Below are 72,089 nucleotides of genomic sequence, written 5' to 3'. Positions count from 1 at the left end.
CAAGGATAAGCCTAATTAGGAGATGGGCCCTTCTATGCTTATGACCTCTCTAGAAACCTGCATGAAGTTGTTGCGCGATAGCAAGGCTGTGAAGGGATTATAGGAGCTTATGAATATATGTGCCAGAAACACTCCAGGTGAAACATGCGTGGTATGGAAGATTGGTAAGCATAAAGTAAGGACAGGACGAGAGATGAGAATGACCGCACATATAGGAGAATATGAAATGGATCAGGTTATTTTGGATCTGGGGTCAGACGCAAACATTCTACCAAAGAAAACTTGGGAGTGGATGAGAAGACCAGCGCTGTAGTGGTCTCCAATTTAGTTAAGGATGGAAAATCAGTAGAAGATCATCCCCATGGGGCGGCTGCAAGGAGTGACTGTAGATATTGAAGGCGCAAGCGCGTTGGCTGATTTTGAAGTAATAGAAATTGTCGATGACATCAAGCCCTACCTTGTGCTCCTTGGCATTGTTTGGGCTACTGACATGAACGGGGTAATCAACCTAAAGAAGAGAAAGATGATATTTGAGAAGAAATCGCTCCGTGTAATAGTACCCCTAGATCCTGCTGAAGGGCCGCGCTATACTCAACCAGTCCGCGATTATGAGAGCGATGACAACATGGACTATCTATATAAAATAACAGTGCAATACCAAGATTGGGTGAATCTGACAACGGATGGATGAATCACATGGGATCGCAAGAGTTCCTGCACCTCGGACTCTGATGAAGAATTAGAGCATTGGCAGAATCGATTACATGAAGTAACCACACTGAGTTGTAACATGATGACCCGGTCGCTGCGCTGTGTGTCATCAGAGGTAAGAAATCTGCCCACTTATGATGGCCTAAATGATGTATATGTATTTTTGGATGCATTTGAGAGGGAGGTATCAGAAACACGGCGCTTCCAAGCTTTGAACTAGGCCCTGCGCACTACGCCCGTAAGGTGGTGGGGTACCCACAAGGGTAGCTTTGATGATTGGTGCGAGTGTAGGAGGATGATGAGAACATGCTTTGGGAAGCCAAAGGTACGAATGACAGACAAGTATGTCGGGAAGGATGATCCGTGTGCACATTTGGCGAGATAGGTTCAGGCTTATGGAGTGAAGCCCCAACGGAATGGGTGCACTTGTTCTGTCATACTTTGAATGTCATCCCAATGAATTGGTACTTGGAAATAGAGCTCCACCATGGTACAGGTGAATGGGATATTCTTATCCAAGGATTCATAATTACATTCAGATTTGAAGACGGGTTTGACTATATTGACGAAGCGCTACAAGAAGTGAAAGCTGCAATCTTTAGGATACCGCAGGATCCTTTGGATTTGATTCAACCCGATTTGACTACTCAGCAGAGCCGCATGCTGGAATTCTATAACGTGATTGTTGAAGAAGAATATGAGGATCCGCGAAAGATTAACATCCTTGAAACAAAGGGACATCGCGAGGTTGAGGGACCGCAGTTGAGAATCTTGATATAACCGCACCACTAAAAACAAAACAAGTAAATATTGGTATGGAGGCAGAGCCAAAATTCGCGAAGATTGGAGATTACCGGGATGACGCGACGATGGATAAGGTCGCTGAATTTCTCCGCGAATACCAGGACTTGTTCCCTACCAAGTTTACGAATCTAAAAGGGATAATAGGAGGCTTGGGCATTATGAGGATCACGTTAAAGCCCAATGTGAAGCCGATTAAGCAAAGACCTTACCGTCTCAATCTAAAGTATAAAGAGAAGGTCTGCTTAGAGCTAGACAAGATGCTCGCGGCAGGAATCATTGAGCCTGTAGAAGAATCCGATTGGGTAAGCCCAATGGTGGTACAGGAAAAGAAGCAGAAGGATGAAATAAGGATATACGTAGATCTCCAGAAGTTGAATGACGCTTGCGTACATGACCCTTTCTCAACTCCATTTACTGATGAGGTATTGGATAATGTAGGTGGCTAGGAAGCGTACTCCTTCAATGATGGATTCTCTGGGTTCCATCATATCAAAATCGCACTGGAGGATAGAAGCAAGATGACCTTCGTGACTAAGTGGGGATGTTTTCAGTACACAGTAATGCCTTTCGGATTGAAGAATGCACCTACAGTTTTTTTGCACGTAGTCATTGTTGCGTTCAAGGAATTTATTCAGAAATTCCGGGAAGTGTACTTTGATGATTGGACTGTGTTTGGGTTGGTGAAACACCATGTGGCAAGTTTGCGCCTGATGCTAGATACTTGTCGAAGGTACCAAATCACGCTCAATCTAAATAAGTGCATGTTTTGTATTCCCTTTGGGACTCTGTTGGGTCATGTGGTTTGTAGATAGGGACTGATGGTAGATCCCGCGAAGATTACAGTGATACTTAACTTGGAAGTTCTGAGGAGTGTGAAACAGTTGCGCGCAACCTTAGGACATATTGGGTATTATAGGAAGTTTATCAAGGGATATGCCCAGATCACTGCGCCTATGGAGAAGTTGTTGAAAAAGGATGTCACGTTCTTTTGGAACGAGGACTGTAACAAAATCTTAGATGTATTGAAAGAAAATATGGTCACCGCGCCGATTTTATTCTTCTCGGATTGGAAGAAGGAGTTTCATGTACATGTCGACCCATCATGTATAGTGCTGGGAGAAGTACTGAAATAGGCTAGTGGAGGAGAATTGGACCATCCTATAGCGTTCGCAAGCAGAAGGTTATACAAGGCTGAGAAGAACTATTCCACCACCAAGAGCGAAGGGTTAGCCATGGTATACGCACTCCAGAAGTTTAGACACTATTTGCTGGGTGGCCATTTTAAGATGTATACGGATCATTCTATGTTGAAATACTCGGTCAATAAGCCTAATAAGCCTATGTTGGGGGGGAGAATCTGTAGGTGGTTGTTATTTTTCCAGGAATATGATTTTGAAGTTATTGTGAAGCCTGGACGACTGAACGCGGGACCAGACCATCTGTCGCGCATTGAAACAAGGGAAGAGCCTGTTGTACCTCTTAGATAGTAGTTGGTCAGGCTACCAATGCCAGAGCATCTAAAATAATTGTTTTGTGGGTTTTTGGTTTTAATTTTGGAAGACCAATGAAAGAAGGTAGATGTAGGATTGAAGTAATTAATCCTTTGGGATATATTAATTACTTCAGCAGAGGGCTGCTATAAGACTTTACACAGTGATATAGATCAAAATAGTGGTGAGTAGAAGACAACAAAAAATATGATTATCACAGTTTCCATACTCTAAAACAGAACAATCATAAGTTGGAAAAGGCAGTATACTTAAGCTTACACAAGATGCTGATGATTTATGATTAGAGGGGATTTAGAGGCATGGACAGTTGCATTAATCCATTCTATTAATAGATGAATCATTCAGGAGCTTATAGGAATCAACTTATACTTTAATTGTTCCTACCTAGATATCTCTGCAAGTCATAAGCATATGAAGAAAACACATAATGATTGAAAACTGGAAAAACTTACAGGATAACACAAAATTGTGTAAAACCAGATTCAGAATCCTCTGTTTTGTATTAAGGCCCTAGAAAGACTGAGTACAAAAAGTATCTACAAAATCTTCCTTCAAAGGTGACTTCCAAGTTCAAAGTGGAACCAACAGTCACAAATTTACAGCAATGCTATGAATCTTGAACTCCAAACATATAACATCTCAAAAAGAGAGTTATTTATACAATAATAAAACTAGAAATATCTTAAAATTAGTTAAGATTTATTCAAAGAAAGGAAAATATCTTCATGGCAAGAAGATAGGGGCAGCTATTGAACCGCTTCTTGTTGTCCCCTTTTATTCAGGCTATGTTGGCTTTTATTGTCTGATATTTTTCCCTTTTAGCTGATTTGTTGTTTGAATCCTTCACGCTGGTAGATTGCTTCATTTAATGCTTTCATCTAACTTCTTTAAACTCTGTTAATCTCTTTTGACTTGGCTGAGTGACCTCTAGATTGCACATTTTAGGTTTTTATTGTGTTCTTCATAGTAAATCTTCATATCTGGTCTTCAAACAGTCACACAGGTTTTTTGTTTTAAAAACCTAGAACATCGATCTTCTTACCTGCAAAACACAGCACTCATTAAGAAAATATGGCGACAGAGGAGGTCGCGATGGCTCTGTTGAGTTCTCAAAGGCTACTAGAGGAGTCTGAGGCATATAGGAGGAAATAATGATGGCTTAAATAGCCGCAGAGGCAAAGTGGAGGTTGCGTTGTGTAAAACAGGCAGAACAAGGCAAAAATGGCCTTTTATGCGTTTGATGGAGAAATAGTTAATTTTTTAACTATCGGGTGAAAGGAACAGAGATGGAGCGAAAGAGCAGTGGGGAGGAATTAATCATGGTTGGAATGATTTAATGGTGGTTAAAAACGTGATTAGCAGTGAAATGGAGGCTTTGGTTCATTTCCGCATTTAAATCGAAAAACGATTTAACACAGGAAACCTTCACAAAACACAATTATACGGACTTGAAATTTTAATGGAATTTGGCGGATAATGATATCAGGTCCAAGTCCATATCGACTATCGCAATCGGAGTAGGTAGGGGGTAGGCCCATTACAAAGGACCGCGATAGGGGTCGGACGCGATATAGCATTGAACTGCAATATATATTTCGTTAGGTCTGTCGCAATCGGAGATCGCAACGGCGGAGAGGAATGCTTATAACGGGACACTGCAATGGAGGTAGATGCGATGTGGGATTAGGTCAATATATTTATTGTTTTGGGTCTGGGTCCCATCGCAATCAGAGATCAAAGTCTGGGATTTCAATAGGCTGAGGGTTAAGCTTGAGTGGGGACTTGTGCTATCCGCCGATGCGATTTTTCAAATAATACATAGTTTTATTTCAAAACTAATGTATATCATGTTTTAAAGGCCCGCGGTTATATGCGATGCGATATGTTTATTACATAGTTTTATCAAATAAAACTATGTATATGCATGTTTTTAAAGGCTCACGACTTCGCTGGTTTGCGATGCGATATTTGTATATAATGCATAGTTTCTAATGAAACTAAAGGGTTTTCGGGATATTTAATGAAGGGAGTTATATATACGGGAAAAGGAAAATTATGGATTTAATACTATATGTTAATGTTAATATGAAAATATGAGCGGAAGGGAAAAATGACTAAGTATAATGTTTTAAAAGAATCGTTTTTCATATATGCATCATACTTAGGGAGAAAAATATTTTTATGGGATTTTACTTTTCCTATGTAAAAATGATTTTTACCATAGGAAAAGGGATTTTTAGTGGAAAATGGATTATTATAGATATATGAAGGGGAAATTAGTAAATATGTGAATAAATGGAGATGAATGGGAAGTTAATTAATCGATCTATAGACCTTCATTTTCCTTGTATAATTGCCTTATGAGCATAGAAACATGACTAACTACTCTATTTAATCAGAACCAAAAAGTGCTACAACATTGGCTCCATATGGGGACTGCTTTCTCCTGTAGAATGTAGAGAACTAGTAGACTAGTTGCCTTTAGTATTGGGCATGGAGTCATACCATAAAACCACCAACCACTGGTTTGTCATCTTATGTAAAAATATAACCAATCCCCATGGATCAATGCTGTCATTTCAATACTCTGCTACTACATACTGCAACCTACAACTGTAAAATGCAACCATATGCCTGCACTAATTCGGATACTCTTTCACACTGAAATCTAAAACTTGAAAACTGCTGAAGTGAAACAACTGACAATGTAAGCGGAAATAAGCACAAGAGTGCCTAATTCACGGGCCATGGAGTTAATCAGTTAATCCCTTGGAAGTCATTGCACTCAACCAAACCAAACTTGATACTGCAATCTTGAAATATAACTGAAACAAGTGTAGATCTACTGTACCCTGAAACTGAAAGTAGCTAATCACTCCCACACCTCTATGTAGCTAAACTGAAAAACTTTACATTTTTAGGTGTAATATGTTTTCCAATGTAACCAAGTGCAGAGTGGATTTATTGACAAACCAAGTTGCCAGTAGCTGAAAATCTGAATAATATATGCATTATGAACATGAAATCCCATGGAAAACCTATACTCACAAGTGTACTTTAAAATTTGCATCCTCTATAGACATTTTGGATTTCTGACCATGGCTGAGAGGAAAAGACATATACTGTTGATTTCAAGTATCAATGAACCTTGCACAACAGTAAAGACAGCTGAAATTTCAAAACAAGAGTGGGATTGGTAATCCAGTGGAATCGCCATTCGACAAAGTGGAGTCGCCGCGTGAAAGTAATGCAACCAATACAAATGCTTGTTCCTTGTTCACCAACAAGAAATAGATCTAAACTTTATCGTTCCCCAGAGAAAGATCTTTGTTACTTCGCTCCCCAGCAACGATGCCATTCTGATGTTGTACCTCTAAGATAGTAGTTGGTCAGGCTACCAATGCCAGAGCATCTAAAATAATTGTTTTGGGGGTTTTTGGTTTTAATTTTGGAAGACCAATGAAAGAAGGCAGATGTAGGATTGAAGTAATTAATCCTTTGGGATATATTAATTACTTCAGAAAAGGGCTGCTATAAGACTTTACACAGTGATATAGATCAAAATAATGGTGAGTAAAAGATAGCAAAAAATACGATTATCACAGTTTCCATACTGTAAAACAGAACAATCATAAGTTGGAAAACCTTCTGAACTACATTCAAAATATTCTAGGCAGTATACTTAAGCTTACACAAGATGTTGATGATTTATGATTAGAGGGGATTTAGAGGCACATACATTTGCATTAATCCATTCTATTAATAGATGATCAACTCAGGAGCTTATAGGAATCAGTTGATACTCTAATTTTTCCTGCGTAGATATCTCTGCAAGTCATAAGCATATGAAGAAAACACATAATGATTGAAAACTAGAAAAACTTACAGGATAACACAAAACTGTGTAAAACCAGATTCAGAATCCTTTGTTTTGTATTAAGGCCCCAGAAATACTGAGTACAACAAGTATCTACAAAAGCTTCCTTCAAAGGTGATTTCCAGGTTCAAAGTGGAACCAACAGTCACAACTTTACAACATAACATCTCAAAAAGAGAGTTATTTATACAATAATAAAACTACAAATATCTTAAAACTGTTTAAGATTTATTCAAGGAAAGGAATGATCTTCATGGCAAGAAGATAGGGACAGCTATTGAACTGCTTCTTTCTGTCCCCATTTATTCAAGCTGTGCTAGCTTTTATTGTCTGATATTTTGCCCTTTTATCGGATTTGTTGTTTGAATCCTTCACACTGGCAGATTGCTTCATTTAATTCTTTCATCTGACTTCTTTAAACTCTGTTAATCTCTTTTGACTTGGTTGGGTGACCTTTTGACTGCGCATTTCAGGTTTTTACGGTGTTTTTCACGGTAAATCTTCATATCTGGTCTTCAAACTGTCACACGGGTTTTTTGTTTTAAAAACCTGGAACAACAATCTTCTTACCTGCAAAACACAACACTCATTAAGAAAATATGGTGACAATGGAGGTCGTGATGGCTTTGCTAAGTTCTCAAAGGCTATCGGAGGAGTCTGGGGTGTATCAGAGGAAATAATGATGGCTTAAATGGCCGCAGAGGCAAAGTGAAGGTTGCGTTGTGTAAAACAGGCAGAACAAGGCAAAAATGGCCTTTTATGCATTTAATGGAGAAATAGTTAATTTTTTAACTATCGGGCGAAAGGAACAATAATGGAGCGAAAGAGCAGCGGGGAGGGATTAATCATGGTGGGAATGATTTAATGGTGGTTAAAAACATGATTAGCAGTGAAATGGAGGCTTTGGGTCATTTCTGCGTTTAAATCAAAAAACGATTTAACACAGGAAACCTTCACAAAACACAATTATATGGAATTGAAATTTTAATGGAGTTTGGCGGATAATGATATCGGGTCCGGGTCCATATCGGCTATCGCAATCAGAGTAGGCAGGGGGTAGGCCCATTACAAAGGACCGTGATAGGGGCTGGGCGCGATATAGCTTTGAACTGCAATATATATTTCATCGGGTCTGTCGCAATCGGAGATCACAACGGCGGAGAGGAATGCTTATAATGGGACATTGCGATGGAGGCAGATGCGATGTGGGATTAGGTCAATATATATTATTTCGGGTCTGGGTCCCATTGTGATCGGAGATCGGAGTCGGGGATTTCAATAAGCGGAGGGTTAAGCTTGAGCGGGGACTTGTGCTTTTCGCCGATGCGATTTTTCAAATAATACATAGTTTTATTTCAAAACTAATGTATATCATGTTTTAAAGGCCTGCAGTTATATGCAATGCGATATGTTTATTACATAGAATTATCAAATAAAACTATGTATATGCATGTTTTTAAAGGCCCATGGCTCCATCGATTTGCGATGCGATATTTGTATATAATGCATAGTTTCTAACGAAACTAAAGGGTTTTCGGGATATTTAATGAAGGGAGTTATATATACGAGAAAAGGAAAATTATGGATTTAATACTATATGTTAATGTTAATATGAAAATATGAGTGGAAGGATAAAATGACTAAGTATAATGTTTTAAATGAATCATTTGACTTTTCATATATGCATCATAGTTAGGGAAAAAAATATTTTATGGGTTTTTACTTTTCCTAGGTAAAAAGGATTTTTACCATAGGAAAAGGGATTTTTAGTGGAAAATGGATGATTATAGATATATGAAGGGGAAATTAGTAAATATATGAATAAATGGAGATGAATTTTGGAAGTTAATTATTCGATCTATAGACCTTCATTTTCCTTGTATAATTGCCTTATGAGCATAGAAACATGATTAAATATTCTATTTAATCAAAACCAAAAAATGCTACAACAGAGCCCACTAATTTGGAGGAGGAATTGCCTGACGCATAGCTATTTGTTGTGTGTGTCGCGGGCGATCATTTTGAAGATATAATACACTTCCTAACGACAGGAACTTCCCTTGAAGGTTGCACTGTCCAGTAGAAGAAGGAGTTAGTGGTGTGCGCAACAGAATTTTCTGTCATTGTTCGGCATATGTACAAAATGGGGTTTGATGAAATATTGAGACGATATGTACCAGAGTTTGAATGGAGCAGTATCCTCACGGAAACTCATGGGGGCACCATGGGAGGACATTATGTAGGAAGAGCGACCGCGCAAAAGATTCTATGCGTAGGGTTGTGGTGGCCAACCCTCCATCGGGATTCAAAAGCTTACTGCAAGGCGTGTGATGTGTCAAAGGATAAGTAGGCCATTGCAGAGGGATGAGATGCCTTTGAATCCATAGATGATGTTACAACCATTTGAGAAATGGGAGATAGATTTTGTGGGACCCATTTAGCCCCAAGGTAAGAAGACGAGAGCGTGGCACATTATCACTGCGACGGAGTATTTGACTCGATGGGTGGGGGCACGGCCTGTGAAGGATTGCATAGGTGCGACTGTTGCGAAGTTCCTCTTTGAATATGTACTAATGCGATTTGGGTGTCCAAAGATTTTGATGAGTGATCGTGGTACACAATTTTTGAATGAAACAATCAGCGCGCTGACGAAGGAATTTCAAGTATATCACCAAAAGAGCACAATGTATCACCCATAGGCTAACGGGATGGTGGAAGCATTCAATAAGGTTTTGGAACACGTTGACCAAGGTTTACAACGCTAAGCGAAGTGATTGGGACCTATGCATACCCACAGTACTATGGGCCTATTGGACGACATGCAAGAAGTTGACTGGAGAGACGCCCTTTAGGCTTGTATACGGTGTTGAAACAATAATTCCCATGGAATACATTGTGCCTAGTCTGTGCATAACAGCACTAACGGGTATGACGGATCGAGGAGCCCTGGACGAGAGGCTCGCATAACTGGCTGAGCTTGAGGAAGAGAGATTTCTAGTTGGATTTCACCAACAGGTCCAAAAGCAGCGCGAAAAAGCATGGCATGATCGACACATTAAGTTGTGTACCTTTAAGGTAAATGACCTGGTTTTTTTATATGACAGCAAGTTTGATAAATTTCCAGGGAAGTTAAAAATGCACTGGTTAGGGCCCTATGTCATCAAGGAGATTACTGACGGTGGAGCAGTTCAGTTGGTCAAATTGAATGGAGATCCCTTCCCCGTAAAGGTGAATGGCAGCCGATTGAAGCCATACATGGTGGTCTGACCATGTGACTATATGAAGGTAGCACAATCTTAGCGCTCTAGGCAGCTAAAAGGAGGCACAGGACTATAAACTACACTGCCCGGGTTGGGGAGCTGCGCGATTGGAGGATTGTGCAAAGCAAGGAAGTGTCACAGGGTTCACGACAACGCGAAGAGAACTGCACTACCCAGGGAGAAATCACGCAAGTCAGCCGAAAAGTGACCGTTAAAGTCATTGTTCATGATTTGATGGTAGAAATGCGGCCAAATGGAGCGGGCGGCCATCATTTAGGATGAAATTTAAGGGTCAGATCCTTGAAAATCTATCACCAATCTGACATTAATGAATCGAATGTGGGGAGAATGGCCGGATTTGAATTCAAAATGCCCTATAAACTACAGGTGGCTGCCCAGCGAAAAAAACTTGGCATTTTGAGAATTGAGTTGTTGAGCTCTCAGGCGCACATGAACCTCAAGAACTTCGAAGCTCTGATAGCGAGTTTAGTATTTGAGACATTGTCGAAGGCGACACAGGAGTTATTGTAGAACATCATGTCGGCACCCACAGAAGCTATGGATATCGAAGCAGTGACAGCCGAGGAGGCTGTGCCGAAAATTGTTATGGAGGTAAAGGAAGGTGCTCCAGAGGTTGCCGAAGTCTTAGCTAAAGTTCCCAACTCACCACGGACACCTAGACCGAAGTTGATCCCAACCAAGGACACCGTGAAGTATAAGAAAGGCAAGCAACCTGCAATACTAGTGCACGCATTGTTGAGAAGAAACCCACCAAAGGACAAGCCTACCGCACAGGAAAAGGGAAAAGCCATCAACCTAGAGCCGGAGGAGGAAGAAATCGAAGACATCCCGATGGATGATGAGGACGTGGGGATAGACGTGGAGGAAGTTGAAGCCCAGGGGGCTAACCCTACCACTCAGTTTCCTGAGTATGTCCCTCCACAAAAGGGCAAGACCAAGGTGCCAAAAGATATCGACGAAAGTAAGGTCCCCTTGCAAACCCCTCTACTGCTGGATGAGATTGTTTTTGAAGGACCGCGCTTGGGGCGGGTTCTTCTATTGAAACTCGAAGATTGGGACTTAGCTGACCATGAGAAGTTCCCACTCGAAGATTGGGACTTAGCTGACCATGAGAAGTTCCTGCACTTGGCAACTGAGCAGCTGATGTGCCACATTATTGACACAACCACCAGGATGACCGTATTGGAGCTGCGGAAGTGGCTCAGGGGAGTAGACAAGGCATGTCTGCTCAACCTGCTATGGGTGCCGCACTACAACCACACCCTGATTACAGTCTTGGTGATCAAGCTTCTGCTATGATTGGTGCACGATGGGTGTCTGTGGCTGTAGGAGCCAATACCCATCACTGACAGATTGATCCACAGGATCATGTGACTGCCCTGTTGGAAATAATACTGAGAGGGGGGGTGAATCAGTATTATCTAATTCTTTTAATAAATCTTCTTTATTTGTTCTTTGAATTATTTTTGCATGTCAGTACCATAAAATAATGAGCATGAACAAAAGAAAACAGATAGTCACACCAAAGAACACAAGATGTAAGGTGGAAACCTAATGTGGGTGAAAACCACCTGCTGCAATATGTCTCTATCTTCTTTCAAATTAGAAACTCCTTTTACAATGGTTTTGTACTGGTGCAGTCCTTTATCAGCACGCAGGCTGCAACCTGCAGAGAGCTACAACTCTCTCTCTCATTTTCCAGTCTCTCCTGGAAGGGAGCTACAACCCCCTACTTCTTTTCTTACAAGGACCACTTTTCATAAATTTTCAAACTGGATCCATAAGCATCAAATAATCATCAAGTATAAGAGAATCACCCAGTCAACTGTAGTAACCCGATCAACAATAATAGGACCAAACCCAGAACACAACAATGATAAACAAAGATTTTAAGAGAAGTAAGCACCCTGCTCAACTACTCGCCTGCTTACGTAAGCACCCTGCTCAACTGCTGGCCTGCTTACAGTACTCACCCTGCTCAACTGCTTGCCTGCTTACAGTACGCACCCTGCTCAACTGCTAGCCTGCTTATGTACGCACCCTGCTCAACTGCTAGCCTGCGTACCTCGCTTTGAGTCCATTGAACTGCCTGCGGACCTCCGCACCTGCAACCCTTTTGTGCCTGCGTACCTCCGCACCTGCAACCCTTCTTTTCCTGCGTACCGGCGCACCTGCAACCCTTCTGTGCCTGCGTACCGGCACACCTGAAACCCTTCTGTGCCTGCGTACCGGCGCACCTGAAACCCTTCTGTGCCTGCGTACCGACGCACCTGAAACGCTTCGTTCCTGCGTATGTACGCACTTTTCTCTCACTGTACCTGCGTACCTTCGGGCATAGATGATTTCAAGACTTCAGAAATAACCTAGACAGTCAGATCTATAGATCTGAACATGCGCCAAAGAGATCTCGTTCCATCAGTAGATTCGCCTTCTTTAGATCTAGACCAGATCTAGCTCTCATAAGATATTCAACCAAAACATGCTCAAGCCAAATGATCTCCTTTGCTTTATATAGGAAAGCTCTTCCTTAAATCACGGATCAATACCACGAGCCGACACCATAATAACACAATACCGTCGGCTAAATACCAAGAGTACAACATAAGAAAACCCCACATGTGAATTTCTTTTCCTTGAAATGTGTGCACTGGGGGTACGCACCTCCTGAACGGCTAACCTGCGGGTATGTACGCACTTTATGTAACACTGAACTGCGTGTACGCACCTTATGTAAGGTGTACCTGCGTACCCCTTATTTTCTTCAATATTTGATAGCTGATCATCAATCTCTGCTGCTGACTTGAAGTACTGTGATCTATCACCTGAATGGGTTGCCATCAAGGACAACACTTTAGCCATAATGCCAACAATCTCCCCCTTTGGACTTGATATATCATCTGCTCTAGGTTCAAGTTTGCCAAGCTGCTCATCAGTATTCTTGATATATCATTTGCTCCCAAAGATTTTGAAGTGCTTTACTGAAGGAGTCCTACCACTCCAGAGCTCATGAGGAGTTTGAGTGTTGTTCACCGGGACATTTGTTTTGTTGAGAATAACAACTGCAGCATGTGCAGCTTCACCCCAGAAAGTTGCGGGAGTTCTTGACTCATCAAGCATAGCACGAGCCATTTTTTGTACTGTTCTGTTCATTCTTTCCACAACTCCATTTTGCTGAGGAGTTCTTGCTGTAGAGAATTCTCTTCTTATCCCATGTTCTTCACAGAAATCGAAAAATTCATTTGAAGTAAATTCCCCACCTCTGTCGGATCTGAGGCACTTAATTTTGTGACCTGATTCATTTTCAACCAAGGCTTTGAAGGATTTGAATTTTTCGAATGCTTCATCTTTGTGCTTCATAAGTCCTAACCAAACAAACCTGGAGAAATCGTCAATGAATAATATCAAGTATTCTTCTCCTCGAGGTGTTCTTTTCCTGAAAGGACCGCATGTATCTGTATGAACTAGCTCAAGAGGCATGCTAGCTGATCCTTCTTTCTCTGGAAAGTTAGTTCTGGTTTGTTTTCCAAACTGGCATGATTTGCATATGGTGTTGTCAGGAATTTTGATGTCTGGAAGATCGCGAACTGCCTGATATTTGCATGCTTTCCTTATTTGTGAAAAGCTTAGATGTCCCAACCTCCGATGCCATAACCAGTGCTCATCATCCTTGCTCAGATAGCATTGTTGTTGTCCTTCTTCAAATATGTACAGATTATTTGGAGTTCTTTTTCCTTTGATCACTGTTTTACCTGTATCAAGATCACGAAAAAGACATCCATTTGATCTGAATATAACCTCGGTTCTTTGATCACACATCTGGCTGACACTTAGAAGATTATGCTTCAATCCATCAACATAGAAAACATTTCCAGCCTTGACCTTTTCTTTTAACTGAGCAATGCCTTTTCCTTTTATAGTTGCAGGAGTATCATTTCCAAAAGAGACTTTCTTTCCCTTTTCTAGGGTAGAATAAGACTCAAGTTTTTCTTTATCACCTGTCATATGCTTCGAACATCCACTGTCAATGTACCATAGATTTTCCTGTCCCTCTGCATAAAATGCTATCCCACATCTTTCTGTTTGAGGTTCCTTTATTCTCCATGTTTTGGTGCTTGAGGCTTGTTCCTTTTTCTGCTGAAACCTGCTCCTGCATTCAGAGTCTTCATGACCAAAGTTATTGCAAATAGAACATTCAACTTCATTTTCAAGAACCGAAAAGTTGTTATAGGTCCTTTTTGTAATCCCCGTCATACTTCTTTGTTTTTTAGCTTCCCTAGTCATGATCGTTTTATATGCAACACATTGAGCTTCTTTGTGACCAAAGTTATGGCAAGAAAAGCATTGTCCATTGAAGAAACTTCTGTGGTTATCGAATCTACCAGCCAATTGATTGTAATTTCTATTGTCATCTATTCTTGAACCAAATTGAGAAGATTTTACCTGTGGCTGGTTGTAGCTTTTGTTCACCCTTAAGATGGATTGCCCCTGATAGTTTCTGTTTGTAATTCGTCCCTGCTTTACCTGATGATCTTCATTATTCTTTTGCTCATTTCTTCTAGCTGCATCAAGATAACTTTTTGAGGTGGATGCTTGAGAAGTTTCTCCATTATAGCCCAGACCTGTCTTGTTTAGTGGAGACCGCTGCACACTGATAATCTCATCCAAAGTTTCAGATCCTTTGACAAACTTGAGATTAATAGATTTTGTTTTCTCAATCTCTTTTCTAAGACCAACAATTTCACCTTCTAATTTTTCAAGATGTTTTTCCTTTTCATCAATTTGAAATTGTAGAGTATCAATGATCATGTTCTTTTCTTCTATACATCTCTTGATTCTAGTAATTTCATCATAAAGGTTATCCACATCTATAGCATCCATATAATCATCATCTTCAAATGCCATTAACAACTTATATTCATTACCTTGTTCATCTTCATCACTGTTTGATAGACCATCACTATCTTCATGAGTGTAGTAGCTTTTCTTATTTGCATTCTGTTTCTTGTTCCATCTAGAAGGTTCCTTTCCTTTATCCTTATAAGGACATTTTGCAGCATAATGACCTACTCTTCCACAAGCAAATCATTTAAAAGGTAACTTACCTCTGAACCTTCCAGAACCCCTTTGAAGATTTCTGACAAAATTTGATTCTTCTTCCTCTTCTTCTGGGACGTGGCTTGCTTCATAATAATCTCCTTTGCCTAATGCCTTGAAAGCAGCTTCTCTTCTGTCTGATGGACCTCCCTTTCTCATTTCATAAGCAGTTAGAATTCCATGTAGCTGAGACATAGTAAGAATTCGTAGATTTTCTTTTTCTTCTATTGCAGATACTTTAGATTCAAACTTGGGGGACAATGATCTTAGAACCTTTTCAACCACAATAGCCTCTTTAATTTCTTCACCCAAATTTTTCATACAGTTAACAACCTCATCTACCCGAAGAAAATAGTTAGCCACACTTTCATCATTATACATTTTGAGAGTCTCATACTGAATTCTGAGAGTTTGAAGTTTAGCACGCTTTACCTGTTCATCTCCTTCATAGCTCGTGACAATTTTGTCCCATATCTCTTTTGCGGATTTATAGTGCATTACCTTCATGAATTCTGATTGAGATATACATCCTAATAGAGTACTGACTGCTTTCGCATTTGTTTCATACTTCTTTTTCTTGGCTGCATCTGTAGGAGTAGCTGAAGGAAAAGCGTAGCCTGTTTCTACGATGTCCCAAACTTTTGTACCAAGAGATTGAAGATAGGCAGTAACTCTTACCTTCCAATAATTGAAGTTTGTCCCATCAAAAACCGGTGGCCTGATTGATGCTTCTCTCTCGTAGTTGCTCATGATGAACGATCTACCTTCAAGCGATCAAGCTTCTCTGAAGGACCTGCTCTGATACCAATTGTTGGAAATAATACTGAGAGGGGGGGTGAATCAGTATTATCTAATTCTTTTAATAAATCTTCTTTATTTGTTCTTTGAATTATTTTTGCATGTCAGTACCATAAAATAATGAGCATGAACAAAAGAAAACAGATAGTCACACCAAAGAACACAAGATGTAAGGTGGAAACCCAATGTGGGTGAAAACCACCTGCTGCAATATGTCTCTATCTTCTTTCAAATTAGAAACTCCTTTTACAATGGTTTTGTACTGGTGCAGTCCTTTATCAGCACGCAGGCTGCAACCTGAAGAGAGCTACAACTCTCTCTCTCGTTTTCCAGTCTCTCCTGGAAGGGAGCTACAACCCCCTACTTCTTTTCTTACAAGGACCACTTTTCATAAATTTTCAAACTGGATCCATAAGCATCAAATAATCATCAAGTATAAGAGAATCACCCAGTCAACTGTAGTAACCAGATCAACAATAATAGGACCAAACCCAGAACACAACAATGATAAACAAAGATTTTAAGAGAAGTAAGCACCTTGCTCAACTGCTCGCCTGCTTACGTAAGCACCCTGCTCAACTGCTGGCCTGCTTACAGTACTCACCCTGCTCAACTGCTTGCCTGCTTACAGTACGCACCCTGCTCAACTGCTAGCCTGCTTATGTACGCACCCTGCTCAACTGCTAGCCTGCGTACCTCGCTCTGAGTCCATTGAACTGCCTGCGGACCTCCGCACCTGCAACCCTTCTGTGCCTGCGTACCTCCGCACCTGCAACCCTTCTGTGCCTGCGTACCGACGCACCTGCAACCCTTCTGTGCCTGCGTACCGGCGCACCTGAAACCCTTCTGTGCCTGCGTACCGGCGCACCTGAAACGCTTCGTTCCTGCGTATGTACGCACTTTTCTCTCACTGTACCTGCGTACCTTTGGGCATAGATGATTTCAAGACTTCAGAAATAACCCAGACAGTCAGATCTACAGATCTGAACATGCGCCAAAGAGATCTCGGTCCATCAGTAGATTCGCCTTCTTTAGATCTAGACCAGATCTAGCTCTCATAAGATATTCAACCAAAACATGCTCAAGCCAAATGATCTCCTTTGCTTTATATAGGAAAGCTCTTCCTTAAATCAGGGATCAATACCACGAGCCGACACCATAATAACACAATACCGTCGGCTAAATACCAAGAGTAAAACATAAGAAAACCCCACATGTGAATTTCTTTTCCTTGAAATGTGTGCACTGGGGGTACGCACCTCCTGAACGGCTGACCTGCGGGTATGTACGCACTTTATGTAACACCGAACTGCGTGTACGCACCTTATGTAAGGTGTACCTGCGTACCCCTTATTTTCTTCAATATTTGATAATTGATCATCAATCTCTGCTGCTGACTTGAAGTACTGTGATCTATCACCTGAATGGGTTGCCATCAAGGACAACACTTTAGCCATAATGCCAACAATCTCCCCCTTTGGACTTGATGGCAACCTCAAACTTTAGCTTCATTCTCCCCCTTTGACATCAAGGGCAAAGGGTTATGCTCCCCCTAAGAACATGCTCCCCCTGAATATGAACCAAATCTGCAACAAAGAACCATAATCCACCATGAAAGAGATAGAGACATATTGCAGCGACTTCCAAGATCTCCTTTTGCACATCCTCCATAATGCCAACAATGCATTATATGCTCCCCCTGAACCTGTACCATCAACCAGAAGAGGTTCAGCAATAAGATGATGCATCAACAACCCCCAGCTTTTGCCTGAGGTATTCAAAAGTGTCCCTGGGCAATGGTTTGGTGAGAATATCAGCAACTTGTTCCTTAGAAGGAACATACTCCAACTTGACCTTCTGTTCAAGCACTTGTTCCCGGAGAAAATGATACTTGATTGGTATGTGCTTGGTTTTTGAATGCATAACAGGATTCTTTGAGATGCTGATTGCACTTGTGTTATCACATAAGATGGGGATTGGTGGTGTACAAGTGATTTGAAAATCCTGCAAAGTTTGCATCATCCAAAGGAGTTGGGTGCAACAAGATGCAGCAGCAACATATTCTGCTTCAACTGTAGACAAGGCAATCGAACTTTGTTTCTTGCTGAACCAAGATACCAGTCTGGAACCCATAAAGAATGCACCACCACTTGTGCTTTTCCTGTCATCCACGCTTCCGGCCCAATCTGCATCTGTATAAGCATGAAGTGTAAGATCTGTATCTCTAGGATACCATAAGCCATAATTTTGAGTCCCTTGAAGATATTTAAAAATTCTCTTCACTGCCTGAAGATGAGTCTCCTTCGGATTTGCCTGAAATCTTCCAACTATTCCAACTGCATGCATGATGTCTGGTCGGGTACCTGTCAAATAAAGTAAACTTCCAATCATAGATCTGTAGGTTGGTTGATGTACTGCTGCAGATTCATCATTTGCAATGAGGCTACATCCTGTGACCATGGGTGTACATACTGGTTTTGCATCTTCCATACCATATTTCTTCAAAATCTGTTTGAGATACTTGGTTTGAGATAAAAAGATTCCTCCTTCTTTTTTTTGAATTTGCAAACCAAGGAAATATGTTAGTTCTCCTAGCAAGGACATTTCAAATTCTTTCTGCATGACCAAGGCAAAGTTTTGACTCATAGCTTCTTCATTGCTCCCAAAAATAATGTCATCTACATACACAACAAGTATTAGCAATTTGTCATTTTCAACTTTTATATAAAGATTGCTATCTGCCGATCCTTTTGAAAAACCTTGTTGATGAAGATATTTGTCCAAACGGTAGTACCAAGCCCTTGGAGCTTGTTTGAGACCATAGAGAGCCTTTTTCAATCTGCATACAAGATTTGGATCATTTCCAAGAATGAACCCATCTGGTTGTTCAATGTTCACTTTTTCCAAGTCTCCATTCAGAAAGGCTGATTTCACGTCCATTTGAAATACTTTGAAGTTTTGAAAACTTGAGAGAGCAAGGAACATTCAGATGGCCTCAAGTCTTGCAACAGGAGCAAAGGTTTCTTCAAAGTCTATTCCTTCTTGCTGCGCATACCCTTTACAAACAAGTTTGGCTTTGTTTCTAATTACTTCTCCATTTTCATTCAATTTGTTTTTGAAGACCCATTTTGTCCCGATAACATTCTTATCTTTTGGTCTAGGAACCAGCTCCCAAGTGTTGTTCTTTTCGATCTGCTCAAGTTCTTCATCCATTGCTTTCACCCAACATTCATCTTTGCATGCCTCTTTCACATTTTGTGGTTCAGTAGAGGAGAGTAATGCCAAATAGCTTGAAGCTTCTGCAACTATTCTTCTTGTTTGTACACCTGCTTCTTTCTGCCCCATAATCTGAGATTCTGGATGGTTCTTCTGAACATATCTGGATGGAGTCTTTTCTTCTATTCTTGTTTGCTCCTCTGGTTCTTCTTGAGGTTCTTCTTGAGGTTCTTCTTCTTCATCATTCTGTCGTTGGGGGTAGCCTTCATCTTCTTCGATGTCTTCATGATGTACTTGCCTAGGAATGTATCCTTTCTCATCAACCACTACTTGGCAACAACAACTAATATTGGGGGCCATCCAGACAGGTTCGCAGGAGCTTCAAATCCACGCATCACAGGCCGGCACGGTGTCCACCAGCCTTGCTATCAACACTTCAGAAGCTTCCGAGATGTTGCGTGTGAAGTTCGCCAGCATGATAGTGCTGCCCGATGGATCACTAACCATGGAGAATGAATCTGATAGGCCCACTGTCAGTGCCCTCAAGGGAGTAGGGTTGAATCTAGAAGTGCTCCCTAACGAGGTGCTCCACCTGTTGTAGGATGGAGTGATTGTGCAGCTAAGGGCCCATGAGCACCGTGCTCTACAGGTGATCAATGAGCATCTGATTAACAATGAGCAGATGGCCCTATAGTGAGACTCTGCCATCACCGCCATGACTGAGGTGACCGACCAAAACAAGTGTATAATTTAGGTCATGGATGAGGCATGCCGAATGGTCCCAGAGTTGGCCATTCCTGAGGAAGAATCGGTCGAGGTGTGCGTCCGCAAGATGGATATAGGGGTGCACGACACTCGCACAGAGATGGAGAGGGTTCAGCTGGATTTGAACGTACAGATCACCAAATTACAGTTGAAGGCCCAACCTTCAACTCTACCAAAAGTAAAGGAGCAAGTGCTGGAGACCTGACGGTCCTATTGTCTAGACCCCGGATTTAGTACAGAGACTAGAAGCCTCTAAGGATAAGATCGCCCGTGTTGTCGATCATTAGCTCGATCGCATCGTAAGAGGATTCGTGACTGAATTCGCAGTTGATACCTTATTTAGCTACAGCGAGGCGAAGCGACGCTTTTTCAAAGGTCTGTGAGGTAAGTACTTGAAGTCTTTGAATACCTAGATTGAGATGTTATTGTGCGAAAAATGATTTATGCAGCTACCTTAATGTTCGGAGCTACGCGAAGTGGAAATGCTTATGGAAATTAAGGAAGAAAAGGTCCTGAATATAGTCCATGGATTTCACCTCCATTGGGTGACGAAGAGGGAGTAGCGTAGGCTTCTCCGTGAAGTGCAATTTAGTTGATAAGACGAGGATTCCCGTGACTGCCACCTCCACCCACACCACCTCCAACTTCACCACCATCACCTGCGACTTCACCCACACCACCACCTCCACCGTAGTTCGACATGGAAAATTCAATGAAGCTGCCTTTGTTTAAAAGCTTGGGAAATGAGGACCCGGACCATTTTTGGTTCGTTGTGAAAGCTTTCTGGGAAGCTCAGGGCGTCACAGATGATCACATGAAGAAGGCAACACTGGTTAGTGCTTTTCAGGCTCGCGCACTAACCTGGTACATTAAGTACTCTAATGATAACCCAAACGCTACAGTGGCAGACATCTAGACCACGCTAAATAAAGAATTCAGTAGGCCTAAATCCGAGGCACAATCGATTGTGGGGTTCAAGGAAATCACTATGAAACTAGGTGCGACACCTTGGGAATTGGATCAGAGGTTGAAATGTAAAATCTGCAAAGCTAATATGAACTTAACAGATGGACAACATCGCGAGTGGTTTGTGGCTTCGCTCCTGCCACACCTAAGGGTTGCATTGTCACAATAGAAGATTACGACTTAGGTAGAGGCCTTGGAGATTGCAATGAGATTGCATGAAACACCAATGCAAGATCTGAATCTGGGGGGTTCAACAGAGTCATGCATAGTTGCAAAATCTTTCCCTTGAAATGCAAAGTTTGAAGCAAGATAGAACAGTTCGACCAGAGGTGCACGAAGAGGTATGGTTCCTGAAATGTAAAGGTCAGGGGCATGACAAAGACCATTGCCTGGTCTTTACGAACTATATTGTAGGAGGAGGACCGATGCCTTTGAGGCCAGAAGCTTAAGCAGGACCAAGCGCAAGACCTCCGTTGTGGTGCGCTATATGTCAGGTAGCAGGGAAACATACGACGGATAACTGTCATTTGTTGCATAAGTTTGTACAAACACCGCAAAAATTGTTCTAGAACTTCTGCAGATCTATAAGGCATGATGAGTGCAACTGCAGAAGTTATGAATTGATGATGGACAGAACCCCTGCTTATAGGGTTCAGGAAGAAACGTGGCCCCCTAACCAGAGCGCAGGGATGGCCTGAACAAACTTTCAGGGGCGCGGACGAGAGCGAGGCGAAGGAAGACCTGACAGAGGTCAAGGATAGCTAATCTTCTACAACTGTGGAGGACTAGGACACTATGCCCATGATTGCACTAACCCAACGTGTCCGTTGTGCAAATATTGCACTCTGTTTGAACATGAAACGGAGGACTGTCCTATGCTAATAGCAAGGATACACGACAAAGGGGCGCTACCACCTCAGCCGACTTAGAACCTGCAGATGATGAGGTCTGAGCCTCGTGAAGAGGATCCAAATGTGAATATAGTGCTCCAAAGTGGAATTGCAACAGGGGATGATAAGGCAAAACAGCCCGAAGACAGCGCATGGGTTCGCAAAGTACTGGCGAAGGAGGATGAATTTGATTTGGAGCGTGCACGTGAAACATTCATGGAAGCAAAGAAGAGCTTCGCTGAGGCCTCTACCTCAGGGAGCAAGGATAAGCTTGATCAAGAGATGGACCCTTCTATGCTTATGACCTTTCTAGAAACTTGCAGGACGCTGTTGCGCTATAGAAAGGTTGTAATGGGATTACATGAGCTTATAAATAGATACGCTAGAAAAACTATGGGTGAACCGCGCGTGGTACAGAAGATTGGTAAGCATAAAGCAAGGACAGGAAGAGAGATGAGACTGACCGTGCAAATAGGAGAATATGAAATGGATCAGGTTATTTTGGATCTGGGGTTAGACATGAAAGTTCTTCCAAAGCAAACTTGGGAGTGGATGGGAAGACCCGTCCTGCAGTGGTCACCGATTCAATTAAGTATGGAAAATCAACATAAGATCAACCCGATTGGGCAGCTGCAATGGGTGATTGTAGATATTGAAGGCGCGAGCGCATTGGCTAACTTTGAAGTAATAGAAATTGTGGATGACAACAACCCCTACCTTGCACTCCTTGGCATTGATTGGGCTACTGACATGAACAGGGTAATCAACTTAAGGAAGAGAAAGATGATATTTGAGAAGAAATCGCTCCGTGTAATAGTTCCCCTAGATCCTGCTGAAGGGTCGCGCTATACTGAACCAATCTGCGATTATGAGAGTGATGATGACTTGGACTGTATATATAAAATAACAGCATGAGACTAAGATTGGGTGAATCCGACGACGGATGAAAAAATCACATGGGATCGCGAGAGTTCCTGCACCTTAGACTCTGATGAAGAATTAGAGCACTGGCAGAATCGATTACATGAAGTAACCACACTGAGCTATAACATGATGACCTAGTCGTTGTGTTGTATGTCGTCAGAGGTAAGAAATCTGCTGACTTATGATGGCATGAATGATGTAGATGTATTTTTGGATTCATTTGAGAGGGAGGTACTGGAAACACAGAGCTTCCAAGCTTTGGACTGGGCCCTGTGCGCTACGCCTGCAAGGTGGTGGGGTACGCATAAGGGTAGCTTTGATGATTGGCATGAGTGTAGGAGGATGATGAGAACATGCTTTGGGAAGCTGAAGGTATGAATGATAGACAAGTATGATGGGAAGGATGATCTGCATGCACACTTGCCAAGATGGGCTCAGGCTTATGGAGCGAAGCCCTAACCGAAATGGGTGCACTTGTTCTGTCATACTCTGGATGTCATCCCAATGAACTGGTACTTGAAAATAGAGCTCCGCCATGGTACAGGTGAATGGGATATTCTACGCGAAGGATTCATAATGACATTCATCTTTGAAGACGGGTTTGACTGTATTGACGAAGCGCCATAAGAAGTGAAAGCTGCAACCTTTAGGATACCACAGGATCCTTTGGATCTGATTCAACCCTATTAGACTACTCAGCTGAGCCATGTGCTAGAATGTTATAACGTGACTACTGAAGAAGAAGATGAGGATCCGCGAAAGATTAACATCCCTGAAACAGAGGGACACTGCGAGGTTGAGGGATCGCAAATTGAGAATCCTAATATAACAGCGCCACTGACGAAACAGGTAAATATTGGTACAGAGGCAGAGCCCAAATTCGCGAAGATTGGAGATTACTGGGATGACATGATGGTGAATAAGGTTGCTGAATTGCTCCACGAATACCAGGACTTGTTCCCTACCAAGTTTACGGATCTAAAAGGGATAATAGGAGACCTGGGCGTTATGAAGATCACGTTAAAGCCCAATGCAAACCCAGTTAAGAAAAGACCTTACCATCTCAATCCAAAGTATAAAAAGAAGGTCCGCTTAGAGCTAGACAAGATGCTCGTGGCAGACATCATTGAGCCCATAGAAGAATCTGATTGGATAAACCCAATGATGGTACAGGAAAGAAGCAGAAGGATGAAATAAGGATATATGTAGATCTCCAGAAGTTGAATGGCGCTTGCGTACATGACCCTTTCCCGACTCTGTTTACTGATGAGGTATTGGATAATGTACGTGGCCAGGAAGTGTACTCCTTCACTGATGGATTCTCTGGGTACCATCAGATCAAAATCATGCTGGAGGATAGAAGCAAGATGACCTTCGTGACTGAGTGGGGATGTTTTCAGTACACGGTAATGCCTTTCGGATTGAAGAATGCGCCTATGATTTTTTCACGCGTATTCATTGTTGCATTCAAGGAATTTATTCCCAAATTCTTGGAAGTGTACTTTGATGACTGGACTATGTTTGGGCTGGTGAAACGCCATGTGGCTAGTTTGCACTTGATGTTAGATACCTATTGAAGGTACCAGATCATGCTCAATCTAAAGAAGTGTATGTTTTTTGTACCCTTTGGGATTCTGTTGGGTCATGTAGTTTGTAGACAAGGACTGATGGTAGATCTTGCGAAGATCACGATAATACTTAACTTGGAAGTGCCGAGGAGTGTGAAACAATTGCGTGCAACCTTAGGACATACTGGGTATTACAGGAAGTTTATCAAGGGCTATGCCCAAATCACCGTGCATATGGAGAAGTTGTTGAAAAAATATGTCATGTTCTGCTGGAATAAGGACTGTAAGAAGAAGGAGTTTCATGTACATGTCTACGCGTCATATATAGCGCTGGGAGTAGTACTGACACAGGCTAGCGGAGGAGAATTGGACCATCCTATAGCTTTTGTAAGAAGAAGGTTATCCAAGGCTGAGAATAACCATTCCACCACCGAGCGCGAAGGGTTAGCCATGGTATACGTGCTCCAAAAGTTTAGACACTATTTGTTGGGTGGCCATTTTAAGATGTATACGGATCATTCCGTGTTGAAATACCTGGTCAATAAGCCTGTGTTGGGGGAAGAATCTGTAGGTGGGTTTTATTGTTCCAGGAATATGATTTTGAAGTTATTGTGAAGCCTAGATGATTGAATGCAGGACTAGACCATCTGTCACACATCAAAACAAGGGAAGAGCCCACTAATTTGGAGGAGGGATTACCTGACACATAGCTATTTGTTGTGTGCATCGCAGATGGTCATTTTGAAGATATCATACACTTCCTAATGACAAGAGCTGCCCTGGAAGGTTACATCGTCTAGTAGATGAAGGAGTTAGTGGTGCACGTGGAAGACTTTCCTGTCATTGCTAGGCATCTGTACAAAATGGGGTCTGATGAAATATTGCGACGATATGTACCAGAGTTTGAACGGAGCAGTATTCTCGTGGATGCTCATGGGGGCATCGTGGGAGGACATTATGTAGGAAGAGAGACCCGGAGAAGATTCTACGTGCAGGGTTGTGGTGGCCAACCCTCCATCAGGATTCAAAATCTTACTGCAAGGCGTGTAATGTGTGTCAAAGGACAGGCAGGCCATCACGGAGGGATGAGCTGCCTCTGAATCCACGGCTGACATTACAACCCTTTGAGAAATGGGCGATATATTTTGTGGGACCCATTCAACCCCAAGGTAAGAACATGGGAGCGCGGTACATTATCACCGCGACGGAGTATTTGACTTGATGGGCGGAGGCACAACTTGTGAAGGATTGCACAGGTGTGACTACTGTGAAGTTCCTCTTTGAGTATGTACTGACGCGATTTGGGTGTCCAAAGATTTTGATGAGTGATCGCGGTACGCACTTTCTGAATGAAACAATCAGTGCACTGACGGAGGAATTTCAGGTATATCACCAGAAGAGAACGTCGTATCACCCATAAGCTAACGGGATGGTGGAAGCACTCAATAAGGTGCTAGATAACGCGCTAACCAATGTTTGCAATGCTCAATGAAGTGATTGGGACCTACGCATACCTGCAGTACTATGGGCCTATCGGACGACATGCAAGAAGTTGACTGGACAGACACCCTTTAGGCTTGTATACGGTGTTGAAGTAGTAATTCCCATGGAATACATTGTGCCTAGTGTGTGCATAGCGACACTAACGGGTATGACGGATCGTAGAGCCCTGAACGAGAGGCTCACGCAGTTGGCTGAGCTTGAGGAAGAGAGATTTCTAGCTGGATATCACCAATAGGTCCAAAAGCAACGCGAAAAATCATGGCATGATCGACACATTAAGTTGCGCAGCTTTACGGTAAATGACATGGTTTTGTTATATGATAGCAAGTTTGATAAATTTCTAGGGAAGTTCAAAATGCATTGGTTAAGGCCCTATGAGGTTCTAGCCATTCAATTTGGTCTCTAAATATCATAGGAAACCCACTTATGAACCTTTGAATCTTGGCCTCCTCATCTCTAATTTATGGCACATATCTTAACAATTCCAGAAACTTGGTGACATACTCATCATCCATCATTTGTCCCATCTTGAGCTCATAGAATTCTTTTGCTCTACTGTCATAGTATTTCTCTGACAAATATTGGTTTTTGAAGAGCTTTTCAAACTCACACCAGGTCAGCTTCTCTTTGGCAATACCTCTGACATTATTTAGGTCTTCTCACCACTTTTCCTTTCAAGCTATAGATGGAAGACTTGGCTTTCATGTTTTTAGAATAGTCATGGATTCTGAAAAATTCTTAATACCCAACAACCAAGATTTTTCATCTTCAACCTTCCTTGTGTCTCCATCAAATGTGGGCAGCTTGGGTTTAATAAATTCCTCGAAAATATAATCATTTTCTCTCCTTCTCTAATGATGATGATGATGATGAGAGTGATGATGGTGCCTCCTGGTAGTAGAGCTAGAATATTTACCATAATGTTGTACATAAGTGCTAGTTCTTCTTCCTGGGGTACTTAGGGGCACATTTCCCTTCATTGTGTCTTCACTCTCCCGCCTATGCCTTCTCTTGGACTTGATACCATCTAGTCCATTTATTTTCTCTTCTAATTCCCGAAGGCTTCTCTTGCCTTTGTGACTATTTCCCAACTCATGTTGCTTTTGTCTTTAAAGTTTGAGAGGCTTTGCAAGATGAATGCATTGATTTCGGCTTGCTTCTCCTAAGCCCTTACCAACATGTTGTAGCTATTACAACACCCTCCAAATTTTGCGTGCGCTCGAATTTTTGAGCCTTCTATGGATATTATGATCAGTCATTCCACAGTCACTCCTTGATCAATAGATTCTTTTGAGCTCCCTTCTTGGACTGGAAGTGTTGAAGTCGCTTGCCCACACATGCTCAGTCTGTAAAACCTGCATGAGTGCATTCTTTTACACACACTTGGAAAAGCATAGAACTCTCCTATCAAGATTATGTATGTTCAATGTCCAATCCATGTTGACAGTTAGTGCACACTGACAATGATAGTTTCTCACATTATTGTTCTATGTGTACTACTATTTCGGTGAGTTTTTCAAACTATTGCTCCTACGCACCTTTGTTTTCACGAGTGTTGCTTTCATGTTTTTAGCTGTTGCTTTCACTTGCTTGCACTCTAACTAGTGCCATTTTCATGTTATCTTTGCTCTAGCATGTGTTTTTTTCACAGTTGTTCATGTATTGTAAGTATCGTTCGCATTTTTATCTTCATATAGAAAATGTCGTCTTCTGGCATGGGAATTGCTGCTTATCATGCAAAGTGGAGTTTTTCTTTGTTTCAAGGGAAATATTTGTGATGATGATTTGTTCTTATCATGTAGGGACATTTCACACTCATTTCCAAAGATTCACACATTGTCGCTCAAGTGTCATCATTACCATTGCAAAGTCTATCTTCAGTGACACACTTGTTGTAATTTGTCGCAAAGATTGTCACACTAAGGGAAGTATGTGTTCATATGTTCTGTATTATTTATGTTGTGTTGCCAAATGTCTAAGTGTGTGATCAAAATCAATTTCTATCACTGTTCACATCGATTTCATTGATCCAACACTTAGCCAAATTTCGGAAAGTTCCCAGCAACCTAGCCTCATCCAGCCCAACCTAAACTCCGCATTGCACAGTCTTAGAGCCCAAGTTCTACCCCTGATTTCCTAAACTACAAAATTGTGCAGCCACTGGGCCTTTCCCTTGGCCCACCACTATTTCTATCTTAGTCAGTGAATCATCACGCAACATCTTAGATAGGGGTTTATCATATTGATGTCATCTTATCATGAGTTGATTGCAGCTTATCATGAGTTTATTGCAGACACAAGAACTATACCATATCATGGCAAGATGGTAAAGAAGGATATGGAGAAGGAATACATGTTAGATGACACCTAAGGAGCTGAGGACAGAGGATGATCATTAGGAAAGAAGACAAAGGAACACTGGAATATGATCAAGACTGCAAGAAGACCCCATATGATTTGAAACTTTTTGGAGGATAGATATGAAAAAAAAATCACATATCTCATGAAGTTTAAGTAAGAAGGACAACTTATCATTTCCACATCATTATGTCTTTAATTTCATGTATTGTCGCAAACATTGAAACTCATTTCATGTATTTTCTTTAAGTGCTTTGGTCCTGTTTGCAACGTAGGAAAAGTGTCATTTGTTCACATACTAGCTATCGCACAGTGTTTAAAGGCCCATTATGATAGTTTTAAGGATCTACATTTGTGTATATGAGTTGTCCTTACCATGTAAACACTGGTCGCACTCATTCACAATTTTTTTAGCATTGTCACACAAGTTTCATCACAGTCGTCGCAAAGTGTATCTTAAGTGTCGCACTTGTTGTAATTGGTCATAAAGTGGTCACATAGAGGGAAATTTGTTGTTCATGAGTCATGGGTGATATATGTTGTTGCATCATCAAGTATTCTAAGTATGAGATCACAATCGAAGTCTTATCACTATTCACATTAGTCTAACTGGTCTCACACTTAGTAATTTCTGAGAAGGCTTCTCGAATAAGAAACTTTTCTTCACCTAACCTCCCCGAATTCCTCACTGCGTAGTTCCAATCCTCTAGCTGAGACCTTGCCCCATTGACATTCCGCACTGTGCAGTTCTTGCCTCCCGGGACCGCTACACTGTGCAATTTCTATGCTCAAGCTCTGGCCTTGACCTCTAGAATTGCACAATCATTCTTCCCACCCTTGCCTTCACTGTGCACTGCGCAATCACAAGCCTCAAGCTCGACCCCTAAGCCTCTAAAATGCACAATTGTGTAGTAGATCAGTCTCCCTTGCCTCCTAAACTATGTAGTATGTCCTCCCAGTGTCCATCCCCTTGGCCTGCCTCACTGTCACGCAGGACTGCGCAGTTTTTTCCTTCAGTCTGGCCTGAACCACGCACTATGCAGTCTCAGTGATCAAGCCTCACCCCTGGCTACTTGAACTATGCAATTGTGCAATCACTGAGCCCTCTCTATTGGTCCCGACTCAATTAATGGATCCAAATGCACTATCTTAGATTAGGGAGTTTTCATACTAATGTTGTCTCACCATGAGTGAATTAAATGTGGGTACTTTCTCATACCATGAAAAGATGATGAAGAAAGAGATTCAGAAGGGAAGCATGCTGAAAGGTATCTTTGCAGCTGGAGACACAATTTGATCAATCGAGGCAAAGCAAAGGGACAGAAATTTGCGACCACAACCCAAGATTTGAGATCATTGAAGACTCTTTATCACCAAGCCATGAGGAGGTGAAAGACAAAAGCATTCTCAAGTGGATATCAGAGATACAAAAACAATAGTGGCATGACACTGCCACATCATCAAGCATTTCATTCAGCAGGCCATGTCATGTCATGTCATGAGTTTTCATAGGCCACATCATCATTGTGGATCATGTATATTCAAAATGTATTGTGAAGTGGAATTCCAAGGGACACACATGGAATATGAAGATTCATGTAAGTTGAAAGGTCATAGGAATTCAAACAGTCATGAGGGTAGTCAAAGAGTCACAAAGATGGTGAAGCATCACCCCTTGGTTATATATACACCCTCATCGTATGAGCAAAGGACTTTTCACCTTGGCTCCTCCTGCAAAGCATTAGAAGGATAAGTTAGTTCTTTTGGGGAGAAAGGAGTGACTCCAACGCTCCACTATTGGAGATAGTTATGTAAAATGTATACATGTGTCTTGGAATTTTTACTTAAAATTAGAATCCTTCAAGGCCAACACATTCTTCATGCATGGATTATGAATGTTTGTAAGACTGTTCTGTGGATGTTTGTATTTCATGTTTGCTTGCACATGTGCTACGATAGTTGAACTATTTCGGTTATTATAGTACTTATCTTGTTGAGAATGTGTTGTAATGGTTATTAATGTTGTCCCATCCTTGTGGACTACTCCGCGGGATATTAGATAGACTTATCTCACTAATTGGTTGTAATGACCATCGCATCTGTGGTGGACTATTCTACTGGATGTTAAACGGATCCTTCTTGTTTGTGTGTCTCTTCTTGGGCGGTACTATTGCCTCTCTATTAGAGGCTCACCTTTTCATTACCCTAGTAGTAGAAAGACTTAGACAAATCTACAATGGAACACTCACCAGGCACATATTCTTGCTTTTCGAAGGCACCACACATTCCACTCTCTTGCTAATAGTTAGAGCCAAGGAAAATCTATAAGAACACATGGCAACCTGGCTGATATTCTGGATGGGGATCATACTCCAAGCGATGTGAGGCCTAATTGGAAATTCACATCGGGGAGACCCCTTGGTTGTGTTGGAATTTCTAAGTTTAACTGTTAGAAACCCTTCATGTACTTTTTTTATTTATTTATGCTTACTTGTTCTGATTAATTAACAATTTATTTACCATGTAAATACTGAAAATAAATACAAGTACATGCTCAACACATTACATATCATCAAATGAAGGAAACAAAACAAGCACACAAGTGACACCGTTGTTTTTAGACAAATGTCCCCAGAAAAACCCAATGCGGGAAAACCAGTGCAGCGATATGAGGGTTTTATTATTATGCAGTTTTTTAATACAATCTGGGTGCCAAAACCATCTCACCCAATAGAGAATAATCTCGGCAATAGTACCTCTCTACTCGGAAGCAGATATTCCGGCTGAAACCCCAGATAAACACTCCGACAGGTCCCAACTCCAATCTGCCCCACGAAAACCCCAACGTCGACCTCTAGGGACTATGTCAGCCCTTTCTAGCCCAACGTCTACCCAGCATCACCCTAGCTTGCCTTGTGTCAGCCCTTAGAGCCTTTGCGTCACCCACGCTGGCTCTCTAAGGCACTGCGCAACTCCTAGATGCCTCTGCATGAACCTCTGGCTTCTGCGTCCCTCTCTCCGACTTTTACGTCCCTCTCTCCAGCTTCTGCACTGATCCTCCAGGTACTATCTTTGCCTCTCTTCTTCTGTATTCACTTCCCCTCAGCTGCAACTTTGATCACTCTTTCGACTTCCTCAGCAAACCATGCCCCACAAAATCGAAATCTTGATCAACTCAGTGTGTTATCCAAGTGATCCCCAAGCCTCCTTTTATACTTTTCTCGTTGACAAATGAACGATCGAGATTAAGTCTCTAATAAACGGATAAGATTAATGTTGGCTTGATCCATGACTTTTGGACCCTTCTAACACAGTTTTATATTAATTCACATTAATATTTTATTTTCCCTAAGATTAGACTTAGGGACTCCATTAAAAATATTAATTATTTTAATATTTCTCAAACTGTTTAGAATCTGCCTAAACCATTTCTGGGTATTGGATATCTCATGTGCTATAGCCTATCCACCAATTTTCATGGCTAGAGAACATCTGATGCTACCCTGAATAAACACTCCCTCTTAGAGAGGATTATGCTCTAGTAATACTCCTCACTGAGCATCACCCTGATCATCTGGCATCGGTCCCTGTGCTGATGCTAGGCCTTCTACCCAAAATCATCTACACTGTTGCATCATGTATTACTACCCATGGACCTCCCACTTCCATTGCTGCATCTGTACAACATCTCCCTTTACATATGTGCTGCTACCCATAGCCCTGCCACTACCACTGCTGCATCTATGCTGCTACCCATAGCCCTGCCACTAACACTATTGCATCTGCATTGCAACCCCTCTCATCATGCTGCATTGTGCTTCCCATAGCACTATCACTGCTAATTGTTGCACTGCAACTCAATTACTGAGAAGTAAGTAACTGATCTCCCAACTCTGACATCTACATCAGGCTAGAAACCATCTCGATGCTAAAGATCCCTCTGTCATTGACAAGTGCTCTCTCTTTGACCTCTACGATGTTGCATCAAATCTATGCATCTCGCACTATTGCCTCACGCTGTCTTGGGACTCCTGCACTATAGCTCCCTCTATCACTTCATCCGCATCTGTCTCTACAGACATCCACCAGTCCTACTACTCCTCTTCAGGGCTCCCGTAGCAAGGTATAATCCAAGAGGTTGGGTACCTCAAGGATCCTTCCCCTCATCACCTGTAGTACACCTAACTACAGCACGATATCTCCCCACTTCCACTCAAGTGGCATGTGAGCACTCATGGCACAGTCATCATCTATCTTTGATTCCTTCTCTGCCCTTGCTGGCGCATCCTTGGTCTCGAAAGCCTTTCCTTTACCCTTCCTCCTCGGACACTGGCTTGCATAGTGACCCAGTTCCCCACAGTTGAAGCATTTGACCTTGGAGAGGTCCTTCTTCTTCCGTTTCTCTTGCTTTCCCTCAGATGCTAGGGCATCATCCTCCTCTTCCTCCTTGACTATGATCCCCTTACCATTGCTTCTCGCCTTGCTTAGCTTTTTAATCTCTTCTTGGTGAAGAGCCGCCCACATTTCCTCCCAATCTGGAAGGGTCATCCTGCCCAGTATGCTCTGGACAAACACCTCCAAATCTTCTAAGACTGTGTTCAGGGTTGTTCTCACCATTAATTCTTGATCCGACGTGGCCCCTATGGAAGTTAGTTGATCCTGTATCTCCTTCAATCTACTGAGGAAGGTGTTCATCTGTTCTCCCTTCTGGATCTGGTATGACCGCAACTGATTTTCTAGTAGCATCTTCCTCTACACAGAAGTATGCTGATACAACTTCTTTAGGGCCTCCCAGATCTCATTTGTCGTATTCTTCTTGGCAATGTGTGGTACTACGTGGTCCTTGACCCCATCAAGGATGATGCTCTTGGCCCTCGCCATTGCATCCTCATACTTATCGTTATCAGTCGGGTCAGCTATTGTCCTCAAGGTGAATTGCTTGAGATGGTTCCTGTCTAGAATGGATAAGATTTTGGCCTTCCAGACTACAAATTTTGAGGCTCCGTCCGGTCTGTCCTAGGCTCTTACCCTGTTCACTACCATGTTGCTACTCCTCTACTTCATTTCTATAAATTCTCGGTGTGACTCCCTTTGAGCCTCAATTTCCCTCCTGGAAACCCCTCTGCCAATGTCGAGATGCCCCCACTCTGATCCATAGTGCAGTTGCACCACTAATCCATATTTCTTGGCTAGAAATCCTTGGTAGCAAGTCCCTCCTCCTTGGTATTGCCCTATTAGATATTGTTATGACTACAGTACCCCACCAACTTCACTCTGCAACTTACCCACAGCCTCCTAAATCCCAGCAAAAAAATGTTAGAGCTTCTAGGCTCTGCATAATCCCGGCACTAGCAAAATTCGCACCTCCTAGCCATGGGTGTTAATCCTTATTGACTGAGAAGGATGATCGGGCACTGCTTAGGTCGAGTCTCCTCCCCTCTGCCACTGCGTTGATCCTCTTCCCAACTCAAACTTGATGACGCAGGCACTGCGTCACCTCTTCCTTGCCGCTTCTCTGCTAGAAACAACTTCTGTCACTCGAAACAACTTTTTTTTATTGTTGTTGCTCTGCTCGGCTGATGTCCTCAGTTCTCCTGTGATCTAAAACCACCCTTTGATACCATATTGGAATTTCTAATTCTAACTATTAGAAACCCTTCATGTACTTTTATTTATTTATTTCTGCCTACTTATTTTGATTAGTTAACAAGTTATTTACCATGTAAATACTGAAAATAAATACAACTACATGCTCAACACATTACAGATCATCAACTGAAGGAAACAAAACAAGCACACAAGTGACACCGTTGTTTTTGGACCAATGTCCCTGGAAAAACCCAATGCGGGAAAACCGGTGCAGCTATCTGAGGGTTTTATTATTATGCAGTTTTTGAATACAATCTGAGTGCCAAAACCGGCTCACCCAATAGAGAATAATCTCGATAGTAGTACCTCTCTACTCGGAAGCAGATATTCCGGCTGAAACCCTGGATAAACACTCTGACAGCTCCTAGCTAAAATCTGCCCCACGAAAACCCCTGATTCAGCCTCTAGGGATTGCATCAACCCTTTGTAGCCCAGTGTCACCCTGGCTTGCCTTGCGTCAGCCTCTGGAGGCCCTACGTCAGCCCTTAGAGCCTCTTCGTTACCCACGCTGGCTCTCTAAGTCACTGCGCATCTTCGAGTTGCCTCTGTGTGAGCCCTGGATGGCTCTAAGTGAACCTCTGGCTAGCTCTGCATCCCTCTCTCTGGCTTTTGCGCTGATCCTCCTGGTACTATCTCAGCCTCTCTGCTTCTATATTCACTACCCCTCAACTGGAACTCTGATCACTCTTTCGACTTCCTCAAAAAACCCTGCCCTAGAAAATCGAAATCTTGATCAACTCGGTGTGTTCTCCAAGTGACACTCAAGCCTCCTTTTATACTTTTCTCGTTGACAAATCAACGGTTGAGATTAAGTCCCTAATCAATGGCTAAGATTAACTCTGGCTTGATCCATGACTTTTGGACCCTTCTAACGCAGTTTTATATTAATTCACATTAATATTTTATTTTCCCTAAGTTTAGACTTAGGGACTCCATTAAAAATATTAATTATTTTAATATTTCTCAAACTGTTTAGAATTTGCCCAAACCATTTCTGGGCATTGGAGATCTCATGTGCTTTAGCGTCTCCAAAAATTTTCGTGGCTAGAGCACATCTGATGCTACCCTAAATCAACAGGTTGACATATTTCCAACACTGTCAACACAATCTTTCATTATTTTCCTTAAAACTTCTAACCTCAGCCCTTAGGCTTCTCAAGGTATCCATCCAATCACAAGAATTTTTCCCTCCCCATTGGGCAACTGATCTTTCTTCTTCATTTGTCCTTACTTCTTCATGCCTGTGAGATGTGCAATCAAAATTGTATTCTACCAACTTTCTAATCATTTCTTGGTCATCAAGATTTATGGTGTACCACCCTCTGCTATTCTGGGTGATCCTCATCTGATGTTATCTTACCTTATGTGTTTTCATTCACACATAATTGTTAAACACAAAACAATATAAGAAAACAACAACAAATCATGTACACAATCCTACTTTTGCATAATTGTTATGGAAAACCTTGGCCAAAACAAGACATCCATATCATTATACTAATGCAATCAATCAACAAATTATTGATACATAGACCTTTATATTCCACAAAATATACATCTGTAAACATAACCACTAACTCATCAATCACAATGAAACATGTCAATTATTAGTCCAAGTTACATAAACAGATCACATAGTAACTATGTCACTCAAATAGTCATAGACAAGATTTTAACACCTAAACGTTTGTTTAGTTAATTTCTAAAAAACCACTATAAGGCCTTCTTACAGGAATTTCACTGTTACTTTCCCATCATAGAGTCCATCCAGTCCAAGTGTTGAACATGGATGCTATGGTACCACTCTATAAAAACCCTCTCCTAATCATCATCATAACATTGATTAAGAGGGGTGGTTACTATACTGACCCAAGATCCAAGGTACCGTTATGGAAATGGGGTCTAAAAATTTTGATTTCTTCAATTCAATTTAAGCCTGATTTTTACACACCATAGTGTTTGTCTCCTTAAGACAATTTCGGGGATATGAAAGTTTATCTCAATCCAACCTTCAGATTAAAGAGGCGTGACCATTGTTATTATGGCAAAATAGATAGCACCACATCATCATCTCAACTACGTGGCAGCAATGTAGATATACCACTTGGCTAGCCTCCCACGCCACATGGCAAATGCTTACTTGATGCTAACCCATTCATGGGATTAGGTTTCATTACCCCACACTTTGTATTAAAATGAAACCCTTACCCATATGCACAAAAAAACACACATACATATATGTTATTGACCCCTCAACAACCATTCCTTGCCACCAAACTTCCCACCTCCCAGCATCTGTTACCCTGTGTGTTTGATATTTTGCTCTGCGATTGACCCTCCAGGTTGACCTATTTGTGGGCCTGTACAACTACACCAATGATTAACTTGTCAAGCGCACGTGTATCTTGCCGCATCTCAAGCTCACATCACCCCAGTTTTTTAAGCAAGCACTCCTCTCTATACTACCAAGGAATAGCCTTATGGCTTACTTGCACTGGAGAGCCATCCCCCATGTTGAGAAATCAAGGGCAACTAGATTAGGGTGATTTCTCTTACTTTGATAACTATTGTGATGTTATTTTACTTCAATTTGATGTTCTTATAGTTAACTTCTTCTTTACTTGATTATTATTGTGTTCTTATCATCAAACAACTACCAAAACATGAAGGTCAAAGAAACAAGAGGACATAAGATATAGGCTACTTTCCAAGGCCAAAACCTCTCCCTTTGGGAGGAAAACCTACAAGAATTTTTCTCTTCTTATAGAATCTTCAAATGACAAATTCCAAGACTTAATACCCAAGACAAAGACCCCTCCAAGACCGAGTCAACCTTCCTTCTTGATGAGCTTTCCTTACACAACTTCCAACAACAAACTTTGACCTTCCAACAATTCTCCAGCAACTTTGACCCCGACAACATTTTTTGCAAATTTGACCTAGAATCATCAATAACTTTGACCTACCAGCTTCACAGCTTCATCCTTGATGAAACTTCACAACATCGACCTTGATGAAACTTCACATCTTCGACCTTGATGGAACTTCACAACTTCGACCTTGATGCAGCTTCATAGCTCCGACCTTCATGCAACTTCACAACTTTGACCTTGATCCAACTTCATAGCTTCGACCTTCATGCATCTTCAGAATTTCGACCTAACAGCTTTAGAATTTCATTGCACATAAGAGAGAGAGAGAGAGACCCAAAACTTCGATTCCAACTTCCTTCTTGAATTTCTTTTTCTTAGGATCAAACTCCTTCTCTTTCTCTTTCACATGTGTTGGATGTGTGCTTCATATTAGGTTGAATGGCTCTTATATATATGCTTCCCAGGGGTACGAATTTCCTTCATGAGGCCGACTTGATCTTGGAGGGTGTTTTGGTGCAATTTTGACTCAAATAAATTCTTTTGACTTGTTACAAGATGCCCAATGGGGTCTTTTATATATGATAATGACTCTATTAATTTCTTGACTCTATGAAAAACCCTAGAAGCACACTATGGGTACTGACTATAAATAATTTTACCTTGAGCATGAAACCCATGCTACAAAATAACAATAATAAATTTTCTTTTTCTCTTTGCATCAAATACATAAAGTCATTATTACATGAGACATTATGAAGACTGAACCTAGTTACATTTTCCAACACTCCCTCTTAACTAAGGAGGTATTCATAATACGTACGAGTTAAATGGACATTCTCATACTGAATAATTCTCATACTGAACAATTCTCATAAGAAGAGTCGCATTGGTAAACCATATCATAAGTTATTTTCTTAGCTTATATCAGTGCATCTCATCATATCAACCAACATTATCATATAGAAAGTCCTTGACTAACAACTCTATCTCTCCATAAGATTAGAGTAGAGTGTTAGGGAGACAAATAATGTATAGAAAACTTTATCATCGTCTCTCAAGGCACATACCCATCCATATGTTCACAAGTTATGTTCTTCTAGGACCATTCCCATCTTGGATTTACACATCCTCATGGAATTTCCTCTTCAACTACTCTTACCTATTGAATGACCTACCACATCCTCAAAGAGTATATGTATCAGTCTCAGATTCTTACCTAATCCTCCATTCTTTCTTCATAACATGAATAAAATAATGATGTGTCTATCTCTCCTCTCAACTAGGGAAGATATACTCATGTTAATCTATGTTGTCATTGATGTCAATATAGCAGTGTTTGTGATGGCAAATTCTTTGATACATGATTTCCAATTGATGCCCATTGATCATAATGCTCATAGTGATGAAAGTTTGATATATGATGATATGATGAGATGGAGGACCCAAGTGGATTGAATATATATATATATATACAAACAGAATAGAAGCAGTAGATCCGTGAAGCAACAAGAGCAAGAAGCCAAAGAGGAGAAGCCATCATGAAGCCAAAGAGTAAGATGAAGAGTTTATCGAAAGCCATCAAACAAGCAAGTCATCGGAGCAAGAGAAGTAGGTTATTGCATATGCCCAAGGGTAAGTGTTATCGAAGGAACAAAGAGCAATAGCGATAACAGAGGAGTAAAGAAGAAAACATTGGAGGAACCATATCAGAAGAGCGGAAGAGTGAAGAGAAGTCACAAGAGCAACAACTATAGAAAGAGCGGAGGTTATGAGTGTACGGATGTTTTGATCATGGCTGAAGGCCCACACTAAATCCTAGCCATTGATCTCATTACGTCACAGTCAATGGCAGGGGTTAGGCTTGTTTTTTAACCCATGTGCTAGATGAAGACCTGCAGCCCGTAGATTTGATGACCTCGTATATCCAATGGATATCGGGCCATAAAGTGATCGAACGTTAATCTCAAAAATAGACCTAAACTTTTATAGATCAAGGATTTATAATCCTTATCGGCTCTGTAAGGGCGATTAAGCATCACACAAGTTCCCCGGCCGATATCATTGTGAACCATTGGATCCAATGTGCCTTGATCAAACGGTGGAAGATTGGAGATTGGATTTGTTGATCGGGTGGATCAACAACCATCAGATTAATGATGAGATCAACGGTCGAGAATTAATTCGATAAGACTTGGGACTAAGTGGACCTGAGAAGTTCATGGACATGGGTTTATTTTATTTCGAGACTGGTCTTGTGCATTCAAGTTGGACTGGAATTCGTCTGCCGGATTAAAGGAATAACTCTGATTTTTTATGAAGTTGCGATTGTGATTAAAGGTGATGACGTGGCATGCGGGACCTCCATGTGGGTATAGCAGCTCTTATATGGTTTCTGTGAATAATCAAGTCTATGGATAAAAGACTCTCCGATATATATTTTTAATATACAAGTCGACCTCCCTCCAATAGACATGTCCTTTGGTCATTGGTGAAACTCGTACAAAAATGAGTTAAAACACTTCAGTTCTGAGTATCTATCTCAGGCACACAAATAGAGCATAAATAAGTTCACAAATCATGAACTTGAAGAGACAGAGGAAGCCGAAGGAATAATAGAAAGAAGGAAGCTAAAAGGTTCAGCAAAAGAAAAAGGAAGCCGAAAGGTCTAGCGGAAGAAGATGAAGCTGAAATTTCCAGTGGAAGAAGAAAAAGATGAAGTCCGAGCTAAGAATGAAGCTGAAGACAGAGTGGGAGGAACATATTTTGACCTAATTCATCTTGAAAGATAGGGTCGGAGCCCTTTGGGGTTGATGCCTCAGAATTGGAAGGATTGGTGTCCTTGGAGTTGGTGCTCCTAAATCCAAGGTTGGTGCCTTGATAAGATAAGGTCGAAGCCCTAGAGGTTGAAGCCTCATCAAAACCAAGTTGTAGCTTGGGAAACATTTATATTGTATTTATTATTTTATTCAATAAAATTATACTGATACATTTCTCTATTTAAATTGTGAAGAATTAAACTAGTAATAATAACAATTGAAAGAAAATATTGATTCACCCCCTCCTCCCCCAATATTTCCAACAACTCATTCCTATAAAAGGAATATACTTAAGCTCCCTCTTAACTAGGGACTTGTTTACAACAACAACTATCTACTCTTTGGTGGAGATCATGGTACTACCAGTTGCTTGTAGGTATCCTCTTTTCTACATCATCGGGCCATGGATGAACTTTGACTTATTGATCATGGAGCCTGTTAGAGTCGGTCTGGTCAGTCCTCTGTCAGAGATCAAAACTCTTTATGCATTTCATTTTTAGGTGTCCCACTCCATTCACTTAGCTGCATTCTGCTAGTGGCATGCCATGATCTGACGAAGAAGGTCATGCTAGTCATCTCCCCTCATGTCTGGCTCCTGCTGGCTTAGGTCTTGTGTCAATAATCACCAAAGTCCATGACAGTCAAGGTCTAGTCCTTCAACGGACAAAGGTCATTTTTGGTCATTTGGTCTAGGAATTAAACAATTTGGTCTTTAATATGTTCAGTAAAGCTATGCAGGCCAGAGTGATTACCTTGCAAAGTAATGATCCGTAGACTTTCATCGTCATATTGATAAACTTCGACTATTCTTCAAAACTCTGTTTTGAAGAAAAGTCAAACAATGATATTGATGACCAAATTTTCAAAAAGAGTCTTCAGTTGATTTCTACAGGTGCAGTCATGGTTTCCGTGGCCAAATGCTCTGTCATGCAATCCCCGCAAAAAGTGTCGAAAATTTCATCATTTGAGCCAAAATTCAGAGAAAAAGTGAAAATCAGGGTTGTATTAAAGCCAGTGAAAAAGTGTTAAACAAGACATTAGAAAGGTGGGTTTTTTGAAAAAGAAAATTTAGAACATGACCTCCAAGCCTATATACATAAGTTTCCATCATAAATCCAAGTCATTGTGCAATAAAAAAGCTTAGAGAAACATTGCAAGGTCGTGGAGTGTGAAATCGCATGATTTGGAGCAGTTGGAGGAAGTTTAAGGGTGCGCGGCACACACAGAGCCTGCTCGCAGTGTTAATTTCTAACCAGCGTGGCGCACTGGGCTTTGCGCGTGGTGCACAAAGACAAAGCGCCCAGAATGTTCCAAAACTCCCTCAAATCTTTGGTGAAGCCCCTCTAATTTCAAGGTAGGCTCTCAAACTCACTTGTTCATCAAATTGGATAAAGATATGGTGGTTTTTATGCCCATGATTGAAATGAAACAAAACTCTTAAAGCAACCACAAAAGACACCAAGAAACCATCTTGCTAGGGTTGGGCCATTGTGTTGTTGCTGCCAAGGTTTTTATATTCCCTACCCTACCCCTGTTCCTTATTCCCTTATGCCATTTTTCCTATTATCACTACCCTAACACTACCAAACTCATATTCCCTTTCCCCTCATCCTATTGCTCAATAAAAACCCCAAACCATAACTTATCAAAATACCCAAAATCCCTACAAATCCCTAAACAAAATTCTCCCTATAACCCCTATTCCCATTACATTACTCCCCTCCTAATACTCCCTTGTTTCATTGTTCCCCTTGGTGGAAGATATCACAAACAACACCCAGCTTCACCATCATCAAAGGGGCAACCTAAAATACAGTTTATAAACAGCAGTCATGGCATCTGAGGGTTCATCAGAGTATGAGGTGGAAACTCATAGTGATACAGCTTCAGGAGAACAGGATCCCAGGAGACATCATAGGAGTGGCAAACATGTTAGGGATGAGCCAAACACCCTCACTGAGTTGCAGGCATGCCCGCTTGCTATGTCATGTTTCCAGCACCTAGCATGTTTTGAATTTTGTCAAAGGGTGGCAAATGTTAGAGTTCATCATGAGTTGGCCCATCTTTTTGTGCTTCACCTACATGGAGGTCAGTCTACCTTGGCCGGGGTCACCTTCACATTGACACCCAAAACTATCTCAGTGGTAATAGGCATACCAAATGTTGGAGAACAATGGCATAAGAAGAAGAAGGTGGATAGGCATCATTATGAGCCTTACATTAAGGCTAGTTGTTTGAGGCATCTCACGAGAGTCTTCCCATTCAGATTTTTGAAAGATGAGTATGCCCGCTCATGAAATTGATCATGAAGTACTTCAGTTGTGAGGGGAGGTTTTCTTGCCTATATGCCTATCACATCAGGTTGCTCATGCACTTTACCAGAGTGCGGATAATGAACCTCCCATTTTTCATTTGCGAGAACATAGAGAGGATGAAAAGTTTCATGCATCATAAGACCCCTCAGCAGCAGCTCAACAGTGTTTATCACTTTGCTCTTATCCGGATTTTGGTGGATCATCAGTTGGGATTGCAGGGTATTGCTTGGGAGGAATTCATCTCCCGTGACTTCTTCAGCGCTCCACAAGTAGTATCAGAGGTAGAGCATGAGATAGGTGGTCCATAACATTAGTATGAGCGCCATGAGACTGCTACTATGCCAGTATTCATCACCTATTAGAGAGGTAGTAGACATTTGTTTGCGGCGGCAAAGCGAGTTTTATCTCCACCCGGGGTGGAAGGGGCCTCGCTTCCGACATCAGCATCACAGGAGCAAGGCAGGGGTAAAGAGCCAGTGCAGGATGAAGGGCCATCAGGTGAATGAGAGACTGAATTCATTCTCCTCCATGATGATGAGACGTATACAGAACCAACAAATGCAGAGCTTACAGAGATCATCCAGGAGCAGAAATCAGTGATTGAGGCCTTATCCCTTGACCTGGAGAGGGCCAAGTGGAACATGAAGTACCTGGAGCAGAGAAACAAATAGCTAGAGGATCGGCAGGCGATTATGGAGCTGCAAAACATTCGTGAGCATAGCCAAGTTGCTCAAAGGAGAAGAGTTGAGCTCACATCATTGGAGCAAGAGATCAATGAGGATCGGGAGGCCAATCTCGAGAGAGTCAACATGCACTTGGAGAGGCTGCTGGACAAGGCCAACAAGGACCTTGCTCTACTGAGACACATGGCTTTCCATTACAGGGCACAAAACATGAGTGCAAAGGCCCGAATAAAGAGCTTGAAGGCAAAATTGAGGAAAGCAACAAGAAAGGCAAAAGAGGAAAAAGAGAAAGATCGGCTTCGAATCTTGTCTAAGGCTTCCTTGGCACATCATAGCACTCCATAGAGAAAATCCAGCCCAAATTTCAAGGAATTTGGGGAATTTTTGGTCACATGACAAATTTTTGGGCAAAACACAGGTTTTTTCTCCCTGTGGCGCGGCGCTAAAAATTGGGAGCTCCAAATGAAGAATGGTTTGAATTTTTGGATTCAACATGGAAAATCACGACTACTAGTGCTTGGACAATAAATTTGGGCAAGATCTGAGTCTCCAGGAGGTCAAAAACACCCAAAAAATGGCCTCTCTGCCCCTTTTTTGACACACAGGAAGCAACCTTGGGAGAATGAAGATTTGGAGGGGCAAATGAGCACCAAATTCAAAAATTCTAGTTGATTTAGAAAGTGGACAGGACAGGCTTTCCAACAAGCCCACTTGGGCACATTTTTGACACCTGCAAGTGCCCCAAAACAGGCCCCAAATTAGCGCGGCGCACAAAGAAAATGGCACGGCGCACGGAGGAAAAATTGCCAAATTTGCTTCCTGTCACACGGAATTTGTCAAGGGTGCGGACATGACTGACCTTCCTAGAAGTCTAAGACATTCTAATGACAAACAAGACAAAATGGAGTGATCTTTCTCTAAATACACCTTTTACAACATGAAAACTACAAGTGTTTAGGCTTACCTTATTCCAAAACGCTGTTGTTGAAGTCCGTTCTTGACGATCCGGATGAGCTCCTCCTTCAAGTCAATTCCTGCAACCACAAACAATCAAACAATTACCAAGCACTTGCATTTCATATAATAAAACATATATTCAACATGCAGACCAAGGAACACATGAAATAACTCATTAACACAAGCTATTGAGAAAAATAAACCAGTTTGTATTAATAACGAAACAAAGAAACTCTTACAACCTGGCCTTGGTGTTGTGCAAGTTCCTCCCAGGGTCCATCAAGGGTTTTCCTCTACTTTGACAAAGCTCACCCTCTCCCAAGTAGAATCAAGTGAAGACAATCTCTCCTCACAAAGGCTCTAATGGAAGACCTAAATCCTGCAGCATTTACCCAAAGAAAATGTATAGCTCCAACCTCTTCTCCTTCTGGCTCAATGCCTTTATTTATAGTGCTGTAAAGAGGTTATTCAGGTCCACTATCAATGGGATCATCCCCCTCTTTGGGTGGGATAGCTCCCTTATTGATGGGATAAGTTCCCCCTTAATAGAGATACATGAACCAACTGGAGGCGCATCCATTTCATCAAACCGACCTCTAGAATGTTCTAGAAGTAACCACAAGTAACTTTTTCAAGATAAAACTCGCGCATTTTGCCTTTTACAGAGGGACGCACCTGTCCCTTAACATACAGAGCGTCCATGGACGCAGATTTTGTGAACATGGTCAGCGTCCCCGCAGGTAAGGCTAGAGAGAACCTGCGACCCCAGAGATAAACATAGTTTTTACAAGACTTTCTCTCTTCTTTGAGTTTGAGATGGATAACAGAGGCATGAGACTTGCCTAAGAGGGTAGCATGACTGTTGATTTGAGCCATACTAACTGTAAGTAGTCAAGGTGACATTTTTTAGTGTAACAGATTGCCCCCTAAAGTGCGAAGCCTGGAATAGAGTAGGGTTTTGTAATTCTAGGAAGGGTGAAGCGCTTTATCATTTCAAGGATTGTCTTGTGGATGGCCTGGTTGGAACCTGCAATTTTCAACACAAAATACATGGATAAGATTATATCATCACTGAGGTAGGCATTCCCATACTCAGATTCAAAACTTTAACTAATGGACTAACTATTCTGATACAGGAATGATCTTGCAGTACATCATTTTAATAGACTTTTGTAGACACAGTATGGACGCAGCCATCTGTTTATGATTAGTCTACATAGATAATGAATACAAAACTCCTCGCAGCCTGGATGGTAGAAACTAGATCCAGGGTCTTCACTTCTACTTCCCGAATTGGTACGATTCTAGCCATGTGATTAAATGATTCGATGTCGAACATGATAGAAACCACTTGATTACCAGTCAATGATGTAAACTGTTAACAAGCGTGAGAGAAACCACCAGTAATGTCAATGGTTCTCAAAGTACCAAGCACAACCCGTGAAATGTGAATAGATGTTTTGATGTCGAACACTTCACGGAATCCTTTGATCGAAAGTCAATGATGTAAACTGACGTCAAAGGCGAGAAACCTGCCATTGATGCATGCAGACTTCAAGGTACTGTCGATTCCTAAGTCATCTTTCTAGATAATGTGTCGATGTCGATAGAAAGCGACCCGTTGCAGGCAAGCCCGCAACACGAAATCATTGTTCAAGTTGAAGAAATGTTGCTGTAAGGACTGACTCAGGGATGGTCAAATGGATGACAAGTATTTTGCAGATGAAAGTTTTGCTTGCAGACCTCTTGAACACATAACGACACAACAGATGGCTTGGTGACGAATAACTCAAAGTTAATCCCCGAAACCCGGTTAAAGACTTTCAAAGTGATTTGGTCAACTGTGAGGTAAAAGATTTCCCAACCCAGGTGAATGAAAAGTGTCGTGTTCAAGAGTGGTAATAAAGTTTCTTCTGAGACAAAAGGTGACAAACAGGTTCATTCTTCTCTCTTTTCCCCCACCATTTCTGGCAAGTACCTCTTTATTTTTAACAAGCTTGAGGAGGATAACATATGCTTGATTATAAGCTCATCCTTCGGACGAGTCCAACCTAGTTTAAATTCGAACCCTAGGAAGGAGTGGTTCGTTCCTGTTTGTAATTGAACAGGTCCTCTACTGTAAAAGTTTTAACGAGCCCAGTATAGGAGAAACTCGGCGTTTTTCAATTTTAGAGAGTCTGAAAAAACTAAAGAAGACTCCACGTTGAACTTTTTCGTATATTTGTGTCCCTCAAGCCCGAAAAAGTATAAAATAATACCTGGGGGAACCGCTTGATCTTGCGACCAAGGAGTACTTTCATAATAGTGTCGTTGACCTGAAAAGTAAAAAGCGATCAAGGACACGTCGTTTTATTTCCTTATCGAGTTCGAAACGACAAAAACCCGGCAATCTTTTCCTGATTTTGCGGTCAGAAAAGAGCTAAAAGGGGACCGTCTTTTAATTCCGTTTTAACGAGTGAAAAAGAAACACTCGGCGATCTTTTCATGTTTTAGGAGTCAGAAAAGGGCTTAAAAGATGACTCTGATATTTTTGTTTGTGAAAAATTACAATTTCCCTCGAAATCCCTTTGTCCTGCACAAAAGCAACACATTACTCATACCTGTTTAAAATAGGCAAAAATACATTCAAAAACATCTTTTCATGGTAAAAAATGAACTAATTCATCCAAAAAACCTATAAAAAGACCTTTTACCATGTCATTTTTACCGTTTCACTGTTGAGGTTGAAAAAGGAGCTTTTGACAAGAAACTTCCCGTGGTCGCTGCGGAAAATCTGACCGTCGGAATCGAACGCCGTCTCATCCAGGTATTTTACACATCCTACTCTGCATTTCTATCCGTTTAGAATTAATTTTTAGGTCTTAGTTTCATTTTTTGGGGGGTTTTGGTTTTGGAATGCGCCTCTCGGCGGACGCAGGTGCCCTTCGGGTGACCTGCGTCCCCCGACTTTTTCTCATACGGGAAAACGGTCGGAAGACGCAGCCCGCCTTCAGGCCAGCTGCGTCCGGGCGCCCTGTGCTACAAAGCCGGGGTGCGTCCTCCGAGAAACGCGCATTTCAAAACCCCAACTCTCTCAAAAAACCACCAAAAATTCCCAAATCAATTTCTAATTGCTATTTTTGATATGCAGGGCATTAATCATGTTAGACTGGAGAGAAAGAGAGCATGTAGAGGAAGATGAAGCTGCAATAAATCATCAACCTTCCCTGGATGCCCTAAGAGCATGCGGATTATACAAATATTGGACCATACCGGGCATGAGGGGCCAGGTAAGATTCTTGGAATGGCTGGTTGAGCGATGGAACGTACAAGAACAATGCTTTTACATAGGAGGGCACCAGCTCGAGATAGAGCCCTCGGATGTATACTTTCTCACTGGCTTGCCAAACAGAGGTGAGCAACTCAGTCTTGCGGGGACTAGGCCGGGTGGCCAATCCCTTGATAGTCTCCGCGAGGATTGGTGCACACGTGGGGCTCACCATTCAAAAGGCATAGAGATAAAACACATCACTCTACCGGAACTCAAAGTCATAGCGTTCACGGTTACCAGAATTTGCGGCGCGGCCGCTTTACACATTGCTTCCGGATCCCAAATGCGGATGGCAATTGACTGTTACCAAGGCACCATTTTCAACTGGTGTGAAGCTGTGTCGGCTCATATGAAGAGCCAACTGACCAAGGCAAAGAACGGACGACTAAAGACTTTTGGATATGGGCCTATAGTCGTGAGCTTTGCCTTGGAGAGAATTCCAATGCTGATCCCTCAGCAACTCACTGTTGATATCTTGGGTCCCCAGCAGCCAAAGCTGATACGATGGGTTGCGGTGATGGCCCGGCATCCTGACGAGGGCGCGACAGTAGTTCGATTCTCAGATAGTTATTTTGACTGGTTAGAGGGCCAGCTTTTTGTGATACAGGACTTTCCGTATGCCGGAATGGATTTCAGAGGTGATCCGGACATGGTTCTTCCACAGGGAGAACAATGGGACGACAGAGGTACTTTTTATTTTCACAAGTTTTCTAGTTATGTATTTTTTGTATTTTTTATATATATCGTCTCAAAATTAATAGTAAACTTTTTTCAAAATGCAGATGTTGGTCCACAGCGTCCAGCCAACCTCCGGCCTTATGATAGACTACATCCAGCTGCACCGGTACCGGCCCCACAGGATGCGACAGCAGAAGTACTAGCTGAGTTGGAGCATGATCTAGAGCGTCTCACGGCAGATATACCTGAGACTACTATGGACGACATTCCTATCAGGCTTCAGCGCTTCGTAGTCGCGGTCCCTGGACCGTTTAGGAGATTTTTGCGTAAGGTAGCCCGCGCAGTGGTGTCGTACAGAGAGCACCACCAGTGATTGACTAGTCACTTTTGTATGTGACATTTTTGACTTTGTGTACTATCATTTTGCCGATCATAAGGTGTTTTAAACCTATGATCGAAGACGATGTATATATTTTTTGACACACTTCTATCTATATATATCACTATTACCGGCTTATCTTGTTTAACATGTATGATGAAATGTTTTTAAATTTACTTGCATGATTATTATAAATGTCTGTCCAACACTCGAGAAGCAATTGCATCTGCTAATGTATTCAGGGACCTTGGAATATGTTGATATTCAATGTAATCAAATTCACGTTCCAAGAGACGCACTCTCAAAAACAACCTTAATAACACAGGATTTCTAATGGCATAAACTCTATTAAGCTGTAATACAACAAGTTCAGAATCTAACCTCACTATCAAACGTCGAATTCCAAATGAAATAGATTCGGATAATAATTCAACCACTGCACTGTATTCTGCAATGTTATTCGTTGTTTGACCGAGGCTTACCCCATGCATAGAAACTAACTCGTCAGAGGGCGAATAGATAACCCAAGCTGCGGAAGAGATATTCCGTGTATTACGACAAGCACCATCAGCAAATCCAATGTATGTTTGGAGAGGCGTCGACATCTACAATATCAAGAGTAAAACCAAGATAAGCCAGAATAATGACGAAAAACCACACTCGCTAAGCTAAGCACACTGACTAAACTAACACACTTGCTAGCTAGAAAGGAAATCTAACCTATCTAAAAATTTCTCCATACCCATCATTTTAAGCATAATACCTCTTTAGGTAAAGTCCATTTCTGGGTTTACCCAAAGAGTCCCCATCAAAATCAACTAACTCATAAGCCCCTTTTGCTAGCTTTCGCTTTACAATGTAGGGCCCATGCCACATGGGAACGAATTTTCCGGCACCTAGCTTATCGTTAGCTTGATCATATAATAGTACTAGGTCTCCTTCCGAAAAACTTCGAGGGGTTACATTTTTATCGTACTGAGCTTTCATTCGTTTCGCGTGAGTCTCGATAGCTAAAGTAGCGTCACGTCGAGTCTCATCTAATTTAGCCAAGTATAATAACCGTTTCTCCTCTTCGGAAGTAGCTGGAAGTAATTCGACAGCCATTTGAAGTGATGGGATTTCGCATTCAATAGGTAACACAGCTTCTAAGCCATAAACTAGCTGGAAAGGGGTGAAACCTGTTGAATTTTTCACTGAAGTTCGATATGCCCATAGCGCCGAAAATAACATGTTATGCCAATTCGTTCGATGGATACCAATGATCCGTCGAATCATGATGACTAGAACTTTGTTGATTGACTCAACCAAACCGTTGGCTTGCGGATAATAAGGAGTAGAGCTATCGTGGCGCAAACCAAGCTGGCTTGTAAGCTCAGTCATCATGACGTTTCGAAAATGGCTCCCATGGTCAGTAATGATTGCTTGTGGGACACCAAACCTAGTTATGATATGATTGAATACGAAAACTGCAGCTGTCTTGCCGCTTGCGTCGAATGTAGGCATCGCCTCGGCCCATTTTGTAAAATAATCAACCGCGAGGATGATATACGCATGCCCCCCGGCCGAGTGAGGGTTACAAGTAATAAAGTCAATGCCCCATTTGGCGAATGGACCAGCGGCAATTATAGGGTGGAGAGGAGCAGGTGGAGCGCGCATCTTTCGATCAAACACTTGACAGTTGTGGCATGTTCTGACAGCAAGGATACAATCTTTAAACATAGACGGCCAGAAATAGCCAGCGCGCAACACCTTCTGAGCTGTGGCATACCCAGACATATGACCGCCACATGCTCCAGAGTGACAATCATTCAAAACTCTCTCAGCCTCTTCGTGAGTTAAACAACGTCGAAAAACTAAGTCTGCCCCCCGGCGATAAAGTGTATCTCCAATAATTCTGTATTGCTGGGATCGAAACCGAATTTTTCGACGGTCTTCCTTGGAAGCTTCAGGCCGAAAGGTTTGGGTTTGGAGATAGATGATTATATCCCCATACCACGGATCTAAAGTGCTAATAAGAAACAAAGATTCGTCCGCAATGGACTCCTCTGCCACAGTCTCTGTGTCAGCACTCGGGAAATCACACATCAATTCCGCAAAAACTAAAGATTTCTTAGACTTGGACTTCTCGAACTCCAAGTCGAACTCTTGCAGGATAACAATCCATTTAGAGTACTTGCCCCCTAGCAGTTGTTTTGTCAAAATATAAATCATAGGGTTGCAATCCGAAATAACTGTAGTCTTGCGGAGAAGAATGTAGTGACGAAAACGCTGGACAGCTTGAACGGCTGCCAGGGCCAATTTCTCCACATGCGAATATTTTAACTCAGTGGGATTTAAGGTTCTACTAAGATAATATATCACATGCTCTGCTTTGAATTCATCTTCTTGAACTAACACCATTCCAATGGTGGAATGCGAAGCTGCGAGGTATAAGAAGTAGTCCTGGTTGTAGTTGGGAGGATGCAATAACGGTGCATGGGTCAACGCGTGTTTCAGTGCATCAAAAGATTGTTGGGCAATCTCGTCCCAAAAGAATTGTGCGTTCTGTTTCAACAACCGTGTAAAACCTTTAGTGACCTCGGCGTAGTTTGGGATGAATCGGCGTAAAAAGTTCGCTTTCCCTTGCAAACTTTGGAGTTGGCGCAAACTCGAAGGAGGAGGCAATTTGATGATAGCCTCGACTTTCGAGGGATCGACGCGAATGCCGGCTTTTGAAACAACAAATCCCAGCAATCGACCTGTTTCTATACAGAAAACACACTTGTGGGGATTCAACCGAATTCGATAATGCCTACACCTCATAAAGATTGCTCGTAGGTGGACAAGGTGATCAGCTCGTTGTAAAGAATGAGCAGGCAAATCATCGAGATAGGGTTGCACAATGTGCTTGATGTCATGAAATGCATAAGACATCGCCCGTTGAAAAGTGGCCCCGGCATTCTTAAGTCCAAAAGGTAACTTGCAATAAGCAAATGTCCCCCATGGACAAATGAATGCCGTTTTTGGTTGGTCGGCAGGTAGAATATTGATTTGATTATAGCCTGAGAAACCATCCATGAAGGAAAACATCTCACTTCCGGCACAATCATCAATAATTTGATCGATATAAGGCGTAGGATAGTTGTCTTTTGGACAAGCTCGATTGATATCCCTATAGTCGATACAGATTCTTATTGTTCCTTGTTTTTTATTGACGGGAACAATATTCGATACCCAATCCGTTAACGGGATCGGATAAATGAAACCTGCTTTCAACAGCTTTTCGACTTCTGCTTTAATCGCAGCCGCTTTTCGAGGGTGAATCTGACGCAACCGTTGCCGAATGGGTTTAGCATCCGGGTAGGTTTTGATTTCATGAACAACAATGGCAGGATCAATTCCCGGCATTTCCTCGTAAGACCAGGCAAACACGTCGCGGAATTCTTGGAATAGGGCCTTGTAAGTTTGGATTTCTTCTTCAGTACATGCGGCACCTATATGAATGTTCTCCTCGATTCCGGGCTTCACTGAAATATCAATGGGAATAGTACGAGAAATATTCCCTAAATTCAGCTCTGAATCAGAATGTTTCGTTGGATCCTGAGCGTCTTTGACATATTCAGCGGTAAAGATAGATGAAAAATCATTTTCAAATGCATCATCCTTAGGTAAAAACGAAGATCTGTGATGGAGATCTTCCCATGGTAGATCATCTACACTTAGGATTTCGCGAAGTTGTTCGTCAGATGACACTTCTTCGGGAAACGTTATCCGTTCTAAGGGTGAGGTGAAAAGTGACTCTTCACTGACCACATTCATTTGGTCGGTTTCGGTTGAATGAAATCGGTAAAAGACATAAGAGCTTCATAAGCAATCTCATACGGACTCAACGGCATAACATCACCGAGTGAGTCTAGCTCAGAGTCAGATGGAACATACCAAGGATCATCATAAATAATGTTTTCTGACGTGATCATATGAATTGTTGCAAACGAAGGGTCTGCATTGAGTGGAGGGAGAGGAAAAGTTCCCAGTAAACCGGAATCCTTAACTAAACCTACACCAATGTCCCTATAAGGGATTGTCGTTTTACCAACATGCTGGATAGTTTCTGAAGAGGTTGGGTCGGATGAAAAGTATGTCAGCTGATCAATAGTCACGATCTTACCGTTATGTGGAAACTTAATGACTCTGAAGACCGATGAAACGACCGCTGTCATAGCATATGACCAACTTCGACCCAAAAGAAGGTTGTAGTCTAGAGGGGCATCAACCACTTCCACATCCAGACTAACGGTTTTACCTTCGACCCCTATAGGCAATTCTTGTAGAATACCAAACGGACGGAACCCACGGCCATCAAAGGCCTTAAGGATGGTGGGGGATTGGTTCAACGAAGGAGAACCAAGCGATCTCCAACATTGAATCGACATAATACACGTAGAAGCTCCCTCATCAATCACAGTCCGATGAATAGGCCTGTTTTTGACTATCACTGGAATTTGGAAAGCCATTTGATGGGGGAGACGCGGTGTACTACTTTCTAGATCAAAGATCATTAGGTTCGGGTCCTGAACATCGACAGCTCCAATAGCCGACAAAAGCAATTTTCGTTGCGCTGGACATGATTGCAGCACTTCGAGTGCCGACATTGCTGAAGGTGAAACAGCTAAGTCTTCAACAATGTTGTAATTCTGGGCTGCTCTCGCATGTGGATTGAAAGCAGACCTTCGAAGTACACCCTTGGCGGGCGGCTTAATCACTAAGTCTGGGTTAGGTTTTTCGATCTGTAGTGGATCGGAACCAGGAGCTGAGGTTGATGGGTTAGAGTGAGAAGATTCTGCTTCCTTACCATCAACAGGAGCCTTACTACCATAATCTTGCGATCGAGTCGCAATCCTGACATGAGACATCATCAAAATGGGTTCTTCACTGGCATTCGAAGAAGAACCTATCATCTTATTCTCCTGCTCTGGAAATGGATTTTTTAACACAGCAGGAGTGGGAGAACCTTTGACTATTTTCACTACCTCGGCCCGATGAGGGCAGTCTCTCGTAAAATGATCTTCTTCACAAATAAGACAAGGATATCGAGGTTTGCGTTTTTCGTCATTGGTTTCCGACTTTTCCGTTTTCTCCTTTGGAGCCTTGTCTGCTTTAGCCTTCTTCTTTCCTTTCTTCTTTCCACCGTTTTTTGATTTGGCCGTAGATGACTCTACAGCGTGAATGTCGGCGGTAAGTTCAGGAGGAGAAGACTCTCCTGTCGGAGAATCAGGCAAAGTGATAATTGGAGTATTGGAGGCCTTGGAAGACTTCTTCTTACTCTTCGTAGTCACGATACCAATCATACCATCAGCGGCATGAGATCCCGAAGGAGCAGCAGCGATTTGGTTTGACTTTGGAAGATCCGGAATTTTCTCGTGTAACGTACCCGACTGAGTGTAAACTAAGTCAAGGTATTGTGCCTGAGCAATGACTTGCTCCTCAGTAACTACTCCGGCCTTAGCTACATCTTCAGTAATTCTTGGTAATAATGATTTGACAAACCATTCAGCTAAGATTTGGTCCGGGATAAAAACTTTCACTAATCTTCTTCGACGTCTCCACTCATGGATGTGATCAGAAATGTACGTGGATGTCGATTGTTTTAGCGAAGTTAATAATTCTGTACCATTATCGTATCTGACTGGTAACTGAAAATGAGTTAAGAACGAGGTAGCTAACTGGCTAAAGTTGTAAAAAGAGGCCCGTGGTAACTCAATGTACCACTTGGCTGCGAGACCAATGAGTGTACGCTGGAAAAGACGTAAGCGGATGGAATCATCTGAGATGGAATTTGATGCACACCAGAGGTGGTAAGTCATCACGTGATTAGACGGATCCTCTCCAGACTTACCTTCGAACTTGGGTATATCGCTGGGCAACTTATTTGGCATTGGCGGCCAGAACTGAAGATATTGAATTGGATCGTTCGTTAGGCGCGTCAAGTCGGGTAAATCTAAAGTCGCAATAAACGGTAACTGCCGGTTAGGATCTCTAAAACTCTGAGTCACAATACCAGCCCCAGGAGGAGGATATCCAGGATAACTAGGAACAGGAGTCGCATTTGGGATATTATATCCTCCTGGAAAACCAGGATTAACCGGACCGTACTGGGGTTGCTGAGGTTGTTGATAAGTGTACCCAGGATACGGTTGATACTGGTAAACCGGTTGTTGGGCAGCTTGCCCAGGTTGATACTGTCCCTGGTACGGAGGTTGAACAAATTGAGGTTGAGTAGTAACAACCGTACTTGTACCAGGTTGGCCTGCAGGCATCTGGACTGTGGTTTGAACCGTGGGTCCAGACAACGGTACAGATGTCTGAGGAGTGGTTACAGGGACAGTAGAAACCGGAGCTGCCGATACTCCAGAAGTAAGCATGGTAGATGAAGCGGTAGTTGCTGCAGCCGTGTGAGGTGGAGTACCAGGTGCAATTGGCGGCTGAGTAACTACAGAAGTTACAGGGGTCTGAACACTTGACTGGACAGGTTGCGGTTGCTGGGGTGGACCAGGAACTGCAGGTTGTCCTGCTTGAGGTACCGACTGTATACTTGGTTGCGACATCTGTTGACCCTGTGACGGATCCCATGTTAACATTCCAGGGTATTGACTCGTAACAGGTTGAGGATACTGAGATCCATAGCCGTATTGAGGATAGGGTTGATAATTGTAAGGTGCAGTCCCATATGATTGCCCTTGAGGTGGTTGATAACCTTGACCAGGGTATTGACCCGTAGGTTGATAACCTTGAGGTAAATACGAATACTGGGGTTGACCTTGACCTTGAGGTTGGTATCCTTGAGGTTGATACCCTTGGGGTTGATACCCTTGGGGTTGCCATCCTTGAGGTTGCCATCCTTGAGGTTGATATTGATACTGAGGTTGACTTTGGGGTACATATTGAGGCTGGGGTTGATACCCTTGAGGTTGCCCCCCAGTCACGAATGAAGTACCTTGAGGTTGCCCCCCAGGCATTAACGAAGGTTGCCCCCCAGGCGGTAATTGGCCACCTTGAGGTTGGTTAATGGGAGTTGAACCTGACATCATATAAACGTCACCTATACTCAATGGTACATTACCACTGTTTCCAACTAATAACCCATGATCAATGGGTTGAGGAGATGCTCCCGCAAAGGTACCAGAAAGTGATTGATACCCAGTAGGAACAGAAGGACCGCCATGTAAAAATGATTCAGGACTTTGTGAAAACACAGATGACTGACCAGACATATTTACAGGAGAATGAATTCCTCTAGGTGGAACCGGAGTACGAGGTGTAGAAAAACCTACTGAGTTGTCTAAAAAATTGGTTAATGCAAGGTACCAAGATTCACTTCTAGGAGGACTGTAAAAGATGGATTCACGCTCCCTTAGATCAAGGGTAATTAGATCTTCAGAATCAGAAACGCCTATTTCTTCCTCTGGAACAAGTTCTTCTATAGCAATTAATCCAACAGGAAGATTTTCGGTGATAATTCTTTCTATTCTTGGTGAATCAGGAACACTAGGAGTTGGAGTAACAGGTTCGGAAATTTCAGGTTCTTCGCCTGTTTCACTGGCAGATGAAAAACTACCAGCAAGCTCGGAAACTGTAACTGCTTCGGGATTGTAACCTGTTTCTAAACTTTGGTAATCTGGATGGACTACCAAGGAAAACTCTCCTTCTTCAGGTGATCCTACTCTACTGCCACTAGGAGGAGTTACAAGGACCTTTAACCCTTCTAAATGACCCGGAATGTCTTCAGGAGATTCACCCCGCGATTTACGGAGTTTTCTTAACAAATCTATTCCGGTAACAATCTCAGGAGACTTGCCCCGAAGTCTACGGGACTGTCTCGGTAATTCCGCCACAATTAAAGATTTTAACTACAACACACGAAAACAAAGTAAAAAATTTCAAATCAAACCACCTAAAGTCTTCTAAAGAACCAAGCAAATTTGAAGCACACGCCTAAATAATCTAGAGCGTCAAACCACACACAAACAGTAGTCTTCCGGACCAAAAGCGCTAGTTGGTGATTAGGCCCAACCTCGCAGGATTCAGTACAGAAATGGTGGGTGGAACAGTTACCCCGGCAACCTGCTTAATGAATAGACTGGACCAAGTTCCTCCACTTTAACCGTCTCGAAGTGAAGCGAACCCCCCAGAAAATCCAAGTGAGTATAACCGACGTCTGCTCCAGGTACAGTGGGACCTTCCCTCCACCGTCACCTTGGGTAGAATCCTAGATATTATGGCCACTAAGGTTACCAATCACAACAATTACACCTGGGGGAACAGTCTAAACTCCGACAGCACGCAAGGGCAGAGTAGCAAGCTCCAATCCCCTTACCGGCTCCTTGACAACAATCCAAGGTTTACCGATAAGTGACCCCTGGCTCCTCGACAATGGTTAATCCGAGGTTTACCGTTTGTAATACGTACTGCCTGGCGTCGTTCCCAACGAGGGAGGAATGATCCCCTCACTGGTTCGGACACGAGCTCGTGCTTCTCCTTTAAGAGGAGCTTTCCCAGAATGTAACTGAAACAATTGGATTTGTTCTACTCAAGATAGACTATCTGTTTGGTTTTGTAGTCTTGGAGAGTTAAGTACTCACCTACTCCAAGACCCTAGCCTAAGCTATGTTGGTGTTTCAGAGCCCTAGAAAAATAAAGATTACTAGATTGATTTTAATTTAAGCGTTACTTTTAAGGTTGTTTCTAAAGTCAAAAGGTGATGGAAGTGAAACCAGTGGTGTGTTGACTCGACTCGAAACCACTACAAAATGCACCTAGAATGATTTATCCACTACTTTACTTTTTCGATGAATTGCTTAACTAAAAAGTTGAGAGAATGCAATCTTTATAAAAGCAACTTCTTAATTGAAGACAATCAAAGAAACAATTCGTTTTTCTTTTCCAAGCATAAAAACATAACCTCTCTTTACATGCACGAAAAAAAAACTCTTTTCTTCTTTCAAAAACAAAAAGCTACTTGAAACAAGACTTTTTAAAGAAGATGTTTTTGTATTTTTCTTTTAATAAAGCAAATAAATCTAATATAACCAAAAATCAATCTTAACGACTATTAAAATCTATGAAAATGCACTCATAAGCAAACTAAGGGCAAATTTACTCTAAGCAATCTTAACGAGGCCAAAACTAACAATGATTATTTCTAAGGTGTTTTACTTGATCACAATCAAATCAAGGACTAGCTTATTGCAGAACCAAAAACTAGTCAAAACAAAATTCTAATCTTTTTGTTCTTTTTGTAAAATGGAAATCAATACTTTATAAACAAGCAAATCGAAATTTGACCCAAAACAACTCAAATGGAAAGTTGCTCACAAAAGGAGACTTTACGACAGGCCCGACTTCTAAGAAGGTTGACTAACCAGAGAGATCTAAGGCTGGACAACTTTCTACTATCAAAGTCACTACAAAGCCTTTCCAAAAATCAAACCCTAGGTCTAAACTTCGTTGAAAACCACTAAAACACTCAAAGCTCACAAAACTAGTTCAGGTGAAAATTCTTGACAGGGTACTAAAGGATCTGGGCAAAAAACACTAAGGAAAAACAAAATCTAAAAGCAATTTAAAGCAAAAATGGAATTTTCTTAAGTTTTACAGGAAGACGCAGGCAACCCGTTGTCACAGGTGCGGCCCCGCTCTGTGCAGACGGCAACAGCGCGTCCAAAGACGCACTATGCAGTACTCAGAGGGTGCGTCCTTCTGGAAAAATGAAGAAAAACCAAATCTAACTAAATCTAAAGCTAAGCCACCCAAATACTAATTCTCACAGTCAAAAACCAGAAAATAAAAATGATTTTCTCAAAGCAAAGTTCATATAAAGGAAAAGACTCTCTCATTAATGGATTCCCCAGCGGAGTCGCCAATTTGTCACACGGAATTTGTCAAGGGTGCGGACACGACTGACCTTCCTAGAAGTCTAAGACATTCTAATGACAAACAAGACAAAATGGAGTGATCTTTCTCTAAATACACCTTTTACAACATGAAAACTACAAGTGTTTAGGCTTACCTTATTCCAAAACGCTGTTGTTGAAGTCCGTTCTTGACGATCCGGATGAGCTCCTCCTTCAAGTCAATTCCTGCAACCACAAACAATCAAACAATTACCAAGCACTTGCATTTCATATAATAAAACATATATTCAACATGCAGACCAAGGAACACATGAAATAACTCATTAACACAAGCTATTGAAAAAAATAAACCAGTTTGTATTAATAACGAAACAAAGAAACTCTTACAACCTGGCCTTGGTGTTGTGCAAGTTCCTCCCAGGGTCCATCAAGGGTTTTCCTCTACTTTGACAAAGCTCACCCTCTCCCAAGTAGAATCAAGTGAAGACAATCTCTCCTCACAAAGGCTCTAATGGAAGACCTAAATCCTGCAGCATTTACCCAAAGAAAATGTATAGCTCCAACCTCTTCTCCTTCTGGCTCAATGCCTTTATTTATAGTGCTGTAAAGAGGTTATTCAGGTCCACTATCAATGGGATCATCCCCCTCTTTGGGTGGGATAGCTCCCTTATTGATGGGATAAGTTCCCCCTTAATAGAGATACATGAACCAACTGGAGGCGCATCCATTTCATCAAACCGACCTCTAGAATGTTCTAGAAGTAACCACAAGTAACTTTTTCAAGATAAAACTCGCGCATTTTGCCTTTTACAGAGGGACGCACCTGTCCCTTAACATACAGAGCGTCCATGGACGCAGATTTTGTGAACATGGTCAGCGTCCCCGTAGGTAAGGCTAGAGAGAACCTGCGACCCCAGAGATAAACATAGTTTTTACAAGACTTTCTCTCTTCTTTGAGTTTGAGATGGATAACAGAGGTATGAGACTTGCCTAAGAGGGTAGCATGACTGTTGATTTGAGCCATACTAACTGTAAGTAGTCAAGGTGACATTTTTTAGTGTAACACTTCCGTTTCGCGAAATTTCGATTCGCGACTTCTCCAAGTGGGCCCGCTCATCTACACTTCGGTTTTTTGGCACCTAAGGCAGCATTTAAATTATTTTTTCCCCAGATTGGCTTCTATCCAAGTGGCGAAGGAAGGAAAACGGTCACCCAAGCCATTTGTCATGTTTGTAACACTGCACCTGTAGCTGATGGTTGGCTCTTCATCTCCATTTTGTAATGATTCGAGTAACTCCCCAACCCTTGGGCATTCTATCTCTTCATGGCATATTCTATATATTGTATGTAAGCTATTTGCAAAGGGTTGGTTGGCATGTAACTTCTGGGAGACTGTGGGAAAGAAACTTTGTTTCTTCACTGTATATTTTTTGACAGAGAATTAATGAAAGGCAGCGGCTCTGTTTCATGAGATTCTTGTGGTTGTGAGTGTAGAAAATGTGTCTCTTATGTTTTCATATGTATTTCGTTATGTTTCATAATTCAATTCATGTTCATTCCCAGTGAAATTTTCTGAGTGAGATTAGGTAGAATTCAATTTTATTGCTCTGCCTGTGGGAAAATTTCATGTTCAGTGTTCTTCTTCTGTTGAAAAGGATTCATGTTCCTATGCCCTTTTCACACTCCTCAACAATCTCTCCGTTCCGCGTTATTCCAAACTAAATTGCTACACTTTCCGCCTGCCTTTCCTAACGAAGTAATCTGTGCCTTTGTATTAAATTCTTTGTTCTTTACTGACCGTTGGTCCCATACCATCCCAGAAGCTCGGTCATTCAGAAAAATTGTTTCTTGTATCCATATTCACTTACTAGCCTAAGATCAATATTCCACTGTAAGTCACCTCAGACCTTTTTTTCTTATCTATTCACTGAGCATGACTCGGAGAGAGCCCTCTCCTTTTCCGGTAGGGCTAGCTACCAGACTGAGCGTGGTTTGTGGTTACCCTGAATTTTGCCTTCCTTCAGCCTAGGGCAGATTTAGGTGCTAACATAGTGGTGACCATACTGGGGAAACAAAACTGAAATCAAATCCCCTTGTTTCATAATAATTCTAAGCTTTCGGATGATGAGCTTAGGATTGGATAGGCTGAGTAAGTTGGTTGTGTCCTGTGATTTTTATCAATAGCACGCTAGCTTCGAGACGATATACCAGAGCCAATCCAGACCCGGATCCTCCTCATATCTACGAAAATCCCAATTTGATTCCAAGACTCCTTCGTCAAGAAAGCACCATAACTCCCGTGTTCAAGTCTCATTCATGTCCTGATATTTTTGAGTATCTTGAAGAGCTTGAGTTTGACGAACGGTTTGAAATATCATTGTTTGAGTCTAAGTCCGAAAGGGTTGTTGATTATACTGTCCCCAATCCTCAATTTCTTATAGATCTAGAAATGGAAAGAGCTAATCGATCAATTGATAATTATATTGCGACACAGCCTCAAACTACAATTGCCAGCCCCTTACAAACTATGCACACTCCTCCAACACCTCCAAGGCCAATCCACCAAGAGTGATGGATGCCCATTTTGCACCCCTTGTTCTGCCCCAAGTTCTAGATGATATTCCCTCAGATTATCAAATCAAAATCCCGTTTTTTGATGGCACTCCTAACAGCATTACTGCTCAGCAACATGTAGACAAGATGGTAGACTTCTATGAACTTCATGAGATCGATGCGGAGAATGTGGCAATGAGACTTTTCGTACAGACATTTGCAGGTGAAGTGAGGAAATGGTTCAGAGGTTTTTCGGTTGCACGTATCGCTACCTTGGCTGAAATACAAGACAATTTTTAAACCGATGGGAAGTGAAAAAGACTCCCCTTCAAATTCTGGCTGAATATGAGCAAATCAAACGAAACGCTGGTGAGTCGGTCCAAGATTATTGTGTTAGATTCAATACAGTTTATAACGAAATTCTAGATCATCTAAATCCACCTATGGGACTGGCTATGATTAAATTTCTAGATGGTTTTGACGCTGATATGGCCTACCAATTAAGAGAGAGAGAACCAGCTACAATGGAAGACATGCAGAAAATCGCGGTCAGCGTTGAAGCAAATCTGCTGTCCAAAAGAGCTAGAGCGAAAGCAGAAAAGAAAGTCACGGTTAAGGAAGAGTCTTCTTCAATGGATCAATTACTCAAAAAGGTAGAGCGGATGCTTGAAAGGGTGAAACTTGACAAGCCTGAGCCACAAGTTAGGAATCCTAACTTCCGTGGCCAGCAGAAGCCACAATATAGAATAAGACAGAGAGATCAGTGAGCCCAAGAGCAGGCAGCACAACAGCCAATACAGACACCTTTGCAGCAGAATTTTGTGCATGGACCGGAGTCAGATGAAGACGGGAATGTAATAGGTGAAGAAAACCACCTCTTTACTCCAGATGAGATACCTACTTACATTACCGAAGAAGAGGAGTGTGTGGTGAGTTCAGCTGCACACAAAGACATGGATTTCATTCTGGCTAGTGACACTGTTTTAGAAGAAGAATCAGAGGAATATCAAAGGGGGTACATGAATGCTCTGTCCGCACAGCAGCAACGATATTCACTTAGAAATAGAGATGTGCCGGCCAAAACAATTCAGAAAAAGAAGGAGGTTGAGACAGCAAAGAATGATTCATCAGCTACACAAAGAAAAGGAAAGGATGCGGTTGGTCCGGAGAGCAGCAAATCAAAATCAGCAGAACAATCACAGCAGCAAGCTGCATCAAAAGAAAAAGAAAATAAAGAGATCCCAGTCAAAGACGTAGAAAAGACTCCTGATTTTAGCTTAGAGAATAAGATTTCTAAGTTAAAAGTATCCATCCCCTTGACTGAAATAATGAAGAACAGGAGTTATAGAGGACAAGTATCTAAGATGTTGAATTTGGACCCAATGTCTGACATGGTAAATGTAGAAGATGATCAGCCTGAAATGATTTTTGGGCCAGCATCGAATGGTGAGTCTCCTGATAACGATGTGCCACCCTTTTATATCAGTTTAAGATTGCATGATTTTGTGTTACATAATGCCATGTTCGATTCCAGAGCCTCTCACAATCTCATGCCCAAGGCTATCATGGATAAGCTTGGTCTGGACATCACCCGGCAATACCATGATCTCTATTCATTTGATTCCAGCAGAGTGAGATGTATAGGACTCATCAAAGACTTGGTTGTGAGTCTGGATCAACTTCCAATGAAAAATGTTTTGATGGATGTGGTGGTAGCAGATATTCCTCCAAGGTTTGGGATGCTTCTTTCCAGGTCTTGGGTAGCGAAATTGAAAGGGACACTACAGCTAGATTTCTCCTATGCAACGATTCTGGTGTTTGGACAAATGAGGAAATTATATCGGGAACAAAAAATGAAATATATGATCACAAGCAAGGAGAAACCCATAAATCATCCAATTAACTATGTACATACAGATTTAGAGTCTTTTGTTTTGTTTTCAGATAGTTTAAATGATATAGATAGTCAGTTAGTAGAAGCAGATGATATTCTGGAAATAACAGAAAATTTCAGAGAAATTTTAAAGAAAGAAGGACAAGAAAAGCATAACAATGTTGGCAATCAGCTAAAAGTAATGGATAGCAAGCAGACAAGGCACAACAAATAGATTTCCAGCACTTGCAAGAGGAGGAAGAAGGCTTGTGGACCATGGATTTTGATGGAGCAGTGGGAAATGATGGCGCTGGAATTGGAATTTGGGTACGCAGTCCTTTCTCCGCCCCAAACAAAGTGCCTAGTAACGTGAGGGTTTGCTCTTACAAGTTGGCTTTTGAGTGTTCAAACAATGAAGCTGAGTATGAAGCTTTGATTGCTGGCCTGAAGATTCTAAGAAAGCTGAATGCTAAAAGGATTTCGGTATATGGCGACTCCGAATTGGTAATAAAGCAGGTCAGAGGCGAGTATCAAGCAAAGCATCCTAGGATGCGGGCCTACTGTAATGCAGTTTTAGACATCCTAAAATTATTTTCATAATACACCTTGACATGTGTGCCCCGTATACAAAATAGTATTGCTGACGCTCTTGCCAAGGCAGCAAGTAGTTTGAAAATCCCAATGAATTCTAGCAATAAATTTGAAATCCATGTCAAACATCATCCAACCATTCCAGACAATCAGAGATATTGGCAAGTGTTTCAAGATGATGAGGAGATTAATGATTTTTTTCAAAACAAAGGCAAGTTCAAAGAAACCTCAATTGATGTAGAAAATGACGATGGTAAAGGGAATGGTGTAGATGAAGTATAGATCAATGAAATGGACGTGTTGCAGCTGAAGAATAACATTATTCCTAAAGGCCTGATACCTCTAGAAGAACTTTTTGATCAAGATGATGTAACCCGCAAGCCAACATTGCAGCCAATAGAGAAGGGTGTAGAAGAGGCCAACATCAGAACAACTGCCAATCCTAAGTTGGTAAAGTTGTCCAAAGCATTGCCACCAAAGATCAAGGACAAATACATCAGTTTGATGGCTTCATTTGCATATGTGTTTGCTTGGGACTATTCTGACTTAAAGACATATGACACCAATATAATTCAGCACACTATACCCATCAAGCCCAATCAAAAACCATTCAGACAGAAGCTGAGAAGGATAAATCCAAAGTTGTTGCCATCTATTGAAAAGGAGGTAAAAAGGCTGTACAAGTCAGGTATCATTGTGCCCATCAGATTTTCATATTGGATCTCTAACTTGGTGCCCGTACAGAAAAAGACAGGTGAGATCCGCTTATGCATTGATTTCAGAAATCTCAATAAAGTTTCATTGAAGGACAACTATCCACTGCCCAAGATGGACCATATACTTCAGCGAGTACTGGGGGCATCTCGTATGTCACTACTTGATGGTTATTCCGGATATAACCAAATTTCTTTCCATGAGGATGACCGAGACAAGACAGCATTCACCACTCCATGGGGAACCTTTCATTACGCCAAAATGCCTTTCAGTTTAAAGAATGCAGGTGCCACATTTCAACGTGCAATTGACTTTGATTTTGCAAATGAGAAGGATTTCTTTTCGGTGGTGTACCTGGATGATTTGACAGTGTTTTCCAAATCTGATGAAGAACACATGCACCATCTAAAAACTATCTTTCAAAAGTGCAGAAAATATGGCTTGTCACTGAATCCGAAGAAGAGCTTATTCGCCATGGAGGAAGGCAAATTACTTGGGCACATTATTTCAAAAGATGGCATTCGTATTGACCCAGCACGTGTGCAAGCAATTCAGCAAATCAATCTGCCCCGGAATAAAAAAGAGATACAATCGTTCAATGGTAAGATGAATTTTCTGCGTCGCTTTGTGCCTAATCTTGCTGAAAACTTAAGAGAGATTACCAACATGCTTAATAAGGATAGCAAAATGAAATGGACAGAGGAGGCTGTAAAATCTTTCAACTTGGTCAAATTGGCCCTTTCTTCAGCTCCAATTCTAGTCAGCCCGGACTACACTCAAGATTTCATATTGTTTTCATTTGCTTCGAAGCACACTATGGCAGCAGTATTATTGCAGAAAAGAGATGATCACGAAAGACCCATAGCATTCTTCAGCAGGGCTATAAGAGATGCAGCTTTAAAGTTCAACATCATTGAGAAGCAAGCCCTGAAACTGGTGAAAGCATTGAAGGATTTCCGGGTATATATTCTACATTCTCATATTCTGGCCTATGTTCCTAACGCTGTTGTAAAATATGTTCTAGTGCAGACCAATCCGGAAGGAAGAAGAGGCAAATGGATTGCATCCCTGCTAGAATATGATGTGGAAATAAAGCCCACGAAGCTGGTCAAAGGACAGGGGTTGGCGAAGTTAATGGCCAAATCAAACTTGCATGCCTTGGACATAAATCTGATCGCTGCTATGTCCGATGAGAACGAGGAAATATAATCCATTCAGGTATCTAAAATGTTTGTTCTGTCCCCATGGTATTCAGATATAATATATGTGCTAAAAAATCTATCACCATCACCCGGCATGACTAGAAATAAAGCGAGAACACTCAAGTTGAAGGCTGCCAAGTTTTTCATTCTAAATTCTACGCTGTATTGGAAAGATCCCGGTGGTGTTTTGTTAAATTGTTTGGTGGAAGAGGAGGCAAAGAAAGTCATGGAGGATTTCCATGGAGGAGAGTGTTGTGGTCACCTTTTTTGGAAGTCAACATTAAATAAAATTCTGAGAGCAGGCTACTATTGGCCTACATTGTTTGCTGATGTATGTAAGATGGTCAAATGTTGTCATAAATGTCAGATTTTCGAAGGAAAACAAAAGTTATAGCCTTTACCACTTAAGCCTATTGAGGTGAGCGCTCCTTTCCAGCAGTGGGGGTTGGATTTCATTGGTGAAATTCATCCCGCTTCTTCCGGTCAGCATAGATGGATCCTCACAGCGACAGATTATTTCATGAAATGGATTGAGGCAGCTCCCACCAGACAAGCTACAGATACGGTAATCATTTCATTTCTTGAAAATAACATCTTATCTCGCTTTGGTTGTCTGAATAAGTTAATCATCGATAATGCAATAGCTTTCAAATCAAAAAGGATGGTAGAATTTTGTCATAAATATCACATCATTTTGGGTCATTCAACTGCCTATCATCCGCAAGGCAATGGAATGGCGGAGTCTTCGAATAAATCATTGGTCAACATCATCAAGAAGCTGCTTGAAATAAATAAAAAGAGCTGGAATAAGAGGTTGGTCCATGCGCTTTGGGCAGATCGGATCAATCGGAAAAAATCCATTGGTATGTCACTGTTTGAGCTTGTTTATGGAGTTGACACAGTATTCCCCACCTCTCTCGTTGCCCCGGTAGTCAGACTTCTTCAGGAGGCCGGCAGTGAAGAAGATCCCATGCAGAGAAGGTTGAATCAAATGGTCCACTTGCAGCAAACAAGAGAAGAAGTTTTCAAGAACACATCCAAATTGTAGGAGAAAATAAAGAAAATCTATGACAGAAGAGCAAAGGAAGATAGATTTCAGTTGGATCATGTGGTGCTGAAGTGGGATGCAAGGAATGAAGAGAAAGGTAAGCATAGAAAGTTCGAGAATCTTTGGAAAGGTCCTTTCAAGATTGCAGCATATAGGGGTCAGAATGCCTTTCTTCTTAAGGAAATGAATGGGGAAGATTGTCCAAGAGGGCCGATCAATGGTCGGCTGCTCAAGTGGTACCACTGCTGAGTTATTAACGTTGCTTCCACTATCATTGTAAATACCATTTTTATTTCAGTTTGGTTTCAGTCTGTCAAGTTAGTTTTTCAGTCATTTCAATGTCAAGTTTGGGTCAATTTCTTGGTCATTTCAGTTTCATAAATAAGTCAGAGTCCTGTGTTGTTAGTCGAAATGATGACTCCAGAGCCCAATGGAAAAAAGGCATTGTCTAGCTCCTCCAGAGATCTGCTGTTCTTGGCACCTCCAAGGAGCTACCATCCCCCATTGGAGCCAATGTTAGAGTCGGTTTGGTCACTCCTCCGTCAGAGATCAAAACTCTTTATGCATTTCATTTTTAGGTGTCCCGCTCCATTCACTCAGCTGCATTCCGCTAGGGGCATGCCATGATCTGACGGAGAAGGTCATGCTAGTCATCTCCCCTCATGTTTGGCTCTTGCTGGCTTAGGTCTTGTGTCAATAATCACCAAAGTCCATGACAGTCAAGGTCTGGTCCTTCAACAGACAAAGGTCATTTTTGGTCATTTGGTCTAGGAATTAAACAATTTGGTCTTTAATATGTCCAGTAAAGCCATGCAGGCCAGAGTGATGACCTTGCAAAGCAATGATCCGCAGAGTTTCATCATCATATTGATAAACTTCGATTGTTCTTCAAAACTCTGTTTTGAAGAAAAGTCAAACAGTGCTATTGATGACCAAATTTTCAAAAAGTGTCTTCAGATGATTTTTATAGGTGCAGTCATGGTTTCCATGGCCAAATTCTCTGTCATGGAATACCCGCAAAAAGTGTCGAAAATTTCATCATTTGAGCCAAAATTCAGAGAAAAAGTGAAAATCAGGGTTGTATTAAAGCCAGTGAAAAAGTGTCAAACAGGACATTAGAAAGGTGGGTTTTTTGAAAAAGCAAATTTAAAACATGACCTCCAAGCCTATATACATAAGTTTCCATCATAAATCCAAGTCATTATGCAATCAAAGAGCTTAGAGAAGCTTTGCAAGGTCGTGGAGTGTGAAATCGCGTGATTTGGAGCAGTTGGAGGAAGTTTCAGGGTGCGCAGCACACACAGGCAGGGGCGCAACACACACACAGGGTGTGGCGCACACAGAGCCCGCCCGCAGTGTTAATTTCTAACCAACACGGCGCACAGGGCTTTGCGCGCGGCACACAGAGACAAAGCGCCTAGAACGTGCCAAAACTCCCTCAAATCTTTGGTGAAGCCCCTCTAATTGCAAGGTAGGCTCTCAAACTCACTTGTTCATCAAATTGGATACAGATATGGTGGTTTTTATGCCCATGATTGAAATGAAACAAAACTCTTAAAGCAACCACAAAAGACACCAAGAAACCATCTTGCCAGGGTTGGGCCATTGTGTTGTTGCTGCCAAGGTTTTTATTTTCCCTACCATACCCCTGTTCCTTATTCCCTTATGCCATTTTTCCTATTATCACTACCCTAACACTACCAAACTTCTATTCCCTTTCCCCTCCTCCTATTGCTCAATAAAAACCCCAAACCCTAACCTATCAAAATACCCAAAATCCCTACAAATCCCTAAACAAAATTCTCCCTATAACCCCTATTCCCATTACATTACTCCCCTCCTAATACTCCCTTGTTTCATTGTTCCCCTTGGTGGCAGATATCACAAACAACACCCAGCTTCACCATCATCAAAGGGGCAGCCTAAAATACAGTTTATAAACAGCAGTCATGGCAATTGAGGGTTCATCAGAGTATGAGGTGGAAACTCATAGTGATACAGCTTTAGGAGAACAGGCTCCCAGGAGACATCATAGGAGTGGAAAACATGTTAGGGATGAGCCAAACACCCTCACTGAGTTGCAGGCATGCTTGCTTGCTATGTCATGTTTCCAGCACCTTGCATGTTTTGAATTTTGTCAAAGGGTGGCAAATGTTAGAGTTCATCATGAGTTGGCTCATCTTTTTGTGCTTCACCTACATGGAGGTCAGTCTACCTTGGCCGAGGTCACCTTCACATTGACACCCAAAACTATCTCAGTGGCAACAGGCATACCAAATGTTGGAGAACAATGGCATAAGAAGAAGAAGGTGGATAGACATCATTATGAGCCTCACATTAAGGCCAGTTGTTTGAGGCATCTCACGAGAGTCTTCCCATTCAGATTTTTGAAAGATGAGTATGCTTCGCTCATGAAATTGATCATGAAGTACTTCAGTTGTGAGGGGAGGTTTTCTCGCCTATATGCCTATCACATCAGGTTGCTCATGCACTTTACCAGAGTGCGGATGATGAACCTCCCATTTTTCATTTGCGGGAACATAGAGAGGATGAAAAGTTTCATGCAGCATAAGACCCCTCAGCAGTAGCTCAACAGTGTTTATCACTTTGCTCTTATCTGGATTTTGGTGGATCATTAGTTGGGATTGCAGGGTATTGCTTGGGAGGACTTCATCTCCCGTGACTTCTTCAGTGCTCCACAAGTAGTATCAGAGGCAGAGCATGAGATAGGTGGTCCATCACATCAGTATGAGCGCCATGAGACTGCTACTATGCCAGTATTCATCACCTATCAGAGAGGCAGTAGACATTTGTTTGCGGTGGCAAAGGGAGTGTTATCTCCACCCAGGGTGGAAGGGGCCTTGCTTCCAACATCAGCATCACAGGAGAAGGGCAGGGGTAAAGAGCCAATGCAGGATGAAGGGCCATCAGGTGAACGAGAGACCGAATTTGTTCTCCTCCATGATGATGAGACAGATACAGAACCAACAAATGCAGAGTTTACAGAGATCATCCAGGAGTAGCAATTGATGATTGAGGCCTTATCCCTTGACTTGGAGAGGGCCAAGTGGAACATGAAGTACCTGGAGCAGAGAAACAAATAGCAAGAGGATCGCCAGGCGATTATGGAGCTGCAAAACATTCGTGAGCATCGCCAAGTTGCTCAAAGGAGAAGAGTTGAGCTCACATCATTGGAGCAAGAGATCAATGAGGATCGGGAGGCCAATCTCGAGAGAGATAACATGCACTTGGAGAAGCTGCTGGACAAGGCCAACAAGGACCTTGCTCTACTGAGACACATGGCTTTCCATTACAGGGCACGAAACATGAGTGCAAAGGCCCGAATAAAGAGCTTGAAGGCGAAATTGAGGAAAGCAACAAGAAAGGAAAAAGAGGAAAAAGAGAAAGATCGGCTTTGAATCTTGGCTGAGGCTTCCTTGGCACATCATAGCACTCCATAGAGAAACTCCAGCCCAAATTTCAAGGAATTTGGGGAATTTTTGGTCACATGACAAATTTTTGGGCAAAACACAGGTTTTTTCTCCCTGTGGCGCGGCGCTAAAAATTGGGAGCTCCAAATGAAGAATGGTTTGCATTTTTGGATTCAACATGGAAAATCACGACTACTGGTGCTTGGACAATAAATTTTGGCAAGATCTGAGTCTCCAGGAGGTCAAAAACACCCAAAAAATGGCCTCTCTACCCCTTTTTTGACACACAGGAAGCAACCTTGGGAGAATGAAGATTTGGAGGGGAAAATGAGCACCAAATTCAAAAATTCTAGTTGATTTAGAAAGTGGACAAGACAGGCTTTCCAACAAGCCCACTTGGGCACATTTTGGACACCTGCAAGTGCCCCAAAACAGGCCCCAAATTAGCGCGGCGCACAAAGAAAATGGCACGGCGCACGGAGGAAAAATTGCCAAATTTGCTTCCGTTTCGCGAAATTTCGATTCGCGACTTCTCCAAGTGGGCCCGCTCATCTACACTTCGGTTTTTTGGCACCTAAGGCAGCATTTAAATTATTTTTTCCCCAGATTGGCTTCTATCCAAGTGGCGAAGGAAGGCAAACGGTCACCCAAGCCATTTGTCATGTTTGTAACACTGCACCTGTAGCTGATGGTTGGCTCTTCATCTCCATTTTGTAATGATTCGAGTAACTCCCCAACCCTTGGGCATTATATCTCTTCATGGCACATTCTATATATTGTATGTAAGCTATTTGCAAAGGGTTGGTTGGCTTGTAACTTCTGGGAGACTGTGGGAAAGAAACTTTGTTTCTTCACTGTATATTTTTTGACAGAGAATTAATGAAAGGCAGCGGCTCTGTTTCATGAGATTCTTGTGGTTGTGAGTGTAGAAAATGTGTCTCTTATGTTTTCATATGTATTTCATTATGTTTCATAATTCAATTCATGTTCATTTCCAGTGAAATTTTCTGAGTGAGATTAGGTAGAATTCAATTTTATTGCTCTACCTGTGGGAAAATTTCATGTTCAGTGTTCTTCTTCTATTGAAAAGGATTCATGTTCCTATGCCCTTTTCACACTCCTCAACAATCTCTCCGTTCCGCGTTATTCCAAACTAAATTGCTACACTTTCCGCCTGCCTTGCCTCACGAAGTAATCTGTGCCTTTGTATTAAATTCTCTGTTCTTTGCTGACCGTTGGTCCCATACCATCCCAGAAGCTCGGTCATTCAGAAAAATTGTTTCTTGTATCCATATTCACTTACTAGCCTAAGATCAATATTCCATTGTAATTCACCTCAGACCATTTTTGCTTATATATTCACTGAGCGTGACTTGGATAGAGCCCTCTCCTGTTCTGGTAGGGCTAGCTACCAGACTGAGCGTGGTTTGTGGTTACCCTGAATTTTGCCTTCCTTCAGCCTAGGGCAGATTTAGGTGCTAATAGAGCCATCATCTTTCATAACTTCTTTTTAGGGTATTGACCATATTCTTCATCACTTCCCTTCAACAAAACATATTATTGAACCAATAGTCATGTCATCCTTCTCTTCATCGAGAAGTGACCTTTTTAGTCATCATCTGGTTAACCTTCATACTACTACCTTTTCCAAGTCATGTTTATTTAGTATCTTCCATCCAATATTGTAGATGAATTTCTACAACCCTCTTTCGGTAGCCCTGTTACAACCCAACTAGATTATTTCTTTCAAAAAATAAAAAATAAACATCAAAACAACATTACCTTGTTATGACATCCCTTTGTCATGACATGTACTTCTTGCAACATCAACATCCTTTTTCACATTGTATGAATCCATCTCCAAGACATACATTACCAAGGTTCCCCTTCTTTAACATACATATTAGGGTCTCCATACCTTTTTCATGGAGATGTCATAGCTAATCCTTCTTGTTATCATATGTTTATCACTTATCTTATCTTACGTGACTATAGCTACATCTATCATGAAATAATATTTCACCTTTCTTCACATATTTCCTGCTCAAGATCTTGTATACATAGTTCCTTCATCATAGAAACAATCGTTTTCCACCACCTCATATCATATATGAGATCATATTCATATAGATTCTATCATGTAGAAGATTTCAAGGAACATTGTATTCATGCCTTCATGTATCTTTTCATAAGGAAGAGTTCCCTTTTCTTTCATCATGCTCATTAGATAGAGAAGTCTAACCATTTCATCCGCAACTATGTGATGACATGACTTTATCTATCTATTACCAAATATATACATACCTCTTCCTTATTTTAGTCATCTATACTTCCTTTAGCAACTTCCCTTCCTTGCCTGAAGATCAAAATTCTTTAACCAATTTGTCATGCTTCACATCTTTGTCATGACACCATCATCCTTCTAACCAGTAGATTCCATACTAGGTGGACTTATCTATGAGACATTTGCTTCTTTTAAGTAGAGGTGAACCTTTTAAAAAAGATTCTAATGGAGGATCTTGATGATCCTCATTCTACAAATGCTTATTTCTAATGATGATGAGGTGTGACAAACTTTATCTTCTTATCTTGCTAGATGAATTTATTCAATCATTCAAACTACTACTTAGGTTATTCTTCTATACTTCTAATGGAGATGCCATGTGCTACTTCCCTTTTATGATGAAAGCTTTAACCATATTTACTTCCACTTCGACTATCCTTCCATGCTTCTATGATGATGTCTTGAGCTACTTATGTACTATGACTGCTTCAAAAATATGCATTTTTACATATTTTTTATCCTATCTTAATTACTTCTACAATGCATCTTTATCATGATTGTCATGACTGCTATCTCA

The sequence above is a fragment of the Pinus tabuliformis genome, chromosome 2_2 (genome assembly GCF_031772625.1).
Source record: "Pinus tabuliformis cultivar Carrire ecotype Pingquan chromosome 2_2, CPIR1, whole genome shotgun sequence".
Classification (NCBI taxonomy): domain Eukaryota; kingdom Viridiplantae; phylum Streptophyta; class Pinopsida; order Pinales; family Pinaceae; genus Pinus; species Pinus tabuliformis.
This window is presented reverse-complemented; position numbering follows the sequence as displayed.